This window comes from Nuphar pumila, chromosome 6, assembly GCF_984573655.1.
Source record: "Nuphar pumila chromosome 6, dmNupPumi1.hap1.1, whole genome shotgun sequence".
Lineage (NCBI taxonomy): Eukaryota > Viridiplantae > Streptophyta > Magnoliopsida > Nymphaeales > Nymphaeaceae > Nuphar > Nuphar pumila.
In genome coordinates, this window is record NC_143254.1 from 123,211,821 (window position 1) to 123,283,909 (window position 72,089).

The window sequence follows — 72,089 nt, forward strand, 5'->3', positions numbered from 1 at the left end:
TTAGTGGCGGTTATTGATCACCACTAAAGACCTATTTTCTGCCCAGGTCTTTAGTGGCTAAGTCATGTATTTGTGCAAAAAAGGAGCACGGCTAATCACACCACTGAAGGTCCCATTTTTTATGGAATCTTTAGCTATGCTTCATAACGTCGCTAAATACCTCAGTGGAGGGTACCACAAGCATTAATCTTATTGTTTTTAGTGATGTTTTGAAGTGCTGAAAGGTAGTTGGGAGTCTCCTTTAACGACAATTCAAAAACACTAAAAAGTTTTTTTTACAAAAAAATGCTAAGCATCCATGCATACGCAATGAATATGTTTCATTAAGCACGAATAAGATTAAACTGCTAATACTCACTATATATATATGATTTAATTTAATATTAAACTAGTTGTGTTTAACATTAGATGAATTCAATTATATTAAAATGATTATAATACTCTTAAATTTGATATTATTTAAAATATATGGTTACTTTTTGAAGTCAAAAAGGTAAATTTGCTAGATTCATATAGTTAATATTTTTGAAAAAATACGCTTGACTTTTCAATTTCTTTTAAGTTTAAAAGGACTTATAATGCCCAAAAAGTAGCCACACATTTTTAAAAGTACAATTCTTTTAAAAGTATTTTAGTTATTTTTGTAAGGTTGAATCTATGTATTGTTAAACATAATTAGTTTAATGTTAGATTAACCATATATATATATATATATATATCAAACAATTAATATGACACTTTTTGCATTTTTATCGACTGTCATTAAAGATCGGAGCAAAACCATGTCTTTAGCCACTAAAGAGTGTTTTTTGAAACTTTTTTGGTCGCGATGCTTGGCCACGCTTCCATCCTTGTCCAATGCTAGACGACAATACACCCATTGCTATATATATATATATATATATATATATATATATATATATATATATATATATATAGTAGAGGTTAGATGTTTTAGGTGCTTGCAATACGTGTTTGATGGGTTTTTGAGTTTTTTTTTTTTAAATTTTGATCGTACATATGTGATCAATGTAATTGATTTTACAAGGATCAACTCTTGAAGTGTTCCAATCCGTTCAAAAAATCAATGGCCCAAAATCTTTGTAATTTTTCAAGACTCCAAATATCATTTTTTTCATCTAAAACACATGATCCAGTTGTGGAATCCCCATAAATCGACCATGGCCAACACATTTATGGGGTTTGAACTGCAAAAAAAACACAGAAAGAGAATCATTGTTGCACCTAATGTTCAAGCACCTATAAATATATCAATGTTGTTAGTATCGGTATTGGCCCTAAATCGTTTGGCCCCTGACTGATACCGATACTCTAGTGAATCATTTTGCATCGGCCTAAAAATAATAAAAAATTACCGATACATGTCATTTACAACGTGACAAGTGTTAAAATCATTAAAATAATTTTAAAATAATCTTAAAAAATATTTTTAATATTTTTATATTTTATTAAAAATAGCTTATTCAAGCTTGCAACGTATCGATACGATGCATATAAGCCGATACTTATAACGTTGATATATATACACACACTGTGCTCACCCTAACTCGCGCGCATTTACAGCTCATTCCTGTACGAGACGTATGGTGTAGGATGAATCCATAATCATGTTGTCCACTACCTAGTAAAGCCAGCCACAATCCTAAAATCGGCCTGCACAAAAGTATGCGCTTTGTGAGGTGAGAGAGTATTGGGGGTGTCAATGGGTCTGGTTTTGGTTGGGAACCAGGTGGAATTAGACTTGGATCAGATTTTTGGATATGGTATTGGGTCCAGACTCGAGTCTAATCAAGTCTACTATAAGATAAACCATATCCGGACCCTACACGTGAACCATACCCGGTGAAATAATACTTTTTATCATTTTTATATTGAAAAATTGTGGGTCTTAATCAGAACTCGAGTTGGGCCTGGGTCTGGTATAAAATTTTACAAACTATACCGAGATTCATGTATTAATCCTACCTTTGGATCTGGACCCAGGCCTTCTTATTTGTGAGGTTTGGTCCTGGTCTGATTTGGATAAAACCGACCCGTTAACATCCTTAGTAGAGAGGATCACGTGAGAGGTCGTTCCTCTTAAAAACGAACAGCACCCCTCAAAACAGTGAAAAAGTTCATCGCGAGCCGTTCATTTTAAACCATTCTCCATCAAATGCATGGCATGTAGGCCCAAACCCGGTTACCACCTTTTGCTTTTGTCGCGCTGCGCACGTGCTCCGTACAAGTTACCCGTACGGGAAGTGGGGGCCAGGGGATGCATTGGAAAGCACCGCACTGGGTCACACTGTTTTCCATCATCTGGTAAAACGGTAAAGAGAGAGAGAGAGAGAGAGAGAGAGAGAGAGAGAGACGCTCACATCGCATCAATTTAAAGTCAGAATTGTTAAATGGGCAATCATTTCGAGATACAAGAAAGATTTTTCACCACGGACGATCTTACCCTCAGGGACGTTGCTTTGGATGTTACTCATGATGATGATGAATGGCTCTCTCTCATTCGGGTCCTAGTAAAATTAGACTTGGACCAGATTTTTGAGTACGGTATCAGGTCCAAGCTTGGGTCTAATCAGATACACTATAATAAAAACCATACCCGCAACTATATGAACCAAATCGGGTAAAACCATATTTTTTTTTTTATCATTTTTACATTGAAAAATTGCATGTCTTAATAGGATCTCAGGTTAGTGCTTCACACTAAAATGAAGAGAATCGATTAAGTAAGCGCGAGAGAAAAACTTCAAGCGCAAAGAGAATCGATTTTAGAAATGAAGAAGAAGCGGGCTTCTCACTAAAATGAATCCAGTTTTCTATGTTTTAGAATTAAGTTCTCCAAAACTTCTCATTTTGAGAAAGCAAGCTTTAAGGAAAATGAGTTTTTCCATATAACAAAAAGCTTCTGTAACAATACCTTCTACATCACACGCACGCACAGCATGCAGATACACTTCGTTTGGTTGAGTAAGGATGCAAACGGTTTGGATTTGGGTAGAAATCTAATCTAAATTGAGTCTATTTAGTAAGATTTGGATGGGGGCATTCTCACATTCCAGTTCTCGAGTTCGAATACAAATCTACGCCCAAATTAAGATCTAACAAGATTCAACCCAATATAATTATATATACAAGTCAGATTTATTAAGGTATACTTTATAATCACTTCTCAGCATCCAAATTTTGACTCCGAATCCAATATTTTATATATGACAAGATTCAACCCGTTTACATCCCTAGGTCCTAGTTGACTTGCTTAACCTTCCTCTTCTAGATTCAAAGCTATAAAAGTAATGCATAGCCACGTCTGAGTCATTCATGATGTGTGTGTGAGAGAGAGAGAGAGAGACTTGATGGATATGCTTCAGTGGAGGCTCCCCTTGTTTGGTAGGAGCAGTTAGTTAGTGCATGTCACTTTGTGCTGGAACGTTGCAGTTTCAAAACCCAATGGTATAGTTGTATAACTGGGGATGCGTCTGCCTAACCCTAGCTTGCTTTTAAAAAAAAAAAAATTGGTTGGTGGCTCATGACCAAATGGGAAGCATGCTACAGCTAAGGACAGAGCAAGTTTGGAGTCTACCCGATGTGCCAACGACTAGAATTTAAATAAAAACTGTAATTGTATGACCATTCTGCGCATGTACCTCATATTCGCCAATGAACTAGATGGTAGGGTCTCAAAAATGCACGGCCCTGATTTAACAATCTATTTGAATGCCACGTTTCAACCAAAAAATGTGGGTCTCACAAGACACTGACCCTTCAATCCCAAGCCCCAGTTGAGCACCCGCAGCTAGGGATAGCAGTGGATGGGGGAAAACAGGGCTCTGCTCCGCCTCGCCTTGCCTCGCCTCGTTTGGATCGGGGAATGGAGGACATGAAACAGGGATGGAGGCGGGGACTGACTTATGCTTTCCCCCGCCCCCATCCCGGCCTTGCCCTGCTCCGCCTCGTCCCCAATCCTTTTAAGGATGGCAATGGACCTAAGAAAAATGTGGCCCCACCTCATTTGAACTGAAAGAAATAGAGGACATAAAATGGGAATGGAAGCGGGGATGATGAAGGTTAATATTGAAACCGGTGCAGAGATGGAGGTCCAGATTTTGAGACGGAGCCGGGGTGAAGACCTTGTCCCCAGTCCACTGCCATCTCTACAGGTAGCTCCTCTTGTGGTAAAAGTAAGAAAACCCACATCACCACACTAAAACCAAACCCCAATTTGAAGTTGTGTAGAGTGTCAAGGAGCAGGTGGAAGTGGGTCCCGCTCAACTTTCGGTACAGATCAAGCTATCTGTGATCCGATTGGCTGCGGAGATTGGTCCATCATTGTCTTCAGGGCTTAATATAAGAACAGAAAGTGACCATGCATAACTATATAACAATGTGTTAACGTATCATCATAGTATGATAATATTAAAGTGATTATTGGGGTAGCTTGATTTTAGGTAGTCTTCTGCTTCTATTCGTTTTTTTTTTTTAATATTTCCATGCTAAGGTTGGTTAGTTACTGTCAACTAATACTGAAACCACTCTGCTATGCGTCATGAGACCTCCAACGAGGAATAACGTTTGTAGAGTTACACCACTCTCAGTTGGGGACTCTCTCTCTCTCTCTTTGGGCACTGTACTTTAATTTAATGTTCATAATTAATTCAGCCTTCCTCCTATCTCTTTTTACCATGCCTTATTCCCCATTTTATTATTTGGGGGTCCCCACGAGACACTCAGAGGAATCAAAGCCAGATAAAGTCAGTCCTCTCATCTCACCTCCACACTCTTATGTCAACCTAGATTTAGTAAAAGTCGTCAGAAAACAGGCTTCCGGAGGCAGAGAAAGCCAACACCAACACCTCACGTTCTTAGCCCCCCTCCACAGTCACGTATTGCATCAGAATTCCTATTCTTAGTCGAAGGCATGCACAGTTGCGGCGTCGTAGAAGTCAAGGTGTTAGATGAACCATCGTATACCTTCTCTTTCTTAATATTTCTATAATCCTTCTTTAATCAATTTTGAAAATCCCAATATTTTATAGTCTTACTTATCCTATTACCAAAACTTACTATTTAAATCAAGAGTAATTGAAATATGTAAACCAGTATGCATAGAGATTTTTATAAGTTTTTTCTAAAATTTCATTGCACAGAGATTTTTATAAGTTTTTTTCTAAAATTTTACTGTATGTCTGGATGTTTGGTTTTATAAAAACAAACTCTTAGATCATCCGATTACGGTGTATGAAAATCAATGATTCAGAATTTTTGTAAATATTCAAACATACAAAATCATATATTTTTATTATCTAATAATTGATTTCAAGCAAATGAGCCATGCCGAATGCATCTGTAGGTTAGATTTGCAGAAAACCTATAAAAATTTAAGTTCCTACTAGTTTTACATATTTGGTAATTAAATACATATATATATATATATATATATATATATATATAGAGAGAGAGAGAGAGAGAGAGAGAGAGAGAGAGAGAGAATGCGTAGAGACGACAGGGTTTCATCACGCTGTCAAGATTCTCCCACTGTTTTCTCTCTCTAGAGGATGCCTCTCTTCCGACTCTGACACTAGCAGCACCACCTCTCTCTCTCTCTACTGAACCTGCATTAACCCCTCACTAACTTTTTCCCCCACTCCAAAATTCTCAATTTCACTCGAACCGGAGATTCTGGTGGCGGTCATGTTCTTCGAGCCCCGCAGAAGGACGGCACCTAGTGAAGAGGAAGAAAGAAGTGGAATAAGAAGAAGAACAGCGTTGTGGGCATTGTAGATAAGGTGAGTTTGTGCCTTGGAGAAGGGTTTTGGGGACTACCCATGTGATTTCAGGGGTTGAATTGCGCGGTCGGGGCATCAGAAGACCGGAATTTCGGGGCTTTCCGGCAATGGGTTGCGCGGTGTCGAAGGTCGACGACCTTCCCGTGGTGTCATTCTGCAGAGAGCGGACGCGCTTGATCGAAGAGGCCGTGCATCAGCGGTACCTCCTCTCCGCCGCGCACCTCAACTACATCCGATCCCTCCGTGAGGTCGGGGCCGCCCTCGAGGCCTTCCTCGACTCCGACCACGCCCCGGCCATGGCCTCGCCGGTGCTCACCCTCCCACCGCACCGGAAATCCGACCCCGTTCCTCTCCCCAAATCGAAGTCTCCGGCCGCCTCGCCTCCCAGGAGCGGCGGCTCGCACGCTCGGTCGGACTCCAACCACCATTTGCATTTCGATTCCGATGACGACTCCATCTCCGACGACCACCTCCATCTCCACGATGACGACAACGACCGTTTCCACGATGAGGACCACCACCATCTCCAGAGCGACTCCCCGCCACCCCCGGCCGTGTACCGTGACCCCTTGATGGATGGTTATGGTGGAATCCCTACACCATATTCAGTGATGAACCAGTACTTCATGCGTTCGATGCCGATGAAGTCGGTGGCCTACGAGGAGCGGCCGCAGTCGCCGGAGAAGGTCCAGTGGGGTCATTCCTACGCCAATTACTCGAGCAATTTGGGTTTTGCCGGTTTCTTTGGCGGCGGTGGTGACGCTTCCTCTTCGTCCCCACCAAAACCTCCTTCGGCCGGGTATGCAGCAGGAGCGTCCTCGTCTTCATATCCATATGAGCAGAACCGGTCGCTACCGCCTCCTCCCCCTCCACCGAGGAATTCGACATGGGATTTCCTGAACCCCTTTGATTCTTATGATGGATTCTACCCTCCCCCTATGTCGGGAACGTATAGTGATGGTGGGAGTCGGGATTCTCGGGAGGTTAGGGAAGAAGAGGGGATCCCTGATCTGGAAGACGAGAACCAACATGAGGCTGTGAAGGAAATTCATGGAGACCAGAAGTTTTCAGACGGTTTTGGGGGTCATCCTGGTTGGTACTACCAGAAGAATGTTCAATTCCAAGGCGAAGATTCGGTTTTGCGGGAGGAGGAGAAGGGTGGTGCTAGTCGGGAGGCAGTCTACCAGGGAAGATCTACCGCATCTGCAGAGTATGCAGAAGACGATGGAGGGGAGTTAGTAGACAGGACCGTGATTGAGAATGATGAGCCGGTGGAACGGAGCAATGCTGCGGAGTTCTCGGGACCTCATGATGCATTTGAAGCAGGGAAGCAGATAAAGATTCTGTTTGACAGGGCCTCGGATTCTGGCCATGAGGTGTCGGTGATTCTTGAGGTGGGGAAGCTGCCATATCGCCACAAAAATGCTGTGTACAAAGGTTAGTTTATCCTGCTCCCGCAAGACCAGCCCGTTCCTGAAAATTGGTGCTTTTGAAACGATGATTTTTTTTTCTGTTACCAAACCGTTTCTGTACTTTGGTTGTCTTATTTTCTTCTACATTGAGCTCTTTAAGTTTGGTGAGTCCTTGAGCAGCCCTTTGGTTGAATCTCTATATCCTTTTATACATCCCCTTTCAGTATCTTTGCCCATTGATCTCCATGGCAATGGACATTTAACTAAAAATGGGAGAACCATATCTGTCTCATTGATGTTTCATGTTTTGCAATTTTAGCTTAGATACTGCTGCTTTGCTTGTAGATGAGGTGAGACGTGCAACACTTACATTCTGGCAATCAGTAAAGACAGATGTTTTAAACTGGCTTTTTAATAAATTAAATTGCATGTGCTGTCAATGTTGATGGACCTGACATTTCTTGTGTTTTTTGAAACTTCCCTTCGTTGCACTCCCAGCGTCAGTGCGGATGTTTGGTGCAATTGCTCCTCCGTTGATCTTATCTTCACACCCATCCACATCTAAAATGAAAAATGCCCAGCTTCCATCTTCTGTGGAGGAGCCTTCACAAGGTCTTTTGGATTTTGAAGAAGTTACATGGTTGAGTTCACTTAAACTATCAACGACTTTGGAGAAGCTTTATATTTGGGAGAAGAAGCTATTTGAGGAAGTCAAGGTATGATATGCAATTTATATTGATCAAAGTAATTTTACTCAATCCCCAATTGGTATTTCCTCTATTCACATGGTTTGTATGGCTTGGAATGGGTTTATTTGTGTCTATGATAAATTTAGTTATCAAACTGTAAACTCAGAGAAAGGGCTTAATGCAGCTAACTGATTCTTATAATATTTTAGTTTATGTTTGCTTTGGATGACTCTAGAGGACTTTCATATTGATGATGTTTTTATTTTCTTTTGTAAATTTTGATTGACTTTTGCCTGATCTTGATATTTCCTTTGAAGATCTTCATCCCTGATATTGGTATGCCTTGTCATTATGATTTATCATGATATACTTTTTCTTGGTTAGTATGCCTTTTTAATGGGGAACGTATAATATGTAATATGGAGAGTAAAAGGTCCTTAAGAAACATTTAATTTGTTTGGTGGTTTTGGAGTTACTGATTCAACATGTGCAATAATTGTATTTGAAAAAGTTAAGTTTTTGAACAAATAAATGATGCTCGTGGTGTTATTTGGTCTCCAAATCAGGGATTCTTTTAGAGTTGGACTTAACTTTTATAAACTCTTTGGACAGCCAAATGATTCCTCACAGTATACAGTCTTGGAACTTACAGCTTTCTTACCTTTTCTTTTTCTAAACTTTTGGGAGTTCTCTCATTAATGTACTTAAAGAAAATTCAAAGAGTAGATACTGTTAAAATATATATGTATGTATATATATACTTTGGGAGAGGGTGATTGAGTCTAGGTTGAGGAAGATTGTCATGATATCGGAGAATCAATTTGGTTTTATGCCTGGAAGATCAACTATGGAAGCTATACATCTCCTTAGACAACTTATTGAAAGATATATAGAGAGGAATAAAGATTTGCATATGGTTTTTATTGATTTGGAGAAGGCATACAATAGAGTACCTAGGGACGTTCTCTGGTGGACAATGATGAAGAAAGATGTTTCTCTCAAGTACATTAGCATAATTAAAGATATGTATGAAGGAGTAGTAACCAATGTCCGCACTTGTGGAAGGGTGACAACCAATTTTCTGATAACGGTTGGGTTACATCAAGGATCTGCTTTAAGCCCTTTCCTATTTGCGATAGTGATGGATGAGCTTACGAGATCAATTCAAGAAAATGTACCGTGGTGTATGTTGTTTGCTGATGATATTGTTTTGATTGATGAGTCTAGAGCTGGGGTTAATGCTAAGTTAGAACTATGGAGACAGACATTGGAAGCTAGAGGTTTTAAGTTGAGTAAGAGTAAGACTGAATATATGGAATGTCGGTTTAGTAAGCAACGAAGTAGTGATGGGAGTGTAGTGAAGCTTGATGAGCAAGAAATACCGGTGAATGATTATTTCAAATATTTGGGATCCATCATTCAAAAGTATGGAGAAATTGATGGAGATGTAAATCATAGGATAAAGGTTGGGTGGATGAAATGAAAAAGTGCAACTGGAGTGCTGTGCGATCGTAGAATGCCACTGCGGTTAAAGGGAAAGTTTTATAGGACGACTATTAGGCCCGCTTTACTATATGGTACGGAATGTTGGGCTGCCAAGAGACATCATATTCAAAAAATGAGTGTAGCTGAGATGCTGATGCTTAGATGGATGCGTGGAAATACAATAAAAGATAAGATTCGGAACGAGGAGATACGTAAGAAGGTAGGCATTGCACCCATTGAAAATAAGATGAGAGAGAATCGTTTACGGTGGTTTGGACATATTAGGCGAAGGCCTAATGATGCTCCAGTTAGAAGGATGGAGAAATGGGAAAATATATTAGTTAAAAGAGGTCGGGGTAGGCCTAAGAAGACTTGGCTGGAGATGATAGGAAAGGATATGAATGCTTTGAACCTCACCGAGGACATGGCATTGGATAGAAATGATTGGAGGAGAAGGATTCATATGGAAGACCCAAAATGAATTTCTTTTTTGGTTCATATCGCCGACCCCAATTGTTTTGGGATGAAGGCGTAGTTGTTGTTTTTGTTTATGTATATATATACATATTCATATATAAAAATATGTATTGTAATAGTTTGCCTGATAGGGGCATTTTAGTCTTTTCACATGTAATTATAGTTGTTTTTTAAAAACAATTATATTTTTCTTTTTCTTATTTTTATTATTTTCTTTTTTGTTTTTCCATGCTATTGGGGGCCCCACTCCATAGAGTCGGTGGTGCCCCAACGGTCATAAATATGACCGTTGGGAGCTCCCCAACGTCTCTATGAAGGGAGCTCCCAATGGCCTTTATCATGGCTTGTTCTATATAAATAGGAGAGATGTTCCCCCTATATTTTCTATGCTTTTCAAGCATATTATTAATAACATCCTATTCTTTTACTTGTTGGTGTTGCCCTTTTTTGGCTCTTTATATTGTCCTATAATAGACTTTTGCTTATGCTCTTTTGTGCTTGTATTGCACCTTTGTAATTGTTTACTCTTGGACTTGTATGTGCTTTTGTAATTTGTTATTGTAATTCCGCATACTTCATTACATGGTACCAGAGTCATAGTACTCTTGGTCTCTTAAAAAATGATCATTGAAAGATCGTGATTCGGGGATCGTGGTGCTTGCGGTAACTGAAGTGAAGGAGCTCTTGCGTGTTCTTTCGTAATCTTTCTTCCCTCTTCTATTAAGCCAAAATGGAAAGTGAGCAAAAACTTGTTCTCTCTTTCAAATTGAATGGTATCAACTACATGATGTGGGCATCTGCTATGAAAAATAACTTCAAAGGCAAGAAGCTTTGGGGATATGTGATGGATTCTATTCTGGAACCTCAATTCAAACTCATTGAGTTGGAAGGAGGTCAATAAAATGCTTTAGAAGTAAATGCTCACATAAAGGCCATTGAAGACCATCAATCCAAGATAAAAGATTGGGAAAATAAACATGCAATTTTTTTTCATGGTTTATGAACACTATAGAACTCAAAATATGTGCCAACATTGCTAAGTTCCGCAAGACTAATGAGACATGAGTTTTTTATAAAAGGTATGTATACACAAAAAGACCTTGTAAGACAATTATTTCTACAAGAAAAAATATGTACCATCAAATAAGGGGATATGAGTGCCCATGATTACTTTAGTACTCTTGGTCCTTTATGGGATGAATTATCTCTTCTTGAACCCAAGTGGGTCGCTAGTGAAGATATTGAACTAAGAATGGAGCAAATAAAAAAAATATTTTTTTAAAATTCTTACATGAGCTTAGGCCCGAATATGAACAAATTAGATCTTATTTTCTTCATAGATCTAAGCCTTTTTTTTGGAAGACGTTGCCGAAATATGCCAAGAGACTCGTCTTGGTATGATAAAAGGAGGAGATCGAAGTGTTGACAGTGTCCAAACCCGACAATCATGTGAAAACTTGCAAGCCTCCACACTTTGGGAAACAAAATAACTATAATGGTGGCTACAAGAAGGCTATTTGTCATCATTGTCATGAACCGGGTCATATACGACCCAATTGTCCCAAGTTATATGATACCCCCAAGAACAAAGTGGCTTCCGTTGAAGAAACCACACCAAGGAAGAAAGAACCAATCAAAGGAAGAAATTCATTTTCACTTGCTCAATTATCGAAGACCCTTCAACTGTTACTCAAATCTCTATCTACATCAGGTGCCGCGATAGCCTCATCTTCTACTCGAGGTATGTTTTCTTGGATCTTTGATTCAAGGGCCTCCTTTCATATGACACCTCGTGGGAATTGTCTATTCGATTTATGCACTAACTTAAAAGCTTTCTATGTTTCAACTATCGCTGAAACATCTTTGCAAATTAAAAGTATTACAACTTTAAATTCTTCTCAAAGTTTTTTTGTGCCAAAAGTTAGGATTGTTTCTTAACTAAATTTAAACCTCCTTTTTGTTTCACAAATTTTTGATCAAGCATGTGAAATCTCTTTCTCATCTAAGGGTTGCTCTGTGCTGGATCTCCAGTCCAATAAGCAGATTGGGCAAGGCCATAGGAGGATAGATGTCTACTTCATGAATCATCTAAATCTTCCTTCAATTTTTTTTTATAATTATGTCTAAGGTAAGGATATTGAAACTTGACATAAAAGACTTAACCCAAACTACTCAAAGATGTATCTTCTTTCTTTTGGGAAAAAAAATTGTAATGAAAACGATTTAGTTTGCAAAGATTGTATCTTTGAAAAGATGAAATCCATTTTTTTTTCTAATAGAACTTTTGTATCTAAGATACCTTTTGGATTAGTGTATTGGGATGTTTGATGACCTTCTCCCATTATATCAAAACGAGGATATTCATATTATGTTACCTTTATTGATGATTTCACTAGATATGTATAAATCTATTTCTTTAACTTCAAATCCGATGTGTTTTCTTTCTTTAAGAAATTTTATATGATTGTCAAAAATCAATTTCAAAGCAACATTTCTATTCTTAGATCCGATTCTGGTGGTGAATACTTATCAAAAGAGTTTCAAAATTATCTAGAACAAAACGAAAATTGTCACCAAAAGTCATGCCCTAAAACTCTCCAACAAAATGGATTAGCCAAAAGAAAACATAGATATATTATAGAAACCACTAGGACACTACTTGTTTCTGAAGATATTCTAAAAAGTTTTTGGGCCGAGGCCGCTCTAACATCAACATACTTCATAAATAGAATGACCTCATCTTCCTTGCAAAATGCATCTCCTTATGATAAATTATTTAAAAGAACACCTGATTGCAAGCAGTTGTGAATTTTTGGTTGTAAGTGTTTTGTACTCTTACATAAAAGAGATAAATTGTCTCTGAAAGTCGTTAAATATATATTCATGGGTTATGGAGAAAACCAAAAAGGATATAATAAAATATATGTTTTTAAAGATGTAACCTCTTTAGAAAATGAAAATGGTTTTGAGAGAACCAAGAAAAATAATGCAGTAGATTATACTTTTCTATTTGATCTATTGTCATAAGAAGAGTTGACTTCTTGTGATGATTCTTTGAATGATATCGGTGACACAATACCTTGAATCATAATGAAAATAGTGATGATAATGTGCATTCAATTGATGAGAACGTGGAATCATCTATAAGAAATAATGATATTGTTAATAAACTCATACAAATATATACCCGGTGTGAGCAAAGGAATCCTATAAATGCTTTAGAAAAATATTCACAAAATTCGTTGTTAGAAGAAACCTTTCTTAGAAGATCCAAGTGGGTCTCTAACCCACCAAGTAGGTTTGTATCTTATGACACATTGACATCAAAATATAGGTCATGCCTAATAGCATTGCATTCCTATAATGAACCATCACATTATAATGAAGCAAAAAATCTTCTACAATGGGCTGAAGCAATGAATATAGAACTTAAAGCTCTTGAAAATGCTAAAACATGATAAATAACTTCATTACTCGCAGGGAAGAAATCTATATGATGTAGATGGGTTTTTAAGGTTAAAACCAATAGTGATAAGACTCTAGAATGATATAAAGCTAGGTTAGTGGCTAATGGGTACTCTCAAGAATATGAAATTGAGTATGAAGAAACATTTGCCCCAGTAGCTAGAATGAATAGTGTTAGGACACTCATAACCGTTGCATTTATTTAAAAATGACTCATATACCAATTAGATATGAAAAATACTTTTCTAAATGGTGAATTAAATGAGGAGGTTTATATGGATCCTCTATCGGGGTTTTGTATTGAAAAAGGTAAAATCGTTAAACTTAAAAAAAACTTTGTATTATCTAAAACAAGCTCTTAAAGCTTGGCATGATAAATTTAGTAATGTAATGACTCATTTAAGTTTTCATTCTTCCTATACTGACATTGCTTTTTTTTTATTAAAAATATAAGTTCTAAGGTTGTTATTCTTACTTTATGTAGATGATATGATTATCACTGCAAGTGACAAACAGAGAATTAGTGATATTAAAAATATTTTAAAAGAAAATTTTGATATGTTTGATTTAGGTTTTTAAAGATATTTTTTAAGTATTGAAGTTGCATACTCTTCCTGAGGGTACATTCTTTTTCAAATAAAACTTACTGCTGATATTTGTATTAAGTCTGACATTACATATGATAAGAAGATAGAAACCCCAGAAGTGATTAATGCTCTAAATTGAGGCTGGAAGATGAGACTCTACTTGAAGATCCTGCACCTTGCTGTCAACTCGTTAGGTCGCATAGCTCATGCAGTTCACTTGGTCAACCTGTTTCACCATGCTTTCACTACTATGCAAATGAGTGTTTGTTATCATCGCAAAATTTTACTTTTGCAAATCAAACTGACCTTTGAAAAAGTTTTTGAAAATAACTCGCCTCCGTTTTAAAATGCGGGAAAATTCCGTAGAATGGGACTCGCCTGTCGGTACGAGGTTCAATCGTTCCTGCCACCTTTAACAGGGGTAATTGAACCAAGGATCAATCTTATGCTCTACTCTATTCAACTTGTCTAAATCATATTCTAATTTCTAAATGCACATAGAATCAGGCATGTGCTATGAATTTTCAGAAAATGCACATTTTGAAAACATGATGTTTGCTTTGAATGATTGAAATATTTAGAATAAGTATCACATGGAAAATCGTGAATTGGGATTTGAAATATACTTCTGAGAGAAATAAAAATCGATTTTGAGAAATCCTTGACATTTGGTGAAAATCGACTCTGAGAGACTTGGTTTCTCTGAATTCAAACTTGGAAATTGAAATTCTAACTTAGAAAATTTGAATTTGGAACTTGGGAAATACTTGAAATATACTTTGAGATTTTCATATTCTGAGAAAATCGATTTCTCCATATGACTTAGCAAATTTTGAGAAAATGAACTTCTTTGAATTAAAATTTGAATTGGAATTGGCAAATGCATGAAATGAATGAATATGATTTTGAGGAATTGAGAAATACTTTTTGTATTTTGAGAAATGCAGTGCATTTTTGAAGTTAGCCTAAGAGTGTAGGCTGAATGTGGCTAATGTGAAGATCATAAATCTAAGTATCATTCGTATTCTGACTATGGCCATAAATACAAATTTTACCAAGTTTATAAACTTCATAGAAGCTAGTGCATGTGCCATTCGTGTAGACCATAGTGAATTTATAAAAATATGCATGAATCATCATCCATCACACATTAACATTATAAAAATAAACTATATGCAATGCAACCTAAGCTAAGCAGGAAATGTAAATTCTTATTCCAAAGTTTAATTACAAGTTACATCACTATTAAAATTTAAATACATGAAAAATAAAGTCTTCAATGTACCTGCAAAATTAGAAAACTTGTTAATGAAAATATGTTGGCTTTTCTAGATTTATCCTACAATATCAAGAAATTGTTGGATTTTGCTAGATATAAGCCTTTTTGCCATGATTCCCTTAAATCAAAATGATAAAATATGAAATAAAATTGAATAAATAAGGAAGATAAGATATGAAATTTCGAAATTGGGGTCCAAATGACCAAAATACCCCTAATAACAAGACTATGGCCTTGAAATTAGGGTTTTTAAAAAGATATTTTGATAAAATGCAAGTTTTGAAATTTGAATGGAATAAACTAAAACCAAATATCTATGACATGATTAAAAATATGAAATTAGGGTTAGGGATTTCGAAATTTAGGTCAAATGACCAAATTGCCCCTGATAGCAAGACTATGGCCTTGAAATCAGGGTTTTCTGAAATAGATTTTGGTAAAAACTTAGGTTTTATGCACTAAATGAAATCAAATGAGCATCAAATTAAACCTAAAGCATCCTAACATGATTATGAACATGATTAAACCCTAAAAATATATGCTTATGCACGAAAATCCAATAATATCACAAAAACTGTGATTTTAGCAGTGTTTTTGGATCTTTCAGGAACCCGGTTTTGCAATTTGCTTAATTCAGCCATCAAATGGATTCCAAAATCCATAAAAATTGGTACCTGCACTTGTTATAACCCTAATGTCGAATTGGAATTATAAAAATAATTTTTTGACATTAAATTAATCCGAAAATTGCATTAAACCCTAAAAATATGCTATTTTTGACCTAATTCACCAACCAGTCTCCGTCCAAGGCCTGAACCAGGGGTCAAATCTCCATGGAAATTTATGAAATTTTACAGAGACTAACTAGGAAGAAAAACAGAGATTTCCCAATTTACAGATCGGAAAAAGCATCTCCGGTTAGGGAGAAACCCTTCCGGCAATCTGAGCTAACATATTTCACTCTTAACAGGGATTAAAACGGCTATTCCAGATTGAAAATACAGACATAAATAACAATCCTAAACAAAAATCTCTGAAATTTTAGCGGTGAACAGTAGACAGAAAAATAACAATACTCACTTTTTACAGATCTAAAATCGGATCTGTGGTTTGGGATTTATGACTAACACAAGTCTGATTAGGGTTTTGGTAAACCCTAACTAGTTTTAAATTTAACAACAGATTCTCTGAAAAGGGAAAAATACTAAACAGTGGTAAAAAAATCCGAAAAATTCACAGAAGACAGATCTATTCAATGTGAATCCATAGCACTTTACAGATCTAAAATCGGATATAAGATGAGAGAAATATCATCACAGCAAGTTACCTTCTTGATTTTAACCACGATTTTAAAGCTTTAAAAACCCGATTTGATGTCTGATTTTTTTGACAGGGTTCCCGAGGTCCAAAACCTCTGATTTTTTTACAGTAACTCAATAACATATGCATGCATCACATATAAAAAAATCAGAAATAAACAATGAGTGCTTCAATCCGAAATAACATTATCTTTACTGTTCTAAACCTAAAACACACAGAAATTTAAGAAACTTGAAAAACCATGCATTAACTAATGTAAATAGATAAAATAAACCATAAAACAGTAAATAAAACTTATTTCTATGCTATAGAACGTAAAATAAACATAAATAAACCATGAAAATAAAATAAAAACAGGGAATCAATGGCTGAAATTTGATATTACCTTTAAAACATAGATTTAACCCATTAAAAAGGGTAAATCATATATTTTATTGGTTAATAATGCAAAGAATCATATTAAAATCACTTCTAATGGATTAAAATCTCTGTAAATCATCCAAAACAGGGTTAGATCACCTTCTTGGATTGTTCTTGCTGATTCTTGATGGTTCTTGAGGTTGAATCCATGGTTTAATCCATGAAGATGATGGTACCAATGACTAAATCATGTTTAAAACAATAAAAAACATTAAATAAAAACTAAAAATTAGAGAAAATAGTTACTTTGAGGTTGCTGCAATGGAGGAAGGGCTGGAGAGGAGAGAGAAGCTCCAAGAAGTTCCAAGAGGAGAGATGGAAAAATTGTCCCCCCCTATGGGGGCTTTTTATAGAAAATTTTTTAGGTTAAAAATTTTGGAATTTTGGAAAATTTGGACTCTTCTAAGGGGGGCGATTTTGGGGTGGAGTTACCTATCTACCCCTAGTCTAAATTATCCTAAATAATTCCTAATTAACCCCTAGCCTATCCTAGAAAACCCCCAAATGTAGTGCCACTTGGCATTTTCTCACATTGGGTTTTTAAAACTCCTTTAAAAACCTTTAAAAACACTAGTTTTAAAAACTAATTTTCAAAAAATGAGTTTTTCAAAATGGTTTTGACTCTTCCAAACCTCTAACACTAACCAAGACATCCACTAACCCTAGTCTAGCCCTGACTGACTCGAATATGGCGCCACCCCGAGTGGGCCCTACTTGAGTTTTTACAAAAAGATGATTTTAAAACTTGAAATTGAAGGAGTTTTCAAAAGCTTTTCAAAAGCAAACTTTGAAATTGAAATTTTTGAAATGGTATAGGATCCTAACTGAGTTAGAATTCCTCTGGATATGGTGCCAACTGAGTGGGCCCACATCGAGTTTTAGAAATTTTGAAATAAACACTGAAAATGGCTTTGAAAAAGGGTTAAAATCGACATTTGAAATTCAAGATCTTTGAAAATAGGGTCTCAAGCGAACTGGAACTCCGAGTTAGAGTCCTGAACTCTTAGGACTCTGAGATTTTAGATTTTAAAAGCCAAATGAAAGAATTTTCAAAAGATTTTATCAAGAAATGATGAAATAAGTCAGAAAACACAGTCAGGGTTAGACTCCTAACTCGACCGAACTCTAAAATAGAGTCATGAACTAACTGGACTCTGTAAAATGACCTGAATTTTGAAAACAAATGGAAATAAATGAAAATGGAAGTAAATCAGACTTCAAAACAGACTCCTGACTGGATTAGGACTCTGAGACAGAGTCCTGATCGGACTGAAACTTTCAAAAATTTGAGAAATTTGATTAATAAAGGAATTCAGAAGCGACACCACCTCAATGGGTCTCATCTGTGAATTGAAATCGATTAAAATTTGAATTTGAAATGAATCCAGATTGTTTCCTTGAGAAAATATTTCGAAATATAAAGTCCTGGGGTTGGAAAATGACAGAGTATTGAATAAAAACCCAAGTTTTGAAATTGATTTTGAAATAAAGCTTTAAAATTAAAATCTGGATTGAATGTTTTGAAATAGGAGTGCTGGATCTCGAAAATGAGATGTAATGACATGCAATGCTATGCTGAATACATGCAATGACATGCAATGATCTGTAATGACTTATGAAATGGACAAACACTGGAAGAGGGTGAAAATTTGGGGTGTTTACAGTGTTGTTTTGAGAATTGTTAGATACATCAAGAATACTGTAAAGGGTTTTCCTATCCTCATTCTCTTCATTAGATTTATATGCTTATACTGATGTTGATTGGAGTGAAAATCTCAATGATAGAGTCTTAACTACCGGTTTTTGTGTATTTTTAAGTGACTATGATTTCATGAAGATGCAAGAAGTAACAAAAAATATCATTATTCTCAATTGAAGCTGAATATCGTGCAATGACTACGATAACAATAGAGCTTGTGTGACTTAAAAGTATCCTCAATGATATGAGAGTAATCATCTGTGTTGTGACATTAAGAGTGCAATCTACATTGCGAGCAACCACACCTTCTATGAGCGAACCAAATATATTGAGATGGATTGTCACTATGTGTGTGATGAGTATCTGAAAGAACTATTACATTGCCGTATGTCACATCGAAGTACCAGCTAGCGGATTTATTCACCAAAGTTTTTTCTGCTCCTCGATTATGTTTTTCCTTAGCAAACTTTCGATCATTTCCCCGTAAGTTTAAGGGAGAGTGTTAAAAGATATATATATATATATATATATATATATATATATATATATATATATATATATTATAATAGTTTGCCCAATAAGGGCATTTTAGTCTTTTCACATGTAATTATAGCTGTTGATTAGAAACAATTATAATTTTCTTTTTCTTATTTTTATTATTTTTTTTTGTTTTTCCATGCCATTGGGGTCCCCACTTCATAGAGTCGTTGGGGCCCCAACGGTCATAAATATGACCGACGTCTCTATGAAGAGAGCTCCAAATGACCTCCCTCATGACTTGTTGTATATAAATAAGGGAGGTGGTCCCCCCTATATTTTCTATGCTTTTCAAGCATATTATTAATAACATCCTATTCTTTTACTTGTTGGTGTTGCCCTTTCTTGGCTCTTTGTATTGTCCCATAGTGGACTTTTGCTTATGCACTTTTGTGCTTGTATTGTGCCTTTGTAATTGTCTCTTGGACTTGTATGTGTTTTTGCACTTTGTTCTTGTAATATTCATACTTCATTACATTTACTTAGGGCACCCTATGTTTTTTTTCTAACACCTTGAGAATTTCTTTAGTGTACCCTTTTCAGAAAATAGAGCTTATTCTTCATTTTCTTCAAGTATCATGGATATATCATATATGTGATTTGTTAATATAGCATTTGTTTATATATTATTTTTAATTAAAACATGCCTTTTAAATCAACAACAATTTTGCATTCTTCGGTCTGGAGCAAGCATGAAGAAGTGGAACTTTATTTGGAAATGATGGCTGCTTCTGTCATGGTGGATGATAGTTGGAAGTGAATGCAAGAGACTTCAAGGACATTTTTAGCATAACATCAGTGTTGTGGTGGAAGATAAAGGATTCTTTATTGGTTTGTGCCAGAGAGGTGGAGTATGGAGTCTATAGTTGGATCAATGCCTAGAAAGCAGACCATCCTAACACTGTGGCTAATAAAAGTGTGCCTTCTCTAATTACTACTATAAAGGTGCTTAATAAAAAAGAAGGAATCAGCTTTGTCTAAGTGCTCTAATTGTACTAATAATAACATTAAAAGCACAAGACTTAGTTTTAGGTTGTGAAGTCGAAGCATATTGCTATTATAATGTAATGGAAAAGTCAACCAGACTTAGTTAATGGAAGTTTTGGAGAAGGATCCAAAGATTAGGGTACTTCTCTATTGTGCAGTACAAGGAGGCTTGAGTCCTACAGATTTGACAATTAGAATTTAAATATTTAGTAGGACATTAATGAAACAGACAAAGCAATGCCGCTTTCATACATTAACATGTAATGTAATTGAAGCAACGTCTGAAACTCTGAATCAATTAGGGACTTTAAAGACTTTGCCTAAATATTTGAACTAATTGAAGGGCTGGTGACTAGAAGCCTGTATCAGATACGCTATTATTTTCTCTGATATCTTTTCAAGGTTACATTTAGTTATTGAGGGCATGAGTTTGAATTGGTAAATGTGGTGGGATTCCAAGCTAAAGGAGGGTGTGAACAGCTGGAGGAATTGATTAGCTGGGGGTTTAATATAAAATTGCTCTGTTTTTACAGAACTTGAATGTATTATGCAAAATAATATGCGACAAATTGGAATGCTCATCCATTTTCAAAGTGCAATACTTTCTTGACACATTTTCTCTTTATTACAATATGGAATAAAAGGGAAAAGGACATCTTTTACTGTGTTTACTGACCTGGAGTTGACAATCTATGAACAGTTACTAGTTCTTTTCAAGTTCAAGTTGAAAGGGCATTGACTAGAGAGGCATGATGATGTGTCATCCTATCTTCTATCTGAATCCTGGTCGAACTGACACCGTCGTCTCTTTTTTCTTTACTCCACTTATGTTCCTAATAGTGCTTCGGGTGTGTCATAAGGGTGTGAATGTTTAGTGACTTCAGCTAATTTACTATGTTTATAACTTACATTACTAACTAAAATTTAGATCATGTCTTTTCTTTTCCTTTTCTCCTTATAATGGATAACATTGTCTGTATTATTCTTTTAATATTGTTGCAGGCTGAGGAAAAATTGCGGGTTGTCCATGATAGGAAGCAGAGACAGCTGATAAGAATGGGTGACAGGGGTTCAGAAGCCCATAAGGTTCAAGCTACTCGTACATTAATAAGAAATCTATCGAACAAAATAAAGATTGCAATTCATTTTGTGGAGTCTGTGTCTACTAAGATAAATAAACTAAGGGATGAAGAATTATGGCCCCAAATTACTGAACTAATACAGGGGTATGCAGTTTTCTCTGCCTTCATAATGTTTAGTCTTTGCTTGGCTTATCTTTTGTAGAATCTCTGTGATGTGAAGAATATGGTATTGATATGAAGAATATGCTATTGTTTATTGTGCTCCCTTGTTCCCTCTCTGTTGAGCAATTGTCCTCTGTTTTTCTCCATCTTTTCACTTTTGAATTCTTATTTTGATTTTCCACTTTCTTTTTGAACGAGTAGATGGAAGATCACAATTTTTTCTTTTTCATTAAAAAAAAAAATCTATTTAGTGTTAAGTGCATACATGCATACATTTGTGTGTGTGTGTGTGTGTGTGTGAGAGAGAGAGAGAGAGAGAGAGAGAGAGAGAGAGAGAGAGATCAAACGGGTGCATAATTTATTTGTGTGCATATGTAGACATATCTGCACGTGCTCACATGTATTTGTATAATAAAGTCTGTTAGGAGAAATATGTTTAAGTGCAATTTCATTTTCTATGGACTTGTTTCTAGGCACTCATCTGATGAGGGTTGACTTCTTGGAGTTTGTGCACACACTTGGACCAAAGTATTTTACTTGTTCTGCTGTTGTAAAGCGATTAGCTTCTCACTTTATGATATTGTGGAATATGAATGTTATATACAAATCTAATCTAGAGTGTGCTTGTAAATAAATATATCATTGATAAAATGGAATACTGCTTGTGTTAGATGAATACAGTCTCATTATGTCTTACTCTAGTGTGGAGTATACAAATTGACAAGTACAGATAAGTACCATATACACAAAGTTTAGGACATAGGTTTCATAGAATTCTTTGCATACAGTACATAGGTGTGTCCGATGTTTTGTCATATTCACATCCAATTGAACACAGAAAAATGATTGTCTTATTACACAGTCAAGTTGCAAAACAACTTCTTGCTAATTTCCCGTCTGCTCCTTTGACTTTTTGCATGTGGTAGATCCCCAGTGTTTTGCCTTGACCTTAGTATGATTTGAGATTTGGCATATCACCACTACAATTGTATAAGATAATCTATTATTTCTTAAATGACTGCTTAGCAAGTTTCCAGATTCACAGTGATTCTTTCTATTGCATTAGTCTTTTGGAAAAATGTGAGAAAGTATTTATTAAAATGTCAGAACAGTGATCTGTTTGTGCTTATGAGCATAGAAGCAACTTAAGGGGTACCTTGGATTTTAGGGGATATAGGCTCGCGTTCCCTTGCATGTTCTCAATTCCTCAAGGAAGCATACAAAATAAATACAAAATGAAGGCTGGAAGCACGCAAATGTGCACAAATGCATTGGTGGGCAAGGGGCTAGTATTCCCGAAGCCTGTAAAACACAGGCTCAAGAAGTAGTCTGATTTCTATTGTGTTGAGATTGTTCCCTTGTAACCCAATAGCTAAAATCTAGTTGAGTTTGCATCATAAAAATCTGGTGTATTAAAGGGAGAACCTGATCTGTCTTTCCTGGATGTGTATATCCTTTTTAGGAAATGATCTGAGTGCCATTATTTTAAATTTTAGATTGAGCTAGCATATTTTTTGCTGCCATGTTACAGTGAATTTGAGTATGATTGCTTCTTTTTCTCTGGATGCGTGATGAACATGTTTGTGTTATATATGAAATGAAATGGGGATCTTCGAAACACGAGCTTAGATTCACAGGGGCAAGTGTCAAGAATGACACTAAAGCATAACCCTTAAAAAGGGTATAACGGGAAACAAAATAAAAATAAAAATGTATTCTTTATTGATATGAAAAACCAATTGCTTAAGAAGCACTGGAATTAAAATACAAGAGGGGCTGCACCCCTTTATACACAGCTGAAAGAGGACTCAATAGAGCTGTTGGACAAAGTCCAACAACTCTCTATTTAGAGCTGTTGGGCTGTGTGATAGAGCTGTTGGACTGTGTCAGTCCAACAACTCTATTTCTAGTCAAGTCTGGACAGGACTTGACTAGCAACAGTCATTCTAGTTCAAACTGAACTAGATGACATACAACAACAACTACGCCTTCATCCCAAAACAATTGGGGTCGGCGATATGAACCAAAAAAGAAATTCATTTTGGGTCTTCCACATGAATCCTTTTCCTCCAATCATTTCTATCCAATGCCATGTCCTCGGTGAGGTTCAAAGCATTCATATCCTTTCCTATCATCTCCAGCCAAGTCTTCCTAGGCCTACCCCGACCTTTTTTAACTAATATATTTTCCCATTTCTCCATCCTTCTAACTGGAGCATCATTAGGCCTTCGCCGAATATGTCCAAACCACCGTAAACGATTCTCTCTCATCTTATTTTCAATGGGTGCAATGCCTACCTTCTTACGTATCTCCTTATTCCGAATCTTATCTTTTATTGTATTTCCACACATCCATCTAAGCATCCGCATCTCAGCTACACTCATTTTTTGAATATAATGTTTCTTGGCAGCTCAACATTCCGTACCATATAGTAAAGCGGGTCTAATAGTCGTCCTATAAAACTTTCCTTTCAACCGCAATGGCATTCTACGATCGCACAACACTCCAGTTGCACTTTTCCATTTCATCCACCCAACCTTTATCCTATGATTTACATCTCCAATTTCTCCATACTTTTGAATGATGGATCCCAAATATTTAAAATAATCATTCACCGGTATTTCTTGCTCACCAAGCTTCACTACACTCCCATCACTACTTCGTTGCTTACTAAACCGACATTTCATATATTCAGTCTTACTGTTACTCTTACTCAACTTAAAATCTCTAGCATCCAATGTATGTCTCCATAGTGTGAGAAATCAGATGTGGGAGTCACCTTACTATCGTAGCAAGAGATAGAGAGAGAGGTAAGAGGGAAGAGAGAAAAAAATGTTGGGCGTAATGTCTTCTCCCCTTTCCATTGATATTTATATGTTGTACGAGTGGTACAATACAGTACAATAGTACAATACAGTACAGTATGCTGTACAATACAATACAATAGTACAGTACAATACAATACAGTACAATAGTACAATACAGTACAGTAGTATAATACAGTACAGTATGCTGTACAATACAGTACAATACAGTACAGTAGTACAATACAGTACAGAAATATATTCATTTACATATACATATTTAATAGCCTCCCTCAAGTTGAGGATGGTCTTCAATCATGCTCAACTTGCCCTTAAGTAACCAAAATTGATGACTAACCAATCCTTTGGTGAAGATGTCTGCTACTTGGTCTTCTGATCTGACATACGAAGCCTCAATTTCTTCTGTTTCAATCTTTTGTCCAACAAAATGCTGATCAATCTCAATGTGCTTCGTGAGACAATGATGAATAGGGTTAAAAGAAATATTAATGGCACTTTGATTATCACATAAAAGCAGAGAGGAAGAGATAGGTTCATTCAACTCTTGAAGAAGATGCCGTACCCAAGTGACATCAGCTGTCCCTGCTGCCATTGCCCTGTACTCTGCCTCAGTGCTGGATTTAGCAATGGCCTTTTGTTTCTTACTACTCCAAGTGACAATATTTGGGCCAATAAAAACACAATATCCTGAAACCGACCTACGCTCATCAGGGTCCCCACCCCAATCTGCATCACAATATGTAAGTAAACGGTGTCCTGTAGTGAAGCTTTCATCTTTGTGATAGAGCAATCCATCTCCAATAGTCCCTTTCAGATATCTGAGAATACGCTTAATACATTCCATATGACAATCAGTGGGAGCATGCATAAACTGAGATGCTTGATTTACAGCATAAGCAATGTCAGGTCTTGTAAATGTAAGATATTGCAACATACCAACAATGCGGCGATATAAAGTGGAATCATGATATAATTGGCCTTCTTTTGCACTAAACTTATGATTTAAGACAGATGGGGTGCTGAGAGGTTTACAATTAATCATACCAGTGGTGTGAAGAATGTCAAGAGTATACTTGTGTTGACTTAGAGTGAGTCGATCATCTTGTCTATCGACTTCAACTCCCAAGAAGTATCGCAATGGGCCTAAGTCCTTCATCTTGAATTTGGCCATGAGTAAAGACTTGACCAAGGCAATATGTGCATCATCACTCCCAGTGATAATGATGTCATCAACATATATAAGAACCCAAGTAGTAACATGATCATTCTTATACATAAATAAAGAATGATCAAGTATACTCTTAGAAAAGCCATGCTGCTGAATTTCCATGGAGAAACTCTCAAACCAAGACCGAGATGCCTGTTTTAAACCATAAAGAGACCTTCTCAATTTACAAACCCATGTAGCCGCATCATGTTCACTATATCCAGGAGGTTGCTCCATATACACCTCTTCCTTCAAGTCCCCATGTAGGAACGCATTCTTGACATCCAACTGGCTAAGAGACCAACCATGCTGAAGTGCCAAAGTGAGGATCACACGAATGGTGCCAATTTTGACAACAGGGCTAAAAGTTTCCTCATAATCTTGCCCATATTGTTGTGTGAATCCGCGTGCAACAAGGCGAGCTTTATATCTTTCAATGCTACCATCTGGTTTACACTTGATCTTGTAAACCCATTTGGAACCAACAACATTTCTATCAACAGGTCGAGGAACAATATCCCATGTATGACATTCATGAAGTGCTGCCATTTCTTCGTTCATAGCTTCAACCCAAGCTCGAGAATGGGCTGCCTGATGGAAAGTAGACGGCTCTTTCTCTTTGGCCACATTGGTTAGAAACAACTGAAAGTCAAGAGAAAAATTGTTGTAACTAACCCAACGATGGATAGGATGCCTTTCACGTGTGGATCGTCGAAGAGGGGGAGCCTCGTGAGATGGAGTTGAAGGGGCTCCTCGACGGGCATAAACCAAACCTGAAAACCGTGAAGGTGCATCCTGGATGATGGAGTTGTCTGCTTCAAACTGAATTGGTTCATCAACAACAGGATCTCTGATAGAGTCATATAGCAAAGTATCACGAAGCCATGGATCATAAGTAGTTTGCTCATATACCTGAGAAGTATCACAAGTGCTGAAATGGTCATCATCAAAAACAACATTTCTAGACACCTTAATCTTACCCAAAATAGGATCATAACATCTATATCCTTTATATCCATCGGCATATCCCAGAAATCTGCACTGAACTGCTCTGTCCTGAAACTTGTTACGTAAAGAATGATCCACATGGACATAACAAATGCATCCGAAAGCATGCAAATCATCATAAGAAGGGTGAGAACCGTGAAGCAAATAATAAGGAGACTGATCTCCTAATAATTCCATAGGCAACCTGTTAATGATATGCACTGCAGTGTGAAAGGCCTCAGTCCAAAGAGAAAGAAATATCAATATTGTGCATCATACTTAACGCGGTTTCAACAATATGCCGATGCTTACGTTCTGCTACTCCATTCTGTTGTGGAGTGTAAGGACAAGAGGAGTTACGTGTGATGCCATGGTCCTTTAAATATTCACTAAAATCATGAGATATGTATTCTCCACCACCATCACACTGGAAATAAGTGATATTTGAATTGAAAAGGTTCTGAACAAGAGCATGGAATTGTTTGAAAAGTTTGAACACTTCAGATTTAGATTTCATAAAGTAAATCCAAGTGTAACGAGTGAAAGAGTCAAGAAATAACACATAATAACGAGAGCCAGATAGAGATGAAACAGGAGCTGGGCCCCAAACATCAGAGTGAATAATTTCAAATGGCTTGGAAGCTCTTTTATTGATACTTTGAAAGGGAAGTACATGACTCTTGCAGACATTACAACTAGGACACTTATGATCTAATTTGACTTTGGGAATAAAACCCTGAGAAGACAATTTGTCAAGGAACCCTTGACTACAATGACCTAACCGACGATGCCAAGAAACTGGCTTATTACATTGCATAACAGAAGAAGACTGACTCAAATAAGCAGGAAAAGATGGAGACACGGTAGATGACGTCTTCAAAGTCCCGGGGGCTGCTTCGAAGACGTACATGTTTCCGCGTCGTTCACCCTTAGCGAGCATCTTCTTGGTTCGAAGGTCCTTAAGACAAACAGAAGACGGAGTAAATTCCATGGATGAATTTGTTTCATCAACCAATTTAGAAACAGATAAAATGTTTTTCTCAATGGCAGGAGTGAGTAAGACATTTTTCAATGGTAGTGTAGATTGTGACAAAGAGAGAGATGCATTTCCTGTATGAGAAATAGGGTGGTGGGAACCATCTCCCGTGACAATAGTGCCAGTGCCAATATAAGGAACCATGTTGGAAAGTTTACCTGCATCAGAAGTAACATGTGCGGCTGCTCCAGAATCAATATACCAAACTCCATCATCATTCTGACGCAAATTCATGTTGTTAAATGCAGTCATCAGAATTTGTTGCACATCATGTGGCAACCCTGCACTCTGTCCCTGATCAGTACCCTGATGTGCTCGAAAATTTCCCTGCGGCTGCCCCTGAAACTGTCTAACATTCATCTGTCCAACTCTTGGTCCTGGCCTCCCTGCCTTGTTGCGATTCTGTGGGTTGTGCCAACAATCTGCTTTCACATGGCCACGCTTGTTGCAATGGAAGCAAGTAGGGACACGGGTACCTCTAGTGGCAGGTGGAGCAGTAGGAGTAGGAAGGAGTCCTCCACGGCCCATATGAGCAGCAGGTGGACGAAATGAGGTAGACCCAGATGTAAACATGACAGGATGAGGATCATCAATAAGATGATCTTGAGTCAAACTAACTTCATACTGTAGGAGTTTGGCCTGTAAATCCTCAAAGCATGGAAGTGTAGAGGCAACCTGTAATGCAGTGCAAAACATACGATATTGGGGCCCAAGGCTTCCCAATACCTGCTGAACAACATCTCTGTCAGAAACAGGATATCCAATAGTGGCCAACTGATCAATGATAATTTTGATATCCCCTAGAAATTCAGTAATGGTCTTAGTTCCCTTTCGCATAGATTGGAACTGCCATTTCAGTTGAAGTGCACGTGATTCAGAAACCTGTGAATAAGAGTGAGCAAGATGTCTCCATAGTTCTGCAGCAGTAAAATGGTCAGAGATAGTTTGTAATATACGATCAGATAACGTGGCAGTCAAATAGGCAACCACAGATTGGTCCTTCTGAAACCAAACATCATACGCAGGATTTGGAATAGCAATGCAACTCACCTTCCCATCATTACCAGTTACCTCTTGCGTAATAGTCATAGGTGGGGCGGGTGATCCCCCATCCAGATGCCCGGAAAGACCATGACTTCGGATAAACGGCAGAATTTGGCGTTTCCAAAGTAAGTAGTTATCATGAGTTAATTTGTGAGAAACAAGTTGAGAAAGAAATCCGGGGCTGATTTTAGAATCCATAAGGAAGAAGATCAAAGATGAATCAAACAGCACGACAGAAATTCGTAGGTTGTACGGACAGAACCGTACGGACAGAAATTTTTGAGTTTTGGAAATCACGATTTTTTTTAGTTAATCGTGCAGAATGTACGATTTATCAACTATATTGCAAGAAATAGATAAGAAATCACAAGAAGTTTGAGAAAAGAGACACTTTTGAGAAATGAGGGTTCCCAAATTTGGGGAAAACAGAAATTAGGGTTGATAAAATTGGGGATAACAGAATATGTAAGAAGGAAAAGATGCACGATATGAGGAAATGAAGAAACGACGTCGAAATATAGTGATTCAACGGAGAAACAACAGAGAAAAGATGAAAAAAAAAACACTTTCCTTGAGAACGCCCAAAAACGCACGTCAAGGTCCTTAGGGGCCTTCCAGATGATCGTGATTACCACGCCCTTGGCTCTGATACCATGTGAGAAATCAGATGTGGGAGTCACCTTACTATCGTAGCAAGAGATAGAGAGAGAGGTAAGAGGGAAGAGAGAAAAAAATGTTGGGCGTAATGTCTTCTCCCCTTTCCATTGATATTTATATGTTGTACGAGTGGTACAATACAGTACAATAGTACAATACAATACAGTATGTTGTACAATACAGTACAATACAGTACAATAGTACAATACAGTACAATATGCTGTACAATACAGTACAGTAGTACAATACAGTACAGTATGATGTACAATACAGTACAGTAGTACAATACAGTACAGAAATATATTCATTTACATATACATATTTAACACATAGTTCTAACTTAGCATTAACCCCAGCTCTAGACTCATCAATCAAAGCAATATCATCAGCAAACAACATACACCATGGTACATTTTCTTGAATTGATCTCGTAAGCTCATCCATCACTATCGCAAATAGGAAAGAGCTTAAAGCAGATCCTTGATGTAACCCAACCGTTATCGGAAAATTGGTTGTCACCCTTCCACAAGTGCAGACATTGGTTACTACTCCTTCATACATATCTTTAATTATGCTAATGTACTTGAGAGAAACACCTTTCTTCATCATTGTCCACCAGAGAACGTCCCTAGGTACTTTATCGTATGCCTTCTCCAAATCAATAAAAACCATATGCAAATCTTTGTTCCTCTCTCTATATCTTTCAATAAGTTGTCTAAGGAGATGTATAGCTTCCATAGTTGATCTTCCAGGCATAAAACCAAATTGATTCTCCGATATCATGACAACCTTTCTCAACCTAGACTCAATCACCCTCTCCCAAAGTTTCATACTATGACTCATGAGTTTTATACCACGATAGTTTGTGCAATCTTGTATATCACCCTTATTCTTATATAGAGGCACCGAAGTACTCTTCCTTCACTCATTAGGCATCTTATTTGTCCGCCAAATCATGTTAAAAAGATTTGTCAACCATTCTAAACCTTTCTCTCCCAAGCATTTCCAAGCCTCGATAGGTATACCATCTGGGCCAACTGCCCTTCTTGATTTTATTTTCTTCAATGCCTCTGCAATTTCTTTCTTTTGAATCTTGCGCATGAAGTCACGATTTATCTCATGAAAAGGAATGGAGAAGTCTCCAAGATCTTGAGCATGACTTTCATTAAATAGCTTATCAAAATAATCTTTCCATCTCTCCTTAATCTCCTCATCTTGGACTAAAACCCTTTGCGTTTCATCTTTGATACATCTAACCATACCCAAATCCCTCGATTTCCTATCTCTCATCTTTGCAAGCCTATAAATATCCTTCTCGCTTCTCCAAATTCTCATTATCACGACTCTTACTTAGATTTCTATAACACTCTCTTTTAACCTTAATAGCTAATTTGACATCCTCGTTCCATCATGATGTATCCTTACCTAGTGGTGCACCGCCTTTAGACTCACCCAATACCTCCTTAGCCACTTTTCGCATGCCACCCGCTATCTTATTCCACATTGATTCTGAATCCTCTTTGAGACACCAATCAACTTCCTTAACTACCTGCTCTACAAACATTTCTTGTTTAGCTCCTTTCAGTGCCCACCACTTAATTCTAGGATCTATCCTATGTCTATCCCTTTTGCAGCATTGTCTAATTCTAAGATCTAAAATTAAGACTCTATGTTGTATAGCTACACTTTTTCCCGGTATAACCTTACAATTGATGCAACAACCCCTATCTCTTTTTCCAAGTAGGAAAAAATCTATCCGACTCATATTAACCCCACTTTTAAAAGTTACTAGGTGAGACTCCCTCTTCCTAAACCAAGTGTTTGCTAAGATCATATCATAGGACAAACCAAAATCTAAAATCCTTTCTCCACTTACATTTCTTTCTCCTATACCATAGCCTCCATGAATACTCTCAAATCCATCCCTACTAATGCCTACATGTCCATTAAGGTCACCGCCGATGAAAAGCTTTTCTCCATAAGATATCCCTTGTACTACTCCATCTAAATCTTCCCAAAATTGATGCTTAATGGAATCATCTAAACCTACTTGAGGTGCATAAACACTAATAATATTAATAATATCCGTACCTAATACTAATTTAATAAGGTAAAATTCTATCACCCTTCCTACGGACCTCAACTACATTATCTATAAACTCACGACTTATAACAATCCATACTCCATTCCTATTCTTATTTATTCCTATATACCAAATCTTATATCCCCAAGGTTCTATCACTTTTGCTTTCTCACCTACCCATTTGGTCTCTTGTAGACATAAAATATCAATCTTTCTCCTACACATAACATCTACTAACTCTACCAACTTACCAGTTAAAAACCCTATGTTCCAAGTGGCTAACCTAATTTTATGTTCTTGGACTAACTTCTTTACCCCCACCCGTCCAACAAAGTGAGGGAACCCTTGCCTATTTGACACCACACCCGGGCGCCAGTGTGACGCGTCGTTTCTGGGCGATGACCTAGCAACCCTTGCCCATTTATCACTGCCTCTGGGCCTAGAGAGTACAACGCGTCGCTCAGTAGGGAACGCCCCAACGAAATTCTCATATTGGTTCATTTACATAGGGTATGACTAAGTTTTTATGCTGGCTGTCACTGGCCTACCGCAACCCTCCTTCGAGTGCAAACTGAACTAGATGACATAAAGACAAAAAATAAAAATAAAGGGAAAAAAATTACAGAAAAGAAAGAAATGAAAAATATATTTATATATATATATATAATATAATATTATATATATATGTACAATTTTACATTTTAACACTCCCCCTTAAACTTACGATACAATGAGCGAAAGTTTGTCTAAGAGAAAGTGACATCGGGGAGCAGCGAGAGGCTTTGTAAAGAAATCTGCTAACTGATATTCTGAAGTGACATATGACAGATCAATTGTCCTGTGTAGATATTCCTCTTTGACGTAGTGACAATCTATTTTGATGTGTTTGGTGCATTCGTGGAATGTTCTCTTACTGGCAATGTAGATCACACTTTTGTTGTCATAACACATTTGTGAAACCTTTGTTGCTTCAGCTCCCATGTCAGCAGTCATCGGAGCCAAACTACTTCCATGGTCGTGGTTGCCATGACTCTGTATTCAGCTTCGGTGGATGAGAGAGATACCTTCTGCTGCTTTTTACACCTCCACGAGATCAATGATTCCTCTAAAAAGACACAAAAGCCAGTTGTTGAGTGATTGTTATTGGGATCATCTCCCCAATCAGCATCAGTATATGCAATTAAATCAAGAGAAGAGGAGGAAGATAAGAAAAGTTCTCGTGAAAGAGATGACTGGATGTATCTGATAATATGCATGACTGCTCCCATATGAACAGAAGTAGGAGCATGTTGAAATTGACTTGCTGTGTGAACAGCATGTGCTATATCTGGTCTGGTAATGGATAAATAGAAAAGTGCCCGACAAGCTGTCTGTAAAGAGTAGGGTCAGCAAGAAGTTCTCCGTCATCAATCTTCATTTTAACATTAACAACTTCTGAAGTGTCGACTTTCTTATCATCAGTAATACCAGACCTGAAAACAATATCAAAAGCAAATTTAGTCTGAGATAATAAATATCCTCTAGGAGGATAAGCAACTTCAATGCCTAAAAATCTCAACAAGCCCAAATCAGTCAATTCAAAATGAGATTTAAGTGTTTTGATTGTTTTAACTCCGTGTTTATCGCTTCCGGTGATGATCATATCATCCACATAGAGAAGAAGCACAATGATCCCTGCATCAGAATTCTTAATAAACAAAGCAGTGTCAGTTAAACATAATTGAAAACCAATATTAATTATAACACGACTAAACCTATCATACCAAACTTTTGGTGCTTGTTTAAGTCCATAAAGAGTTTTTCTAAGCGAAGGACTTTACCCTTAGGAATACTTAGACTAGGAGGGGGTTCCATGTATACTTCTTCAACTAGCTTTTCATTTAAAAAAACATTTTTGACATCCATTTGAAAAATAAACTGTTTTTTGATAGAAGCTAAGACAATTAAGGTTCAGACAATTGTCATACGAGCTACCAGAGCAAAGGTTTCTTCATAATCAATCCCATATTCTTGGGCATAACCTTTGGCTACTAAACAAACTTTATATCTTTCAAGAGTACCATCACTCTTGGTTTTAATTTTATAAACCCATCGACATCCTATAGTTTTCTTCCTTAGAGGAAGATCTTGAATATTCCATGTAGAAGCCTTTTCAAGTGCATCTAATTCAACTTTCATGGCTTGTATCCATTTGATTGTGAAAATCTCTATAAAAAGAGATTATGTGTAACACCACAATAGAAGAAATACAAAGAGTGCACAAAGGCACAAAGGAGAACACTCACAAGTGCACAAAGGCACGGATACACATGCACAAAAGCATGAAACAAAATGAACTTCAATTCATAAGTTCCCAAGAGGGGCTTTACAAAAGCATTGTTATTGCATATGCACTCACAAAAAAGAATGTGTTTACAAGGGCCACTAAGGCCTATTTATAATGCAAAAAAGAAGCCACAGGGTGCAGCTCAATATGACTGTTGGAGCTGCACCCAACGGTCACATTTGTGACTGTTGGGGCAGCTCCAACAGCTATATGGAGCTGTCCCTTTCACAACAGTCAAAAAGAAAAAAAGTGTAAAAAGAAAAAGGTGTAAAAGGAAAAAGTAAATAAAAAAAAAAAGAAAAAGTAAAAATGTTAGCCCATTAGGGTGGCTGACACCTATTGAGTAAAAGGACTGAAATACCCCTGATGGGTATTTCAGTTTACAGTTAAAAGAGTCATAATATTTTCACACCCCCTCAAACTTAGGGTGTCACGACCGAAAGTTTGCCAAGAAGGAAGTTAAATCTTGGAGAACACAATGCCTTGGTGAAGAAGTCTGCCAGTTGATATTCTGATGTAACATAAGGAAGGTCAATGGTTTTTCTTAAATATTCTTCACGAGAATAGTGGCAGTCCATCTCGATATGCTTCGTGCGCTCATGAAATGTGTGATTTTTGGCAATGTAGATTACACTTTTATTATCTTAACATAATTTTGTGGGCCCTTGAACTTGAATATTCATATCTTTCAACAAGTTGCGAATTCAAACAATCTCCATGGTAGTAGATGCCATGGCTCTATACTCAGCTTCGGTGGATGAAAGCGATACTTTTTGCTGCTTTTTGCATCTCCAAGAGATTAATGATTCACCTAAAAAAATTCAGAAACCAGTGGTGGAGTGACGGTTATTTGTGTCACCTCCCCAATCAGAGTCAGTATAAGCAATTAAACTTAATTCAGACGTAGAAGATAGAAATACTCCCTTGTTTACATTAACCTTTATGTATCTGATGATGCGAAGGATGGCGCTCATATGGACTGTAGTAGGTGCATGTTGAAATTGACTAGCAACATGTACTGCATGAGAAATATCAGGCCTGATAATGCTGAGATACGTTAAGGATCCAACCAATTGTCGGTAAGGTGTGGGATCTTTTAGGAGAATCCCATCATCAATTTTCATCTTTGAACCTACTATTTCAGGAGTTTCGCAGACCTTGTCATCTGTGATTCCTGATCTATCAAGAATCTCACAAGCAAGTTTAGTTTGAGACAGAAAATAGCCTCTCTGAGAATAGGCAACCTTAATCTGACATTTCAAATCTTGAAGTCAAAATAGATTTAATGCTCTTGATTCCTTTGATATCATCACCTGTTATTAACATATCATCAACATATAACAATAATATAACAATCCCTGCATCATATTTCTTAACAAACAATGTAGTGTCAGTATAGCATGAAGTGAAACCATTTTTAGTCATTACATTGTTAAACCTATTGTGCCAAGCCTTGGGTGCTTGTTTCAGTCCATAAAGAGCTTTACGAAGACGAAGAACTTTATTTTTAGGGATTTCCATACCAGGTGGAGCATTCATGTAAACTTCTTCATTAAGATCTCCATTTAAAAATGCATTTTTGACATCCATTTGGTAAATATTCCAATGGTGATAAGACATCTGACAGTAACCATACGAGCTACTGGAGCAAATGTCTCTTCATAGTCAATCACATATTCTTGACTATACCCTTTAGCTACAAGACGAGCCTTATACCTTTCAAGAGAACCATCACTCTTAGTCTTGACCTTGAACACCCATCGACATCCTATAGTTTTCTTGTCATTGCTGAGAGATTGAAATTCCCTAGTGTTAGCTTTCTTAAGAGCTTTGAGTTCACTCTCCATGGCTTCTCTCTATTCAGTACATTGTTTGGCTTCTCCAAAATTTTTTGGTTCAAAATAAGAGTGAATGGCACTCAAACAAGCTCGATATTTAGGAGAGAAAGAATCAAAAGATACGAATCTAGAGGGAGTCCTAGTTCTTTCAGTTCTCCTAGGATGAGAATCATGAATGAAAATAGTCTCACTAGGTTCACTATATAGTTCAATAGCACTCCTAAAGGTGCTTCTATCTCTATGAGAATAACTGATGGGTTCTCTAGATACAGTTTCTTCTTGAGGGGTAGAAGGGTTAGAGTTATTATTGACCACAACCATTTCATTTTCACTATTATATGTTGATTCATCATCACTAGAGATATCATCATCCTTAGATAAAAGGTCAAAAAGAAAGGAGTAATCAACATTTTCTAAATGAGATTCATTTTTTTTAAAACCACTATCGTTTTCCAAAAAAGTTACATTCCTTGAAACATATAATTTATCATTCTTAGAGTCATAACATTGAAATCTTTTTTGAGTTTCCGAATAGCCAAGGAAAGCACAAGGAATGACTTTTGGTGAGAGTTTATCATTTTTATCGGTAACAACAAAGCACTTACAACCCAAAACTCTCAACCTATTATAATCAAACTCTTTTTCATATAGAATCTCAAAGGGAGAAATTTTATCTAAATTTTTGGATGGAAGTCGGTTGATAAGATAGATAGAAGCAAGAGCCGCTTCGGCCCAAAAATTTTTAGGAATATTTTGGGAAATTAGAAGGGTTCTAGTGGTTTCAATGATATGCCTATGCTTTCTTTCGGCCAAACCATTTTGTTGTGGGGTCTTAGGACACGATCTTTGATGGACAATGCCACAATTCTCAAGATATTTCTTAAACTCATTAGAGAGATATTTACCTCCGGAATCGGTCCTAAATATCTTTAAATTACTATTAAATTGATTTTTGATCATCATATGATATGTTTTAGAACATGAAAAAACTTCATGCTTATGTTTGAGAAAATATATCCAACAATATCGTGAGAAATCATCCACAAAAATTACATAGTAAGCAAAACCACCTTTGGATATAACAGGTGTCGGTCCCCAAACATCCGAGTGAATAATTTCAAAAGGTTTAGTACTAAACATAGTTCTTGGTTCAAAAGGTATACTTCTCATTTTTCCAAAAATACAATCATTACAAGCGAAAGTATTTTTATAAAGATCTTTAACAAAATGTAGATAGGATAACTTGGTAATGTTGGGATGGCCAAGTCTCTTGTGCCAAACATTTATGTCTTTATGTTGGGCCACATTACAAAAGGTGTTTTTAGGAATTTGAAGAAAGTCCACATAGTACAAGTCTCCTTTCCTAGAGCCTTCCCCAATCAATCTCCCGGACCGGTGATCCTGTATTAAACATTTATTAGATGAGAATCGAATGTTACACCCAAGGTCCGTGAGTTGAGAAACGGAAAGCAAGTTTAAATTTAATTTTGGTATAAGTCTAATTTTTGGAATAAAGAAGTTTTGGGTTTTAAAATTTCCAATTCCCTTAATTTCTAGAGAAGTACCATCCGCGGTCGAAACAAAAGAAGGTGACACATTTTTAGAATACTCGGGAAGAGATGAAATGTTTGGGGTCATATGAAAGGATGCACCCGAATCTAAGAGCCAAAAAGTTTTACCTGGAAGAGAAGAGGTGGATACGGCGGCACTGGAAATAGCTCCCTTTAGAAGAGGTTGAAGAGCCTCCACAATTTGATTGAGAGATAGAGCTTCTTTTGAAGATTCCTCTTTGGATGGTTGAGATGTAGTTGCCATTGCTAGAAGTTTCTTCCATTTGGGGCAAAGCGGTTTGATATGACCCGGTTCTTTGCAAAAGTGACACGAGATTTTGCTATAATCTCTTCTTCTTCCTTGATTACCTTGATTTTGATTCTTAAAATGAGGAGGTCTATATGTTCTTAAATTGTTACCGGGTCTAGAAACAACATTAACACCATCACATTCTTCTTGATTTGTGGACATTTCAAGCACACTAGGATTTTGCTTGCTAATGCCCATACAAGTTTCCTCTCCACTTAATTTAGTTAAGACATCTTCAAGAGAGAGAGAGGTAAAAGAGGATAGGAGAGAAGATCTTATTTTCTCAAACTCGGGCCTTAGCCCATTCAAAAAATTGAAGAATCGGTCTTCTTCTAATTGCTTGTGACAAAGCTCTATGGCTTCTCCACTCCACTTGGGTTCAAGCATGGCAAGCTCATCCCAAATGGAAGAGAGTTCCACAAAGTACTCTCTTATAGACATATCACCTTGAACAAAAGTTAATGCTCTCTTTTGAAGATAATACTTATAAGACAAGTCCTTAGAAATATACATCTTCTCAAGATACTCCCATGCTTGAGAAGCCTTTTTAAACTTTATAATGTTGGCATCAGTGTTGTTAAAAGCGTTGAGGCGTAGCGAGGCGCTCCACCAAAATCTGAGGCGAGGCGTAAGCCTCGAGGCGCAAAGCGTAAGCCTCAATTTTTTTTTTTTAAACTTAAAAAAAACTATAAAAATGATCTAAAATTATAAATAAATAAGAAATGCTTTATTGATGAAGCGCCAACCAACACGAAATAAAAAATCTCAAATAAATACGAAAAAAATATGAGATTAACATGTAAAAGTAGCATTAATGCAACAACTTGATCTATATAAGTATCTAATTGCATAAATATGAGCATTCATTCAATAAAAAACTAACATTAACAACAAAAACTGATTGAAATAACCATACAATTGCTCTTTTATGTCCAACTTTTATCTTCAAGAGAAGTTGCGATGAAGTGACCACCAACATGACAAGGGATACAAGTTCCATAAGAGCCTTTTCAGTTCCTTTCTTTTCAAAGCAGATTGATATTCGCCACCATGAAAAGCAAATGATGCTTTCCAAAAGAATAATAAAATATGCAAATTTAGCAGCAAGGAATTAATTTCTGGACTGTATTCTGCACAAGATGTCCAGGCTCTCTCTCTCTCTCTCTCATATGCCTCAAGTAAGCAAACATTATTGACGAAAAACCAAATCAATGCATGCTTAAACAATTCAGGACATCGCATATTTGATTGCACACCAAGAAATCATCATCGCTACAGTTATATGGACAAAAAAGGAAAACAAGGGACCGCAGTCATATGGACAAAAAATGGCTATAATTATTAATAAAAATCTATTTCATATGGACAAATCAAACTATTTGCTGCAGTCAGGGCTGGGCTAGGACTGGGCTGAGCTACAAAAATGGATAAAAATCTATTTCATATGGAATCAGGGTTGGGGTAAGACTGGGCTTTTAAAAAAAAAAAAAAATTAACTGTTTCGGGAGGCAGGACTGGGCTACAGCCCAGTCCTGCCCCCCCTAGCTACGCCCCTGGTTAATAAAAAAAAAACGAAAAAGCCATACCTAAAGGAAAACGATGATCGACGACGGGTGGTGGCCGGCGGCGAGTGGTGGCCGGCGACAGCAGTGGCGGCGGCGAGTGGTCGCACTGCGAGTGATCCCTTCTCAGCAGAGGCGGTGATCGGCGAGTGGTGGCCGGCGGCGAGCAGTGGCCGACGGCGAGCAGTGGCGGTGGACGAAAGGGGACGGAGTGGAGAGAGAAGGGGCGAGGGCTTTCCCTCGCCCCGAAGCGCCTGTGTCTTTTTTAAAGACACAAGTTCTCGATCTTTCGAGAATACGGGCCCGGATCCGGGTCGAACTCGGGTCCGAGCCATCCGATGTTTATTGCGCGCCTCACTTTGAGGCGCGCCTCGCCTCAAGGCGTACGCCTCAAGGCGCATGAGGCGTACGCCTTGAGGTTGTTGCGCTTTTTACGTGGGCCTCAAGGCGAAAAGGGCCTCGCCTCAAGGCGAGGCGTGCTTTTTGCGCCTTGAGGCGCACTTTTAACAACACTGGTTGGCATTAATCCTTGTCTCAACGGAAGAGAAAATCCAAGACAAGATCTTGAAATTCTTCATTTTCCATTCCTCATGTTTCTTACTATATTCCTCAAGAGCATTAGTTCTTTCATCTCCCTCAAGGATTTTGATTTCCCCTTCTTTAACCAAAGTAATTTTAGGCTCTGGTTCCAGAATTGAGCCTTGAATGTAACCCCAAAGCCCTTTCCCTTTGATGTGAGCTTCCATATTTCCGGCCCACATGTGATAATTTGAGCCATTTAGCTTGAAACCAAGAGAAAAATCAGAGTCTTTCTCACCCATTAGAGAGGAAAGAAGAAAGAAAAGAATACGTACCACAATAAGATTTTAAATCTTTCTTGTTGTAGTAATCTTCTAAAATATTGAATGAAGAAGAGTCTTCACTCCAATCACCAAAAAGTTGAAGGCACGTTTTCTGAGGCACTTGATATTGAGAAGAATCACACCAATTTCTTTCTCCAAACAACCTTGTTTTGATACCATGTGAAAATCTCTATAAAAAGAGATTATGTGTAACACCACTATACAAGAAATACAAAGAGTGCACAAAGGCACAAAGGAGAACAATCACAAGTGCACGAAGGCACGGATACACATGCACAAAAGCATGAAACAAAATGAACTTCAATTCATAAGTTCCCAAGAGGGGCTTTACAAAAGCATTGTTATTGCATATGCACTCACAAAAAAGAATGTGTTTACAAGGGCCACTAAGGCCTATTTATAATGCAAAAAAGAAGCCACAGGGTACAACTCAATATGACTATTGGAGCTGCACCCAACAGTCAGTCACATTTGTGACTGTTGGGGCAGCTCCAACAGCTATATAGAGCTGTCCCTTTCACAACAGTCAAAAAGAAAAAAAGTGTAAAAAGAAAAAGGTGTAAAAGGCAAAAGTTAATAAAAAAAAAGAAAAAGTAAAAATGTTAGCCCATTAGGGTGGCTAACACCTATTGAGTAAAAGGACTGAAATACCCCTGATGGGTATTTCAGTTTACAGTTAAAAGAGTCATAATATTTTAACATTGATATCATTTTTTGCTTGAAAATACATGGATGGTTCTTTATATGAGTGAATTAATGTAATAACTGCCCTATATGTGGGTGAGAAAGACTCGTATGATACAAACTTTCTTGGAGGCCTCGAGACTCGGGATGATTGTCTAGTTGGAATGTTAGAATATTTTTCAAGTGCACATGAAGGATTAGACTCTTGTCGCCTGAAATATTGAATACTAGTATCTCTATGAACTTCATTTTCAACATTAAGATCAATAATTCTTTGATCATCATCAAAGTTACAGTCAAGGTCATATTCATCAGATGTTGATGTTAGATCTAGCAAAAAAGGAGTACTCAGTGACGTCTTTTAATTTTCTAAAATCAAAGAAGTTCTCCTTTTCAAGAAAGAAAACATTTCTAGACACATATAGTCTATTATTTTTGAAGTCAAAGCATTTATAACCTTTCTGTTTTTCAGCATATCCTAAAAAGGCACAGAGAATCACACGAGGAGAAAGTTTATCATTTTTGTCAGTAAATATGATACATTTGCACCCAAATATTCTTAGTCTAGAGTAGTTTGGAGAAATGTTCATAAGTTTTTCAATGGGAGTGATATTTTGTAATGAAGAGGATGACATCCTATTAATAAGATAGGTGGCAGTTAAGGCAGCTTCTGCCCAAAAGTCTTTCGGGATTTGATTTGCTATTAATAAAGTCCTAGTGGTTTCTATAATATGGCGATGTTTTCGTTCTGCCACTCCATTTTGTTGAGGTGTATAAGGACAAGATGTTTGAATTGATATGCCATGCAATTTAAGATAATTTTGAAAATCTGTGGATAAAAACTCTTCCCTTGAATCTGTGTGAAAAATAGTAATATCATTTTGAAACTTGTTTTTTACCATATTATGAAAAGTTTAAAAGTATGAAAATACTTCAGACTTATGTTTGAGAAAGTAAATCCACGTATGTCGGGAGAAATCATCGACAAAAATAATATAGTAAACAAATCCTCCTTTAGAAATTATTGGTGCATGACCCCAAACATCCGAGTGTATTAATTCAAGTGGTCTTGAAGAGAAAAAGGTTCTGTTCTGAAATGTTTATCTTTTCATTTTGCCGAGAATACAATCTTTACGATCAAATGATTCAGAGTTACAAAATTTTCCTAGATTTGAAAAATGTTGGATTTTGGCTATATGTGGGTGACCAAGTCTCTTATGCCACAGTTCCAACTCTATTTTTTGAATATTATAACAAAAAGCTTTCTTCAGCATTTCCAAAAAATCCATGTAATAGAGTCCTCCTTCTCTATGACCTTCCCCAATCAGCTTGCCTGACTGGCGATCCTGTATCCAACAACCATGAGAAGAAAATGAAATATTACACCCATAATCAGAAATTTGAGATACAGTTAAAAGATTTAAATTTAATTTGGGAACATGTCTAATTTCTGGAATAGAAAATTTCTTTGTTTTATAAATTTTTTCAAAATTTTCTATTTCTTTTATTTCAAGAGAAGTCCTATCAGCAGTAAAGACTTTTGACACACTTGTTTTATTTTTAACACATTTGGATAGACTTTGATTATTTGGGGTCATATGAAAAGATGTATTAGAGTCAATGAGGCAAAAAAATTTACCTGGATCAGAAAAAGATGAGGCTGCTGCGCCGGTTGAAGCTTCAGATGAGGAAGAGGCACCTTTGATGAGAGGCTGAAAAATCTCCATTAGTTGGGTCAGGGAAACTGGTGCATCCTGATCTTTAGGCTTTGATCCAGCAATTGCAGTTATTTTTTCTCTCAGCTCCTTAAGTTTGGGACATTGTGGCCTATAGTGTCTCGGTTCATGACAGTGATGACAAATAACTTTTTTCTTATCATAGTCACCATTTTATCAGTTAAAGTGAGGAGACCTATATATGATCGAACATGATTCCCTGGTCTAGAGACAGCTAAAACAAAATCATCTTCTATTTTTGAAGAACCTTTCCGGAGACGATTTTCTTCCATTGTTAACTCTTCAATAGTTTCAACAATAGAAGAAATTTTTCCCCGGTGAAGTAGGGCCGATTTAGTGGTTTCAAATTTCGGCCTTAATCCAGTGATAAACTAGTAAAAATGTTCAGCATTGAGTTGTTTCTGACGAAGCTCGATGTCTTTGACACAATGTCACTTTGGTTCTAAAAGGAAAAGTTCTTCCTAAAGTTCGGACAACCCATTGTAATATTCACGAATAGTTTTGTCTCCTTGTGTCATCATTCAACATTTTTCTTGGAGGTTGCACACATGTGCAATATCTTTAATTGAATACATAAATTAAGGTATTCCCATGCCTTATCGACATGATCAAATTTGGCAAGACTTGAACATTTTTTAATTTCAACGCTATTGATAAGCCATGATCTTCGCATGAGATATTCTCCATTCTTTCCATTTCTTCTCGTATGAGGCAATAGCTTTGATTTTCTCTTCTTCCGATAGAGGGACCTCTTTATCTCCTTCATTTTTAGTAAGAGATAGCTTAGGTTCTGAATCCGAACCATCCACAATCCCCCTTAGGCTTTTTTTCCATATATGGTGCTTCATGATTGAATCCCATGTTACATAGTTCGTATCGCTTAGTTTCATAGGCATGATGGTGACTTTATCATTGTCATCCATCGATTACAAGGAGAGAAAGAATAGGGATAGAAGAGAAACAAGGAAAATGAAAAAGAAAGAAGAAAAAACAATACAACAAGATGTGAAATCTTCCCCAATGAAGTGATAAAACACTTCTTTTCAAGTGGCGAACACTTTGCAAACGGGCATGGAAACCGAGGCAGCTTTTCCTCAAGATTTAGTAATTCCGTGGCTCTGATACCATGAAATGAAATGGGGATCTTCGAAACACGAGCTTAGATTCACAAGGGCAAGTGTCAAGAATGACACTAAAGCATAACCCTTAAAAAGGGTATAACTGAAAACAAAATAAAAATAAAAATGTATTCTTTATTGATATGAAAAACCAATTGCTTAAGAAGCATTGGAATTAAAATACAAGAGGGGCTGCACCCCTTTATATACACAGTTGAAAGAGGACTCAAAAGAGCTGTTGAACAGCTCTATTAAGAGCAGTCCAACAGCTCTATTGCTAGTCAAGTCTGGACAGGACTTGACTAGCAACAGTCATTCTAGTTCAAACTGAACTAGATGACATAAAGACAAAAAATAAAAATATAGGAAAAAAAATTACAGAAAAGAAAGAAATGAAAAATATATTTATATATATATATATGTACAGTTTTACATTTTAACAATATATTCCAGTGACTATAATTGGCATCAACACATTCAGTGCTGATACTTTGTTCATGCATACGCCATGTGAATATGGGCCTACATTTCATTTATTTATTATTAAATTTCTCTTTGTGTTTTGTCAGTTGTTTTATGCATGCATGTGCTCTTGCAGGCTGGTCAAAATGTGGAAAGTCATGCTGGAATGCCACCAGAGTCAGTGTCGAATTATATCAGAAGCTAAAAGTATGGATTTTATTGCAGATGACATGATATCCAGTGAATCTCATATGCAAGCCACTATGCAGCTTGAACTGGATCTGCTGAATTGGATATCAAGCTTTACCATGTGGGTTGCTGCACAGAAGGGTTATGTTAGGGCATTGAATGGTTGGCTTTTCAAGTGCTTACTTTATGTGCCTGAGGAGACACCTGATGGGGTTGTCCCTTTTTCCCCTGGCAGAATTGGTGCTCCTCCCGTGTTTGTGGTCTGCAACCGCTGGTGGCAAGCAATTGAATCAATTTCTGAGAAGGAAGTTGAAGCAATGGGAATATTTGGCAATGGTGTATTTCAGCTCTGGCAACAACACAAAGTGCAACGTCAGAGGCTTATGTCAGCAAAATCACCAAAAGATATAGAAAGAGGGATGAAGTCTCTACAAAAGGATGCACAGAAAATTCATAATGCCCGGGATGAACTAAACAAGAAATTGATTCTGATTGCAAGGGAGAGTGGTTTATCCTCAGCCAACCAGATTGTTCAGCAGAGTCATACAGCCAGTTCTAGTGGCATGAAAATAGAATTGAAGCAGATTTTTGATGCAATGGTTAAATTTGCGAAAAGCTCTCTGAAGGCTTATGAGGAGCTCGATTTAAACAGCGAAGTAGATAGGATCACCAGAGAACGTGAGAAAGTCTCTTAATTTTGTCTTAAAGGTGTTCAATATATTTGGTTTGTTGAGATCACAGCTCCTTTGGTTGTCTAATGCACTTAATGAATATTGAGGGGGTATGAAAATGTGGTCCTGCTTGTGGAGTTGATGAACTGGTACCTATGCTCTATCTGAGACTGTTGACAAGTGGGAGCTTCTTTCAATAGACCACACCTCTATTTTAAGATAACCATCAAAACTCACCTGCCCGAGGTTGATTTCAATTAGAGAGCTCTTCCTGAACTGACTTGAGCGGTACAATGCAGGTAAAACTTGGGACTGTAGCTGATGGTATAAGAAATCAGGTTTGTAGATTCAAGCTTTAGGTGGAAGTAATGATCTGAAGATGAATCATTTGCCTCTGAAGTTCCAATGCTTAAAGATGAAGCATGGCCGGAGTTTAAAGTTATTAAAAGTGAGATCTAGTAAGAGAGACTTTCAACTGAAGATTGATTTGGACAGCCAAGGGTGGTGTTTCTAACACATTGGCAGAGGCTATGATGTATGAAGGGATTTTCTCCCCCTGCCCGAGGATGTTACTGAGTAGGAAAATGAAGAAATAATGAAAAATCACGTTGTAGCTTTGTGGGGCTAGGCCCTTTGCTTCCTGCCTAGTCTTGGCACATCATACCTGAAATGCGTTCATCTTTTAGTGTTTGCATGATTGGTTTCTGAGGTTTGATATGTGATTTATCTGCTTTATTCTCCGATCGTTAACACATGAATACTTATATACGGGTCATGCATCTGTTCTGGGGACGCCATCAGCAATGAAAGGAACAGAGCATTGTAAGATTCAGCTCCATGGAAGGCCATAAACCCACTCTGCGACATGGTTGTGCAGTACTAATGCGAAGTGGAGCAACAACCATAAACATATCGTCATTTGCAGAGCGTGGAGTTACTCTGGTTTTTGCTGGGCACTCACCAGCGGGAAGGCATCGTCACCCATTAGGGCATGCCCAAGCCACTTATTTCATGTGGGCAGGAAGATGAATGATGGGCTTAGCATCACAAGAAAGGTTGGCATCAAGTGGTGGTTGGATGTGGGGGCTGAGATAACCTTTTGTAGATAAGATGGGGGTCCAGGAATCCCCCTAGCTGGTCAGAAGAATATATTGTTCAAAGCATATTAAAATAAGCCATCAGTTATTTAAGTTGAAGTTGGTGCTGCTACTTTTTCACCCTTGGTGCTACGTACAGGCAATGACACGTTTCATGTACATTAAAGTTTCTTGCTAACAAATTTTTGGTATCTTCACATATAATTGATTGTAATGCGGTCTTTTTTTTTTTCGATAGGCAAGCTGGGGTTTGGTGGACCCCCTACCAGAACAACAGCCACCCCATGTGACAGAGGGATTCGATTCTGGGCCTTCAGCTTGACACAGGACCCCGCTTACCACATGGGATACCATCTCCGTAAACCTAACCTCTAAAGTTGCTGAACTAATATTCTGACCTTCCACTTTCGTAGTGCATTTGACTTCGCTGCAAATTGCGATGGAAACTACCTACGCTAGTCTGCATTGGAAAAGACCTTCACTGTTTACAACGACTTGCATGTTTTGGGCTTTAATGCACCAAGCTTTCAATCCTCTGGTTCGAAATCTGTGAGAAATATAATAATGTGGGTTTGTTCGATGAGACTTTAACTCAAATCGAGGAAAGATTCAATTCGAAGTCCCAACAAAAGAAACATACAGGAAACCTCTTTTGAATTTGATGCATGTTTTGAAAAGGGTGACCCATTCAATGGAAGGCATCTTTTGATTGCATTTACTATGCAGTGGTTGGAAAAAGATCACCCATTTTGTGAAGGCCAAGTGCCCTTATGTGGCAGAGCCATTGCATCAGAGGCCCTTGATTCATAGTCCTGTGTTTCCTGATGCATTGTTGATGAAAAAAATGAAAGGTCCGAGACATAAAGCAGGCACCATCTTGAAATCATCACCACGTTTGACTGGGCATAAAGGAATCAGTCTTTGAAGTGATTCGCTATGCGTATACGGTTTAAAACCTCAAAGTTGATCTTGGGTCGCCAAGAGGTTCAACGTTGCCTGTTTCCAGTTCTGGCAACCTTGGTATGGAATTCTGCTGGTAGCTCCTTCTCTCCACCCTGGTGTTGTGGAAATCAAGGACTCCTGGTGCTAGCAGGCGGGCGATACTATGGTTGTAGTTCTGGCCCATCTCATTCGTGGGTTCAGTTTATAAGCTTGTTGCTAAAGTATTGGCAAACATGCTTAAGGGTGTCATGTGGGTAAGGTTGTTGACCGCTCCCAACGTGCTTTCATCAAGGTGAGGCATATACAAGAATGCTCCATTCTCGCCACAAAGATATTGCACAACATCAAAACTTTCGGCACCCGAGCTTTTATGCCCCAGGTCGACTTTTCCAGAGTGTTCGATTCAGTGTTCAGGAGCTTCCTCCAAAACATGGGTTTTGTTCCAAGGTGGTTTTAATGGATTAAGGAGTTAGTAACTAACTCTTCCATGGCGATTCAAACTAACGACACTACAGGAGACTTCTTTAATCCACAGTGAGGGCTAAAAGAGATCAACTGCAGCGTGACTTTGATGAACACGTCTAAGATGTCGACTTTGAAGGAACCAAAAGAACGCACACACGACACACAAGGGAACCAATTTCTTAACGTGGTTCGGTCTAAGGTAACCTACGTCCACGACCTCTCTCTCTCAACTCTTTTCGTGAGATAGAGGTATAGCATTTATATAATATTCAGTTACACTATAACCTTCTTGAGAAGGTTTCTCATTATACAAAGAAGGCTTATCTCTATCTTTCTCTCTAAGCCAAGGACTCATGCAGGACGTGTGATTGGTGGGCCCAGCTTCTTTGTTTAGTTGTGAAGAGTACCTTTGGACTGTGTTGTACGCAGGATGCTTAATTAAACTGGAAGAGTCCTGTACCTGAGCGACCTCCTTGATAACATGAGAGGAGTCCTCTTGTGTGGAGTTCTTCACCAACATGGAGTCTTTCTCTTGTGGGGAGTTTTTCACCGGAACGGAGTCTGCTTGAGACGTGATTCCTTGATGGAGTCCGCGTGTCTTGACATCCCTCTTACAGCGCAATGTCTTAGGGAAGACGTTAGGCTTGTACAGTAGGAAATTATGCCTAGGACCTGCAAGAGGTTTGGTAAGAAGATCTACATTCTTTGGTCATGGATAGACACATGCTGAACCTAGAGAATTCGAGCTGCAACTTTGTCCTGAACGAAATGCACATCAAGTTCAATGTGTTTACTGTGACAGTGAAAGGTAGGATAAGCAGCTAAGTCGTAGATACATTATCACAATAAATAACTGGAGTAACAGAAAGGCGATATCCAAGTTCACCAAGGAGGTATTGAAGCCATAGACATTCAGTAGCTGCATTAGAAACTGCCCTGTATTCAGCCTCGGTACTGAAGCAGGACACCACAGGCTGCTTTTTAGTTCTCTAGGAAACCAGATTGTGTCCAAGATAAGCAGCATACGCGCAAGTGGACTTTCGATCATTAGGAGAGCCGGCCCAGCATCAACATAAACAAAAGGACGGGAGGACAGATTGGAACTTTGATTTTTTTTTCAAAAACTATGAAAAAAGTGCTCGAAAATTGGAAAATACAGAAAAGTATTCCAAAAAATGCTAAAAAAATCAGAATTTTTTTAGAAAACTTTAAATGGCATGAAAAATCGAAAAATACAGGAAAGTTTCTGAGCCATGTGGCTCAAGATTTTGTTCTTCATAACTGACACATTTTTGGCCTTATCCTAACGGGGATAGGTATACTTTTGATAGTTTTACCGTTCTTCCGGTTCATTTGGTCTAAAAATGCGCACCATTTGGAGATAAGTCCAGAAGTCTTTATCCTTATCTTCAAACTCGTTGAGATAAGATGCCTTGAATCTAGCCTAAGTTTTTAGATTCTAAACTGTTTATCTATATCTTTCCTAATCAGCTAGGAAACCTCCAACCAATAAAAAATAGATCACCTAAACCTCAACCAAGTAGATCTGGCTACCTTAATCATGGACGGATTGGGATCCCCGGATCCCAAATATATAGAAACAATGTCTGTATCTGCCAGTGACAGCCAACATAAAAACTTAGTCATACCTTATGAATATGAACCAATATGAGAATTTTGTTGGGGCGTTCCCTACTAAGCGACGCGTTGTACTCTATAAGCCCGAAGGCAGTGATAAATGGGCAAGGGTTGTTAGGTCGTCGCTCGGAAGTGACGCATCACACCGGCGCCCGGGTGTGGTGTCAAATAGGCAAGGGTTCTCTCACTTTGTTGGACGGGTGGGGGTAAAGAAGTTAGTCCAAGACCATAAAATTAGGTTAGCCACTTGGAACATAGGGTCTTTAACTGGTAAGCTGGTAGAGTTAGTAGATGTTATATGTAGGAGAAATATTGATATTTTATGTCTACAAGAGACCAAATGGGTAGGTGAGAAGGCAAAAGTGATAGAACCTTGAGGATATAAGATTTAGTATACAGGAATAAATAGAAATAGGAATGGAGTAGGGATTGTTATGAGTCGTGAGTTTATAGATAATGTAGTTGAGGTCCGTAGGAAGGGTGATAGGATTTTACTTATTAAATTAGTATTAGGTACGAATATTATTATTATTATTAGTGTTTATGCACCTCAAGTAGGTTTAAATGATTCCATTAAGCGTCAATTTTGAGAAGATTTGGATGGAGTAGTACAAGAGATCTTATGGAGAAAAGCTTTTCATTGGCGGTGACCTTAATAGACATGTAGGCATTAATAGGGATGAATTTGAGAGTATCCATGAAGACTATGGTATAGGAGAAAGAAACGAAAGTGGAGAAAGAATTTTAGATTTTGGTTTGTCCTATGATATGATCTTAACAAACACTTGGTTTAGGAAGAGGGAGTTTCACCTACTAACATTTAAAAGTGGGGTTAATACGAGTCATAAAATTTTTCTTACTTAGAAAGAGAGATAGGGGTTGTTGCATCAATTGTAAGGTTATACCGGGAGAAAGTATAGCTATACAACATAGAGTCTTAATTTTAGATCTTAGAATTAGACAATGCCGCAAAAGGGATAGACATATGATAGATCCTAGAATTAAGTGGTAGGCACTGAAAGGAGCTAAATAAGGAATGTTTGTAGAGCAGGTAGTTAAGAAAGTTGATTGGTGTCTCGAGGAGGATTCAGAACTAATGTGGAATAAGATAGCGGGTGACATGAGAAAGGTGGCTAAGGAGGTATTGGGTGAGTCTAAAGGCGGTGCACCGCTAGGTAAGGATACATCATGGTGGAACGAGGATGTCAAATTAGCTAATAAGGTTAAAAAAGAGTGTTATACAAATCTAAGAGTCGTGATAATGAGAATTTAGAGAAGTATATGATAGCAAAGAAGGAAGCTAAAAAAGTAGTTTGAAACGCAATGGATAAGGTATATAAGGAAGTTTATGACAAGTTGGATACCAAAGAGGGCGAGACGGATATTTATAGGCTTGCAAAGATGAGAAATAGGAAATCAAAGGATCTTGGTATGGTTAGATGTATCAAAGATGAAACACAAACGGTTTTAGTCAAAGATGAGGAGATTAAGGAGAGATGGAAAGATTATTTTGACAAACTATTTAATGGAAGTCATGCTCAGAATCTTGGAGACTTTTCCATTCCTTTTCATGAGATGGATCGTGACTTCATGCGTAAGATTCAAAAGAAAGAAATTATAGAGGCTTTGAAGAAAATGAAATCAAGAAGGGCAGTTGACCCAGATGGTATACCTATCGAGGCTTGGAAATGCTTGGGAGAGAAAGGTTTAGAATGGTTGACAAATCTTTTTAACATGATTTGGCGGACAAATAAGATGCCTAATGAGTGAAGGAAGAGTACTTCGGTGCCTCTATATAAGAATAAGGGTGATATACAAGATTGCACAAACTATCGTGGTATAAAACTCATGAGTCATAGTATGAAACTTTGGGAGAGGGTGATTGAGTCTAGGTTGAGAAAGGTTGTCATGATATCGGAGAATCAATTTGGTTTTATGCCTGGAAGATCAACTATGGAAGCTATACATCTCCTTAGACAACTTATTGAAAGATATAGAGAGAGGAACAAAGATTTGCATATGGTTTTTATTGATTTGGAGAAGGCATACGATAAAGTACCTAGGGACGTTCTCTGGTGGACAATGATGAAGAAAGGTGTTTCTCTCAAGTACATTAGCATAATTAAAGATATGTATGAAGGAGTAGTAACCAATGTCTGCACTTGTGGAAGGGTGACAACCAATTTTCCGATAACGGTTGGGTTACATCAAGGATCTGTTTTAAGCTCTTTCCTATTTGCGATAGTGATGGATGAGCTTACGAGATCAATTCAAGAAAATGTACCGTGGTGTATGTTGTTTGCTGATGATATTGCTTTGATTGATGAGTCTAGAGCTGGGGTTAATGCTAAGTTAGAACTATGGAGACAGACATTGGATGCTAGAGATTTTAAGTTGAGTAAGAGTAAGACTGAATATATGAAATGTCAGTTTAGTAAGCAACAAATTAGTGATGGGAGTGTAGTGAAGCTTGGTGAGCAAGAAATACCGGTGGATGATTGTTTCAAATATTTGAGATCTATCATTCAAAAGTATGGAGAAATTGATGGAGATGTAAATCATAGGATAAAGGTTGGGTGGATGAAATGGAAAAGTGCAACTGGAGTGTTGTGCGATCGTAGAATGTCATTGTGGTTGAAGGGAAAGTTTTATAGGACGATTATTAAGCCCGCTTTACTATATGGTACGGAATGTTGGGCTGCCAAGAGACATCATATTCAAAAAATGAGTGTAGCTGAGATGCGTATGCTTAGATGGATGCGTGGAAATACAATAAAAGATAAGATTCAGAATGAGGAGATACGTAAGAAGGTAGGCGTTTCACCTCTTGAAAATAAGATGAGAGAGAATCGTTTACGGTGGTTTGGACATATTCGGCGAAGGCCTAATGGCACTTCAGTTAGAAGGATGGAAAAATGAAAAAATATATTAGTTAAAAGAGGTCAGGGTAGGCCTAGGAAGACTTGGATGGAGATGATCGGAAAAGATATGAATGCTTTGAACCTCACCGAGGACATGGCATTGGATAGAAATGATTGGAGGAGAAGGATTCATGTGGAAGACCGAGAATGATTTTCTTTGTTGGTTCATATCGCTGACCCCAATTGTTTTGGGATGAAGGAGTAGTTGTTGTTGTTGTTGTTGTAATGTCTATATCTGCTAGAAAATGTATAAATAGGAGGCTAGTCTTCGCGATTCAACATTTAGTACTGGAGTTCTAGAAGCACCCATACTTTGTAGAAATCTCTACTCACCCTAGCCACTTAGTACCTAGTGCCCCAACCCTTTTCAGATAAGTCTAGCCTAGCTAAGCCAATTTAACGTAGCCTACGACACAGATCTCTTATCTCACCAAGCCTATTGAGGCCCACACATAATCAAAATGTTGTCTAAGTTTCTTCATGCTCATGACGATCATGGAAAAGGGCTACTTAAGCCTGAGGTGAGATTCAATCTCTTTTGTGTATTTATTTCATTTATTCTATTTTTATAAATATGAATTTCTTAACTTTTTTATACTTGTTCATGTTTTTGTATTTTTTTTTCGCTTTGATGGTGGCTCACACTATCAAAGTCGTTCCTTTTTCATGACCTGCATATGAGGTACAACTACTCATAAGTTAAAGCTCGATGTTGAAGATTTTGAGCTCGTGATATGATTGATCCCTGCTCGACAAAGAAGGGAAGACCCATAACTTGAAGAGCATGCCCTATATCTCTTGTTTCAAATATTCAGATTTGTTTTTTTTTTTATCGAAAACCCTTTTTAGATAAAACCCTCATTTTTTGTTTTCAAAATTTGGGGATCCAGACAAATAAACTTTAACAAAAGATGAAGCCTTGCAACTGCTTTAATTGAGATCTTGCCCAATTTTTCCAAAACACATAAAAAAAGTTCACCTTAAGAGTTTTTTAACATGTTTATATTAAAGAACAAGCTCACAATATAGATAAAAAGGAATAAGTTAAATAAGTTGGAACCAAGGTGAAGATGAAGCATAAGCCAAGGTTGAAACTGGGTTTGAAAAAATAAGAAGAAATCCAAAGAAGAAGTTGTTTCATGTTGTGTTGCATGTTAGGACACTCAGTGAGACTGCCAACATCACAAGTAGCACGACACTAGGGTGGATGCTTTCGATGAGAACTTAACGGCTATATTGAGCATGACTTTTAGGGATCAAATGGACAAAGAGTGACATGTGGAATTAGGGTTTATTATTCATACTTGTAATGATCAAAGTAAGTTTAAGCAAGTTTACATGGAAGACTTATCTACTAGAGTTAAAGAAAAAGGAGCTATAAAACTTTAATTCACTTTTGAAAAATGTCTTACCTTCATGGATGTATATCATTTACCTATCATGACAAAACCTTGTAACAACTTTTGTACTTATCATGTATGTGTTTAAGTCTGTTTTGGATCTAACAATTTGATATTATCAGATAACTGTATGTTTGTATGAAAATGCTATGTTTTGAATGGTTTGTTTATGCTGAATGTAATTAATATATCTACTTTTATTTATGCTTATATAACTAATTTTTTTAATTAATAGTATGCAAGACTTGGTCATGTTCATTATGATTCTATTAAGAAACTAAGTGATTCTGAAAGAGCATAAATCTAAATGTGATAGATGCCTTCAAGCAAAATTTTCTAAAAAGCCATTCTCTAGTAATGAAAAAAATCTAAAATTCTTTGACTCACAGATAGCCATATGTGATTTAAAAATACTTCAACTCATGGAGGTGATCTTTATTTCATTATCATTATTGATGATTTATTAATTTTCATATATTTATCTCATGAAAAGTAAAGATGAGCCTTTAAAAAAAATAAAAATTTCAATGCTGAATAAACCAAAACAAACTAAGTTGAAACCTAAAACTAGCACCTGTTATTGCCAAAATTGCAAACCGTATGTGATGATGAACAAAGAAAACAAAGTGATTTCTGAATATGTGAAAGCCAAATTCAAAGAAAACTTAACACTTAAAGATTTGCAAAACTTTCTCCTCCTAATTCTTTGCATGAGCTAATATCTAAAATGTGTTCTTTATAACTCGACAAAAAAACTCGAAAAAGCAAAAAGAGTGAGAAAACGTCAAAGGATTTAAATCAGATTTTTTACTTTTACATCATTAATAGAGACCCCTTTCACATTTTCTGAAGTTATGTCTTCCCCTGAAACCACTAGAGGGGTTTAACTTTCAAGCAAGACAAAAATCAAGTCAATCCTATTTGATAGTAGGACCTATTTTAAGTATTTTTAAATACCAAAATGATGGAATTTAGTTTTACACTTAAGAGTTAAATTTAAGCAAAGGATGTTAGCACAACACAAGGGAAGGTATAAATATTCCTCTTATTTGCTCCTCATTCTTGGCCATTATTGGGCTTGTGAGAGGTCTTCCTGTTATCCCTCTTTTCACAGGTGCTGCAAAAACTCTGCTAAAGAAGCTGAGAAAAGCAAAATTAATAGAAAGCATCAATCTTGTCGAAGTTATACCTCGTTGTGGGAAGGAGAACAACTTTAACTCATACCTGCAAGGAACCCATCACTTTTAAAACAAGGGCGAGTTTTCTAAAGAAGATCTTTTCAAAATAGTCATTTTTAAAAATAAAACTCTTTTGAGTTACTTGGGTTTTAAATTTATCATAATAAGCAATTAAAATTTTTAAATAATACATATCTATCAACCGCTTTATGAAAAGAAAAGTTTCTTACATAAGAAAAATATTTGGGGAACACATGGGAAAAATGTTTCCCAAATAAGGGAAATGGGTTTTCATATAAAGTAGGTGTATTTTTCATATGATGTGAAGCCATTTTCTTGCTTAAGGAAAAATGTGTTTCTCATGTGTTCCTCACAAATCTTTTACATGTTTTAAAAATGTTGAATTTCTAGTTTCAGAAATAGTTTTCAAAAAATGGATTTAACACGTACTGGTAACCTGGTTTCAAAAATATTAATGTTAGGTTAGATTAACTTTGCTGATCAAACGTGACATAGCACGATACATAATGAAGTCTTCAAACATCCTAATCATAGTGTCCCATCAAACTCAACCTTAAGTATAAGACAAGAGCAAAAAGCAAGCTTCACACTAGGTCTAATAGGCTTTTTGTACATTATTGATATAATAATGCATGTTCTTGTCATTATTAGATCAATATCTTTTAGTTTTAAGGCAACAGATACGCTCTCTAGTCATGTGTGCTTTCTACGTGACACCATATATATCAGGTTAGGTAGTGGATGGGTCCACCGACGTTATGAAGTAGGACCTCACTCTTTTCATCGTAGGTTGCAACTTCTGGGGGTTGGTAAGCACTGCTGCCCATGGGGACCTTCGCAATATCTTACAAGTGCATAAACCTGTTGTCGCTTTTGTTTTTTATTCGATGCTTAGGACGGATAGGTTTGCCAATCTACAACATAAGTTTAGAGATTGACAGATTATTTGTAATGCCGATATAGCAGGAGGGCTTGGAAGGAAACATTTGTTTTGGGATATGAACATAGTGGAATTATCTACCCTGATCCTTCTCGCCGGACCACCATCGCCCCCCTGCTCCTTCTCGTTGGAACCCCATTCGCTGACCCGACCTGAGAACCAATGACCACCATAGGTCCATGCTTGTGCTGAGAACCGACGACCACTATTGGCCCCTTTGCCTGACCGAGTCCGCCAGAGGCCCCTGCCCCTTCTCGTCAGAACCCCATTCACTGGGGGCACTTGCTCGCCGAAACCCACTTGTCAAAAATAAACAAAAAGGTTAATTTTTTTTTACATTTAGCAATCTAGAGTCTCACGGGATTGCGTAATTGCCTCCCAAAACCCTTATTTCCTCTTTCTGCAATCCTCTCGTCTCTCTCTCTTAACCCCTCTCTCTCTATGCACCCTCTCATCTCCCTCTCTCTCCCTGCATTCATCTCATCTCCCTTTCTCTCATAACCCCTCTCTCTCTCTAAGCATTGGTCGCCGACGGGTGGTGTTTGTTGTGGTCAAGAGACCCACCATAGGTTGAGCACCCAGCCTCCCCTCCCCTATGGGGGGAGGTCTCGTTCGGTGCTAGCTTCCCTGTAGCTTGCTATAGTCGCGACAGAGTTTGGGACGTTGGCAATGTTGATAACCGTGGTCATGCTTCATGGAGAACTTCATTTGTTAAAGAGAGAGGATGACCCACTCTCTCCTTAATGGGTGAAACTGCCACACTTGAAGGCCTTATCCAGAATGATCTCTTCAATAAGCTCCAAGTGAAGTTGAGTAACTAAGGTTGGGGTAAACGACTACCCGAAGGGAGGTAAATTTCTAGCAGCCCTTCCTTTATAAATAGAAAGAGTGCTTAAGCTAGGATTGGCGGTGTGCGCAGAATCGTCTTCAAATCATCGAGCAACCATCACCAAGACAAAAAAAAGGATCAGCAAAACAGGTCAGCGCTTTTATTTTGTGATAATCAGGCTGCCATCTCTCTTACGAAGAGTGTAACTGATAATTCAAAAAGTAAATATATAATGGTAAAATACCATTACATTCATGATATGATTGAAAGAAATGAAATCAAAGTCAGTTACTTACCTACATTTGATATGATTGTTGATCTTTTAACAAAGGGTATATCAGAGAAAATATTCTCAAAACATACATCCTATATGAGATTAAGATATGTCTAATAAAGACATATGCCAGGATGAGAAACTCAAAATATGACTCATTTCAAGAATGTTGATGCAAAGGAAATACTCCAATAATGGGAGGCTAAATCATGCATCTGTTTTTGTTTCACATGGCCAAGTGGGAGCTGTTGATAACTGTGACCATGCTTCACGGAGAACCTCATCTGTTAAAGAGAGAGGAGGGCCCACTCTCTTCTTAACGGATGAAACTACCCTGCTTGAGTGCCTTATCCAGAATGATCTCTTCATTCTTGATAAGCTTCAAGTAAAGTTGTGTAACGAAGGCTAGTGTAAACGGCTACCCAAAGGGAGGTAAATTTTCAGCAGCCCTTCCTCTATAAATAGGAAGAGGGCTTTCTCACCCGATCACTGGTGCATGAAGTAAACCCCCTTTGAAGAAGGCTGTATACAATAAAAAACCCTCTGTCGTTCCCTCAATCTTGATCCTTCAGGCAACTCTAGACTCACAAGTTGAGCACCCTATCTCCCTCTTCCTATAGGAGAGAACCCATCTGGTGCTTCCCTAAAGTGAAATGCAGTTGCAGCAATGTCTGGGATGTCAATTGTTCTGCCGATAAAGACGCTGCTTGTCAAATACGCTTCACGTGCATTTGGGGATCTTAGGTCTGGTATTGCATCCTAGATTTTGATGACATGTCCTCTGTTATAGGTGGTGCTCTTGGTGGTCAGGCTAGTTAATCTAGTGGCACTGATTACTATCTTGTGGTGCAGGTAGATGTTTGTTGGTTTGCTATTGGTGGCTTGTTAATGAACAAACAAGCTCTTGAAGGAGATGTTTTAGTGTCGCCTGTCGTTTCTCACAAGAATGTTCTTGTTGTGACTAGTGGTATTTCTGGTGGCGGTCATGCTCCTTCTCGCTCTTGGGCCCAGGTGGTAGGTTGCTTATCGATTTTGCCTAATCAAAACCTTTCAAGGCCCTCAATGATTGATAAAAAATATATTATTCTTCTTCCTCAATCATTTTGTATTGAGAAACAAAAATCTTCCGACCAATGTCTGGTTTGTAAGTGAAACACCAAGGCAATTGAACGAGAATTTTACGTTCATGAGCTTTGTAAGCCATGAAAGCTTCCTATTAATTTTGTGCTTACAAACATCAAGTTTCTGGTGCTTTTTTCTTTGAAAGAAGATCTGATGTTGGTTTTGAGAAGAGGACCATGGATGGTTGTTGGTCGTACTTTGCTTATGAAAACTTGGGACAGATACGACATGCCTAAATATCTGGGGTTAAGGTCTATTCTGGTATGAATTAGAGTGCATGGTCTTCTACCTGCTTATTGGTGAAATAATGTCTTCTGTTTGATAGCGGATGCGTTTGAGAGAAATTTGGTTATTGATAAATAGATCTCTGCTCAAGTTTGCTTGTATTTTGCAAGGATTCTAAGTTTAATCTGATTAGGAGATCTCTGATTCAATCCCCATTGTCTTAGGTGGGTTTTATATGAGAGACCTTCATATTGAAGTTTAATTGGGCACGTATATTTGTGAGATGTGTAAGGCAAGATTGCATGCCACTGTAAATTGCTCGAACAACAATCCAACATTTAATGTGCCTGGTCTTAGCAAAATGGTAGCACTAACAGAGTGCAAAGTCAAAAAAGTATGGGTCTGAAAAGTCTCATTTGAAAATCATAATTCTTTTAAGACTCTTGAGGAGAATCAGGAAGAGAAAGAGGTTGATGCTCTCCCACAACAACCAATTGAGGATGTTGTTGCTCTTGATGACACTTCAAGATGTACTTAGTTTAAGTAATATGCCTCAGGTGTTCAAGGAGAAGGACCTCAAGATGTACTTAGTCTACAATTGTAATCTTCATCTTGTTGGCTCTTTAACAATGAGATGAGTGAGCATCATCTAATGTAATCACCATCTCAAATATCTTATCACTTAGATTCTTTGATATAATCCTTTACATCTTAAGAGTTAATTCATACTTTTATTTTTCTTTCAAAATAAACATAGTAGAATTATTGTCAATTCAAATTGATTTCTATTGGATAGTGACTTATCTTCTAGGCTGGAGTGCCCAGAGGGAATTTATCACTGTTGATGTTTATTTGGATTCAAAATTTTGCTATAGGAGGATATCCTTCACCTACCTTTCCAAGATTGTTCAATAGATCATACTGCCTTGTATTGTGTTGGGAGACTTCAATTCTAGTCATCATGCCTTTGATAAGACTGGGGATCCCCCTCTAAAACCATAGATCATTGAGAAATGACACAATATGAGATCACACACACATGAAAACCATATTTTATAGTGGTAAGGTACAATGGTGATCTACGTCCACTGCTCTCTCTTACTCTATCTGTGTCACATGTCAGAGAGGAGGCCTCCTCTCTTTTATAGATGTTGTCAAGAGTTTCATGATGTGCATGGATTTTTTAGTACAAGGAGTTCATATTGGTTTAGACTCCTTATTGCTTTAATACAATTTCAACAAGACTATTCCTTTGTATATCTTCTTAGACTTCTTGTAAGAAGGGTTTTCTTGTAGTGGACAATCACCAAAGTCCACTTTAATGTATGAATCATGTTGATGGATATCAGCATCCATGACATCATTTACTGAATTTAGATCTGGACTCATCTTTACATGCACCCTCAAGCTAATTGCTCCAAGATTAAGCTTATCTCGAAAGTACTGAAATTTTGATCTTTAGAATGAATAAATTGAACTTCATTGTCTTGATGGAAAAGCTTCTCTCTGACAAGGTGAAAATCAATTTCTATTTGCTTTGTCTTGGCATGAAAGACATAATTGGCAGTTAAGTAGGTAGCTCCTAGATTATCACACTAGAGGATAGGGACTTCAGACGAGACACACCCTAAATCTTTTAAGAGTTATTTAAGCCACATTAGCTCAGAAATTTCACCTGCTATAGCCTTATACTCAACTTCTATGCTGGAATGAACAATAGTGTGCTGCTTAGATGAGCTCCAAGGAAACAAATTTGACTCAAAAAAGGTAAGATATTTCGATCATTTGGGCATCCTGCCGAATTAACATTAGAGAACTCTAAAAGCCTAAAACAATTGGGTTGTTTAACATGCAAACCATAATTAAGAGAATCTTTAAGATATCTCAATATGCATTTAACGTGAGTCCAATGGTCCACTATGGGCTCATGCATAAAATGACATGCCTTGTTGATCGAGTAGGCAATATCTAACTGAGTAAATGGAAAGTATTATAGGTCCCCTACAATACTTTTGCATTATGTAATATTATCCATCAGTTCCTTGAATATTTTGAAAGTGAAACATTTATAGCAACAGGAGTGACAACTAATTTGTAATCAATCATACCGGATTTAATGAGAAGATCTGTAATATACTTCCTTTGAGTTAAGACAATTTTGGATGACTATTGAATAACTTCAATGCCCAAAAAATAGTGCAATTGACCCAGGTCTTTGATTGAGAACTTTTAACTGAAAGCTTGAATAATATTTTTGACTTCTTAATAGAAACTCCCTATAATAATAATGTCATCAACATATATCAAGACAAAGATTTTAATTCCATTATTATGTCAAATGAACAAAGATGAGTAATCTTGAGAATCTTATAAATTTTAGTTTCTCTAAGTACACCTTCAATCATCCAAACCATGCATGCAGGCAGAGCCTGTTTCAACCTATATAATGCTCGATTAAGCTTACACACATACTTAGGGTAATGTTTGTCTTCAATTCTTTGAGGTTGCATCATGAAGACCTCTTCTTTTAGAAAACCATGTATGAAGGTATTATTAACATCTAATTGATGAATTTATCAACCACAACTCATAGCAATTGAGAGAACTATTCTGATAGAGGTAAGTTTGATTATGAGGCTAAATGTTTCATAATAATCTACACTCTCTTCTTGACTGTACCCCTTAGCTACTAGATAAGCTTTGTACTTAGAGATGGATCCATCAACATGACATTTTATTTTGTGGATCCATTTAAAACCAACTAGGTTATGGGCAGACGACAGAGGTACTAAAGTCTAGGTATGAATTTTATGTAAAGCCCCAATTTCTTATTTCATAGCATACTGCCATTTTGGTTCTTGTATCGCTTGGACAAAATCATACAGTTCCTTTTCTCCTTGTAAGAGTTCACTCAAAAGATCAAAGTGAATAGGATATTTTATAGCTATGAACAATTTTAGTTTCAACGTCCATGTTGGATCTAGTTATCATATGATGGGTTCTGACAGGACCGTAGTTGACCACAAGGCTTATTTTAAGAGGAGGTTCAGAATTAGGTACAAGACTTGAAATAACATGAGACTCTCTTAGAGAACTGGGACCAGATCTCACATTTTCTTGATCTTCACCTTGAAGCCCAGGGTCTTGCGATAGAACATGATTGGGGTTTGGTAAGAAGGAACCAAAAGTTCCACACTTGTGGGAGTTCTAGGTATGACATTAACATGGCTTCTTAATGGTAATTGGGTTTGGTTCTTTTCCTAGATTCAAGATGAAATTTCTTTGTCTACAATAAGATATTTTGTTCTAGCATATAAAAATTTTGAGTCATCAAATATAACATGCCTGAAAATAAAAACTTTACTTGTCACATGGTCATAGCAAACATAACATTTATAATTGGTGTCATATCCTATAAAAATGCAAGCTTTGAATCTAAACAATATTTTTGAATTTACATAAGGTCTTAAATAAGAGTAACACGTGCATCCAAACATTTTAAGATGATCGTAGCCAGGGACACGACTCAATAGTAATTCATGTGAAGACTTCTCACTCAAATTTGGACTACGAAGATGATTAATCAAGTAAATTATAGTACAGAAGGCATCAACCCAAAACTTATGATTTAAGAAAGCATATGTCAAAAGACGCATACCTGTTTCTCAAACATGTCAATCTTTTCTCTCAACAATTTTGATCTTTTGAGGTGTGTACGAATAGGTCAACCACCTTTTTATTCCATGCTTATTAAAAAAATTAGAAAATATGCCACTAACAAATTTTCCACCCCCATCACTATGATTTTTTTTCTTTCCAAGTTGATTTTCAACTATTATTTTGAAAATTTCAAAGCGTGATAAAGCATCAGACTTTATATACAAAAGAAAGATCCAAGAAAACCTAGAATAATTATCAACCAACAACAAATAATAAACATATTTTTGTGATGTAGAGTGTTGATATGTCCAACCAGCAAGGTCCAAGCAAAAAGCTGAGCTTGCAGTGAGAATCATACACCCCAAAGGATGCCCTTAGGGAGCCAATCCATCCCGACATCCATGCAAGCAAAGTAGCATGAGGCAACAATGAACTCGTCATTAGATGTAAGTTATCACTTAAAAGACCCATCATCGTTAGAAGGAGAGAGAAAAAATACAAAAGTAAGAAAGGACATCATGAGAGTCTTCCAAGCTGGGGACAACTTCTTCTAGGAGGGATGTGGTTTTCAATGAATGGGGGAGATGACCAAACCATATTTGTGTTTGTTACGTTCCTGGGCCCATGGGGTAGGTCTGGGTTTAAGACTAGGTTTAAGTTTAGGTCAATTGGCTAGGTTAGAAACACAATATGGTTCTATTGGGTTCTCATAGGATTCAAGAAAAAATTTGGATCTCTCAAATTATAATAGATAAAATGTTGAAAATTTAAGAGTAGGTTCTAGACAGGTTTGACTAACTTAAGTTGAAATTTTGGGATTTTAGGTTTAATATCTTGGGAGATTCAAAGGATTCAAGTTTCAGGATTTTCTGGTTATAGGTTTGCAGACTAATTCTTGCAGACCATGAGAGAAAAAATATCTCACAAAATACTAGTAAGAAAATTATAAAATTTTAGGAAGAGTATAAGGACAGGTTGGGAAAGGTTTTGATAAAATTTGAGGGCTTGACTCGTCAGGGTTAGGGAGATAAAATTACGGGAACAAGAAACCATGTTTAGGTTTGGACTGAGTTTGGACTAATATTTAATAAAAACATGTCTAGGTGTTAAATTTATTTCTCTTCATTGGGATTGAGAAAAAACCTTATTTTTTGATGGGTTAGTTTAGGACACGTGGTTTGACTTAGGGTTAAATTTTTAGGCTTGAACTAGGTCGGGTTAGGTAAATATGATTAAGGCAAGTTGGGTCAGATTTTGCACTTCACATAAACAAAATACTAAACCTTAGGTGAAGTTCAATGTTTCAAGTAAGCTTTAAAAGTGAGTTGGGTTTAGGGTTTGGGCTTGGTCGACTTACTAGGGGTACAATTAGGCTTTATAAGAAGGTTTACTAAAGGTACACAACTTAAGAAGGTCCATTGAAGGTTGAGTTGCCGAGGCAAAGTCTCAACCACCAGTTTGCTTGAGTGTGACATACAAACTTGGACTTAGGTTGCAATTATGTCCCTTGGATGGGTTGACCTAGTAGAGGTCTAGGCTCAATGGACAAAGTTTTAAAGTAGAGGAGAGTGAGAAGGCCTAGGGGCCAAGAGAGAAAAGAGAAAGATTAAGGAGAGAGAGAGGCATCCTCTAGAGAGAGAGAAGTCACTTAGAGAGAAGGAGACAGGGATGAACTTGAGAGGGAGAGGAAGAACTTTAATATTCACTTGCATATCTTTTTTGAACTACAAAAGAACCTCTATATATAGGCTTAAAGGAGGCTATTAACAATACCTCATAAGTATTGTTAATAGCCTGAGGTCTTCCACACTAGGATCCACTTTGATTGACTAGGGCAATGGATCCATAGCAGGGTTCTTAAAAATTTGGATAGTATTAGTGCTTTAGGTAATTCGCCCAAGGAAGATCCTCTTTCGCTAAATGCCACCACTATTGATCGACAATTATTTTGTTGAAAAATCATGCCGTAAGGGCGGGTTCTTAGCAAATAGAATATAATGAACACATCTATATGGTTGGATTGCTAAAAAATAACGAGTATTGTTGGGGCGTGCACACCTAACCTTTTCTCTAGGTTTGGATACTATTTTATTTTTATATCTGATAGATTCAATAATTTACTGCCAAGTTTGATCTACCATTTATGAATATATTTGGAACAATTATCAGGAAGACAAGAAGCTCCAAGTCTTGATCGAAGGCAAATGCTCCTTCATTTAATGCATAACAAAACTTTTAAAACGCTCCTTCACTTAATGCGTAACCAAATTATTTCAAACATTTATTGGTTGTTGGTAGGGATGGCAATGGACCAAGGCTTCGCCCCGTACCGGGGATGGAGGACATGAAACGGGGATGAAGGTTAAAATCAAAACCGGTAGATTGCATCCTGTATCCACAATGCCTACGTAGACTGGATGAAATATTCATGGATATGCACATCCTCGTCCAATACTAACAATGATTTTTCTGTAAGTTTGGGTTGAAAAATGTGGTAGTACATGATATAAAAATAACCCATAAATTTTATGAAATTAAAATATTACAAAGAATATTATCAATCTACGTATGATTGCAATTGAGTATATAATTTTATTACTTTATTTTATTAGAAACAATCATTTTTTTTATATTTGAAATAATCATGGTAATGAGATTAGTTAAACACTTGTGCATTATTCATACATATCAATTGAAATCTCCGTAATCAAATCAATATTCTAAATTAGTATGTATAATTATAAATAATTAATTAAAATATTTAAACTTATCTAAATGAATCAAATTTTAATTAATAGACACTTAAAATTAATATAAACATGTAATTATAATCGACAATCATAAATATGTTTTAAGTTAAGATCATAAATAAGATCAAGATTATTTAAATAAGCAATCAAATTTGCTGAAAAAAAACTATGTTGTGCCCTTCAGATAAACTATGTTGGGCTCGGGCTGTGCCTGACCAAACTTGAATCGGACATGGGCTGCATTGTGCAGCCTGATCCCCACTCATTATTGCAGCTTTCGGGCACCAGGCTCGATGGCCACCCCTACCCATAAGCCCTGGTCTGAGTCACGGGTTCTTCATGGAACACAATGCCAACTGTACTTAGTCAAGTAACTCCACCAGATGTCATTGTCTCTGAGATGCCACCAGATGAGTGGGCTAACTACCAAATGTTTTTTGAATTTTTTTATCGCTTATTTTGAATTTTGGTTAACTACCAAATCAAACTCTTAAAATTAGAATTGAGATCAACTGCAATGTGATTGCACACTTTAAGTGCGAAGCAGGTTATATGTGCACCCCCCTGAACAGGCATGTGCATGTTCGTGGGTCTGAATGAGCGCCACATATGCAAGCACGTGCGGCTCATATCCCCATGTTTGTCAGCATTAGTTAGCATCAGAGTCTGGTGTGGTTGCAAAGACTTAAGTACCCTTTCTATCATTGGTGCCATAAAACGACCATTCTAGAAAAAGAGCGGTTGGAAAGACTTAAGTACCCCGAAGATGGTAATTTAAGACCCAGTCCCTGCACTGCAGGATTATCCGAGAAAGGAATTCCTTCTGAAGAAGGCCATGAACATCAAACATATCTCTCTCTCCCTTCTCTTTCTGCCTCTGTGCACATCCAGCAGACGATCCTACACTGCTCCATCAAGCACCGACTGACCTGCACACTGGCTGTAGCATGGTTCAACTTGATGAGTTGTGGAGCCTGATTCAGAGTTTTTGCCCTTACAGAAGGGGGGTCCGAGGGCTCCCCCTAGCGCGGGTCCCGCTACAGGTTCAGTGGGTGGGGGTCCAGGGGGGCCACCCCTGGCGGGATCCCTGGGGGGCAGTGCCCCCCAGAAGAATTTTTTTCTTGGGCCTTGTATAAATTCTTTCTTTTCTTTCCCTCTTATAACTGTCGAAAAAAAGCAATAAAGTTTTTCCTCTGGGTGGCCATGGTTTTTTACTCCCTCTCGGATTTGAGGGGAGGTTTTTCCATGTAAATCTGTGTCTTGTGTTTTGTTTGATCATTCTTGTTTATTATTTCCTTCGATTGTTTATTGTTCACAGTTTTTGTAACACTGTTTCCCGCCATTGGTGTCATGAAACGATGATTCTAGAAAAGGATACTTTTTTTTTGCTACGCGATTTACAAAAATTGCGTTGTGATTTTCCTTTTTTTGCAACGCGATTTAGCAATTTACGAGCATTACGTAGCGATTTGTGGTTTTTTTTTGCTATGCAATTTTTGTAAATCGCTACTTGATTTAGTGATTTCCTATTTTTTTTGCTATGCGATTTTCGTAAATCGCTACTCGATGTAGCAATTTTCTATTTTTTTGCTACGCGATTTTTGTAAATCACTACTCGATATAGCGATTTACAAAAATCACGTAGCGATTTGCCATTTTTTTTTGCTACGCGATTTTCGTAAAGCGCTACTCGATTTAGCGGTTTGCCATTTTTTTTTGCTATGCAATTTTCGTAAATCGCTACTAGATATAGCGATTTACAAAAATCGTGTAGCGATTTACCATTTTTTTTTGCTATGCGATTTTCGTAAATCGCTACTCGATTTAGCGATTTGCCAGTTTTTTCGCTACGCGATTTTTGTAAATCGCTACTGTGTATAAATCGTAAATCACGATGCCAAACTCTGCCCCCTTGAGCACGATCTTCGTCGTGATCAGGCTGTAGTCACTAGCAGTCCCGATGGCAGTCTTGAGGTCCGTAACAGGGAAGCCAGAGAGGAATGTGCCATTCTCGACGTTGGCGGGGAGGTGGGTCCTGTCAGAGAGCATGGTGCCGAAGGTCGAGATGAGGACCTCACGGTGTCAGAACCCGATGAATGCCCGCCAGGACTTGAGGGTGCGAACGCCCGTGTTGAGCAACATTAGGGTGGCCTGAAAGGCATAGCTCTGACCAGAAGTATTGCCGACGTAGGGGTAAACGCGCCAGTTCACTCACCTGGAAGCCGTACTGGAAGAAGATTTTGTTGTAGGTGTCTTTCGAAGGTGGTGGAGGGGCCGCCACAGTCGGTTGCCCGCTAGACGAGGGCAGCATTCCGGCCACTGCCAGCAAGAAGAGGACGACAGTTGCCATCAGATTGCTCGCTCTTTGCCTCCCTTAATTTCTCCTCTCTCTCTCTCTTTCTCTCTCTCTCTCTCTCTCTCTCTCTCTATATATATATATATATATATATATATATATATATATATATATATATATATATATATATAGAGAGAGAGAGAGAGAGAGAGAGAGAGTTTTACAGTGTTTCACGGAGAAGGAAGAAGAAGAAGAAGAAGATGACGACAGAAAGTTCAAACGGAAAAGAAAGAGAGAACTTTTCATGTTCGTTTCGTTGAGTCTGAACGTGTATTTTCGTAAATAGTTACAGAAAGACATTTTCGTTAAACTTATATCTATCTTTTTTATATGTTATTTTATTATAAAGTCATCGTGAGTAACATTGGCATATGAATTATTGCAGGTATCAAGATATTCTTCCTTACACGCTGAAACACACAAATTTGTCTTAGGGGGAGAACACACAACACCCTCCCCTTTAAGTGTGCTGCTACACTTGGTCACCATCATCAACTGTTGGGCCCCACAGCTGACAGGCTGTATCTCAAAGATGGGTGATCAGGTGCAGCAGCACACTAAAAGTGTGCAATCACATTGCATCTAAAATTCCATTGTAAAATCACTTTCACCTTCACGCCAAAGGAGTTGTAAGAGTTAAAAGCAATTACGATCTGCAGCTCCCTACATTTCTCTTCTTTTTCCTCTCGCCTTTTTTTTCTCCTTAAGAAATTTTTTACAGAGATACCCATGTTTGCTTAAACAAGCTCATATTTCCCTGAAAGGCATTTCAGGATGTATCTTTTTAAAGAGCCGAACAAACTGAACAGAATCTCAGCTTGTTCTTGTGGTGAACCGAGCCAAGCTTGAGCTGGTTCATCTAAACACAGTACATTTTCAAAAGTGAAAATAATATAGTTTGGATTCTAAACCTACTGAACCAAGTTGAAACCGGAAAACAAATTAATGCATTAAAGCTGTAAATAATACGAAGTGAACTCGCAACTTATTGCTTATAAGGCAGGCACTTTAACCATCTATACTCTATGAAGAAAAAACTTCTCTTGTTTGTTTGACAGTTTCGCTAAAAACATGAGAATAGAAATGTTTCTTCAGAGAAGATGGTCGTATTTGCAGAATATCTGGTAAAAGATGATTTCCCTATTTGACAATGTCTTCAAATTCCCTATTCTCGTATGAGTATGTGATTAGGGATGGCAGTGGACACGGGGAAACGGGTCCCACCCTGTCTCGCCCCGTTTGGACCAAGGATGAAGGAGATGAAACGGGGATGGAGGTTAAAATCAAAACCCGTGTTTCTCCCACCCCGTCTTGCCTCGTCCCAAATCCTTGTAAGGGATGGCAATGGACCGAGGAGAAACGGGCCCCGCCTTGCCCTTGTTTGGACGGGGGATGGAAGACATGAAATGAGGATGGAAGTGGGGGTGGAAGTTAATATCCAAACCCGTGCAGGATGAAGGCAGGTATGGAAGTTCAGATTTTGAGATGGGGCGAGGGTAGAGACCTTGTCCCCTCACACCCGCAGAGGTCCATTGCCATCCCTATAATACTGTAGAATCCCCACTGCAAAGGTAGAATGCTAAGACCCCCCTGGTTCATAAGCAATTTTTCCTGGGGACTGTAACTTCCACTTAACTCCCTTATACTGTCCGTACATCCCATGCTTCATCAAATTCCGAGCCATCACCTTGTGTTTGGCTTCATCCAGGTGGCCTTGTACTATCTTTTTCCGGTAGCATAAATGCAATGCATAAACATCCATGTCACATGCACCGTATATTTACTCTCTCTCTCTCCCCTGTCAAAACTCAGTACCAAGGTAACCTCTACTGCTACTATTACTATCAATAGAAAATTGGTTAGCAAAGATAACCATTAAATTCTCAAAAAAAAAAAAACTAAACAAAAGCATGTAAATAAAAAATTGTCACTTGGACACTTCCTTCTGCCTTTATATACCATTCTTAACAAATAATTTTGACATATTTTAATTATAATCGAGTGTAAGTATAATACAATAAAAATCCTATGAATCAACCATATAAATATAAGAATTGAGTAAGATAGCTGGACCGGTTAGGGTTCCACTGTCATCATTGACGGTTCTTGGATTACAACTTTATTGAGATCCATTCTCCAACTTTCATTAAAAAAAACAGAAGCGAGAAAAGAAGATGAGATAAAAAAAAGAATATTTATATCTAATTAAATTCCTCTGAAATTTATATACACGCTTAGTCTGATCGCATTGTTAAGACAGTTTCTACATAGAAAGTGGAAGTGAAGCCGAGGCAGAGTACTCGCCGTACAAGTCTGGGATCCCCGCAGCCGCCCATAAACGCTCGTTGAAGGCCTCCAGCATCTCATCGGCGACGAAAGAGGTCCGGCATAGCGGGCAAGTCCTTTGGTCGTGGTCCATCCACCGGTCTAGACAGGATCGGTGGAATATGTGCCGGCAATTGCCGAGGCGCCGGATCTCGTCTCCGCCTTCGAACTCGTAGAGGCAGACGACACAGCTCTCGCCACCTTCGCAGTCGCCGGAAGCCACCAAGTCTTCGAACCTCACCACAAGGAGGATCTCCCTGATCAGCATGGCGGTCACGGACTGGAATTGTGGCAGCTGGTCCATGCAATCTGGCCATGCTGGGTCTGGCTGAAGGAACCCGGCTAGACCCACTAACCCAAGGAGCCAGTTTATAAGCTCCCTAAGGAGGCCCAGCAAAGAGGCTGCGTTTACGAGGATCCTGGGCAGGAACAGCTCAGAGTAGCCCACCGGAAAACCCATTGAAAATCTGGAGAAAGAAAGTATCTTAGAGAGAGACAGAGAGAGAGAGAGAAGTGGGGAGATGTTGGAGATTAATAGGGATGGCTCTTGGAATGTATTACATGCTTTTGGATCTTATTTCGAGACTGCCATTCTGTTTTTTCTTTTTCAAATTTGAGTTTTCACGTGGACTGTTGGAAATTTTATGGACCGAATTGCCCCTAAAATTCTAATTAAATATCAAGGATTTTGGTCATGATGGTGTCCTTGGTACGATCATATTAGAGGGTGGGTTTAACAAGTGTCACTATTCCCATAGCTTGTGAGTAGTCCTTATTGCAACTTGTCACAGTGGTGGCATCAAATTTCTATAGTTGAGAGAAGTTGGCATCTGACTAAAGCTGCTTTTGTGACCTTACTTGGTTGAGTACTATCTTTAGCAATTATGCTAAACTGTTTCAATCTCTGTCGGGCGATTCCTTACCGTCCACATGATTTTTTTTCAATTTTTTTTCAATTTAATATATTTATTTTCTTTCCATCAAACAAAAATCCTGATTAAAGTAACAAGCAACAAGTATAATTTCGGAACACACAAAGGGATTTTTGGCTATTTTAAAAAACATACTAAAAAAGTTTTATAATTTAGATTCATACCCCAAAAGTCTGTAGTTCAAATGCAAGTGCATACCTCATTTATGACCAATTCTTAATTATAGTGTTCTCCTATTTTCACTCAAATTTATGATCTTATCTATAAAATTAATGGGTGGCATTATATTTTTCAAATTTATGATTTTATCCATAAAAAAAAACAATTCGACCCTTATATATAGAGAAGGGGATATTAATAATAGTAAAATGGGATAGAAAAGTATATTTAATGAAGGTAAAAATGGTATCGTTTTGAATTTATTAACTAGGTGAAAAAGAGAATACTTACCAGGAGTATGGATTCTAATAACTGAATATAAAACTAAGTATGATTTTAAATTAAAAGTAAACTTAGTTATGAATTTGAGTTGTCAAAAAAGCCAGGTATAGTTTTGTAAGTAACTCCTTTTTCTTTTCTTGGTTTTCTATCGAGAGGATAGCTGGTTAGTGTTTAGGCCTTAGTTAACCTTTTTAATAGGGGCAGGGTTTAGGTCTTTAGGGGGCCACTTATTGGAGGTAGGATGATAATAAAACAAGGGAAGAAGGCCTAAGGAGGGCGGGAGGGTGCAAGAGGAATCTTACTATGCAAGGGTACAGTGAGACACTCACCAAGTGGTGCTGCTTTTGTCGTTGCAAAAAAAAAAAAAAAATTTAAAGGTTGCAGAGGGGTTGGAAGCGTGCTAGGAGCCTAAGTACGCCCAAACTGGCGTGTCGCTGGTGGTCGAAGATGGGGTCCACTGCATGGTGATGGACCATGAGTGAGGAGGTCCTGTGTTATGTTGTTGTTACACTGATGGCCGTTGTGACAATCTGCGGGGTGGGTGAGGGGTCGCTCCTCAGTTGTATCCCTTCCTTGCAATTAGTGTGTCTGCTGTGCATAAGACATTCATGGTCCCACCACTAAGTCATCCATTTATCGTTTATTCATTTTCTTATGTTTGAAGTCCGACCGTCCCTTTAGGTTCTCTCTCTCACTCATATATATATATATATATATATATATATATATATATATATATTAGTGCGTGGTGCATGATCACTTAAGAACATTACCATAACGAACTTGCGTTGAGCATCCATCACGCACATCATTATTTTTGCATAAATACTTTTAGCGGCGACAAAAAGTCACTGCTAAAAGTCTCAGCAAAACTTTTAACACACAAAAATCGCTGTTAAAGGTCCCATACCTTTAGCAATGACTTTTGTCTCCACTAAAGGTCTTCGCTGAAACTTTTAGTGGTAACTTTTGTCGCCACTAAAAATCTTTTTACGGAAACAGTGTCGCTGATACACAATGGATGCTCAGTGCAAGTTTATTTTGGTCATGTTCGAGAGTGGTCATGCATTCACGCACTACTTTATATATATATATATGGAAGTATTAAGCAAAAATCACTATTTTTTTTCAAATTTTTTTCAATTTTTTTATAAATAAAATATTACAAATGTGATTTACAAGATTTATTTGAAAACTAGTTATGAATCATGTGATTATGACAAGTAATTTGGTTTTTAAAGGGTTCCAAAAATCAACCGCCCACAATCTACCAAAACTTCATAACTCAAAAAAGCACATTTGTACATTGATAAAGCGCAATAATAGGCTTTCTCATTTCTTTAATCATCACTTAAATATATGTTTGTATTTATTTTTTTGTAGTCTTCACGAAGGACACAAATATAACTTATGCAAACTTTCTTATGATCATAACTTTGCAAATACATTAGGAAAATCACATATTTTATAGGAAGATCACATATATAATTGTGCGTAGAGACACAAATATTTTACTGTCTACATAGTAAAATAGCATATTTTATAAGAAGATCACATACTTTCTTATTATTTCTTATAAAATTTCAAAAAATTACAACTCTTGGTTATTGTTTGCAACAATTATTTATAGAGTTCCTTAAAATTTGAAATCATTTTTTTATTATAATTCAGCAAACATTTTACAATTCAACATACATTTTTTGTTATAATTCAATAGACATTTCTTATTATAATTCAATAGATATTTAAAAAAAAAATTAAAACTATATGCAATTCACCTGTAATATTCAAAACTATATACATTCATTCTCAATATACATTTAAACTTTTATAGGTATTAAAGTTAAACTATGAAATACAAATTCAATTACAATTGAATTTACATACATTTACAAAATATTGTTTACTTAATTAAAATGATTTATAATTACAAAATACTATTCACTTTTGTAGATTCCTCAGGCACGCTTATAGCTTCATGTTGACCCTATCATAGTTATCGATAAGCTCAGCTTGATTTCG

The 72,089-nt window shown here is 37.4% G+C and overlaps 1 protein-coding gene and 1 pseudogene across 2 annotated transcripts; one reads left to right on the forward strand and one right to left on the reverse strand.

The window, feature by feature from the left end:
• Positions 1-5,504: 5,504 nt before the first annotated feature.
• LOC149836007 (uncharacterized) lies at positions 5,505-45,844 on the forward strand. 2 transcript variants are annotated; one of them, XM_090010751.1, is made up of 4 exons: positions 5,505-7,238; positions 7,712-7,929; positions 21,161-21,384; positions 43,799-45,844. In XM_090010751.1, the coding sequence occupies exons 1-4, from the start codon at positions 5,909-5,911 to the stop codon at positions 43,923-43,925; spliced, it is 1,899 nt and encodes a 632-aa protein (XP_089866877.1). In that variant the 5' UTR covers positions 5,505-5,908; the 3' UTR covers positions 43,926-45,844. The 2 variants fall into 2 exon arrangements, with proteins under 2 accessions (XP_089866877.1, XP_089866875.1); XM_090010749.1 differs by having other exon boundaries at positions 43,828-45,844.
• Positions 45,845-68,588: 22,744 nt separating this feature from the next.
• On the reverse strand, positions 68,589-69,168 carry LOC149836008 (brassinosteroid-responsive RING protein 1 pseudogene; annotated as a pseudogene).
• Between the last annotated feature and the right edge of the window lie 2,921 nt (positions 69,169-72,089).

Bases quoted from the DNA above. Each gene is read 5' to 3' on its own strand.
- LOC149836007 (XM_090010749.1), top strand. From the start codon at position 5,909: ATGGGTTGCGCGGTGTCGAAGGTCGACGACCTTCCCGTGGTGTCATTC. The intron at 7,239-7,711 runs GTTAGTTTATCC...TTGCACTCCCAG, and splicing joins CAAAAATGCTGTGTACAAAG to CGTCAGTGCGGATGTTTGGT. The intron at 7,930-21,160 runs GTATGATATGCA...ATATTGTTGCAG, and splicing joins AGCTATTTGAGGAAGTCAAG to GCTGAGGAAAAATTGCGGGT.